Here is a 72089-nt window from a genome sequence, read left to right on the forward strand (position 1 = left end):
CACTCAGTCATCATGCACTTATTATTCAAAATATATAGAACTATACCAGACCCTTAACAGGGGGCTATGCAAGTATGAAAAAGTAACAATAACCATTGACAGTCCCTCTAAAACTACTTCCTCACCCTGAGGCTTCTAAACCGAACTTGAGTGCATTTGTTGTCTTAGCTGTGAAAGGCGGGGACACCAGCTTGTCCTCACCCCACCCCTCCCTAAAGGAACAAGACACAGGTACAGGTGGTCTTCTGCCCCTCTCTGTTTGGAGGGTGGTCTTGGATGCAGGAAATGTTGGACTGAGGGTGGAACCAGACTGTCATTTCTGACAATGGGTTTCTCTCTTTATAACTGTTGGAGAAACAGGCCCGGGCTGCTCGGTTTAGGGAGCTGCCGCGAATTCCTTTAGCCTTCAGAGAGGCCAGCCCACAGAGCTGAAGGGACTGTGAGAAGGCTGTTGCAGCTTCTTAATTCAAAACACCACTGGAAAGAGACTTCCTGGGATGGCGCTGGAGGAAACAGGGCTGCTCAGCTGCGATGAATTCCTAGGACTGCCGGCTTGGTTTTGCCACCTAGTGGTAAAAGGCTTCGGGACCCCATGAGCTAAATGGCTTGCAGTGTCATGGGAACACTCACTCTTGAGTAAAGGTGACAGTTGGGTAGAGCAGGAGGGCAGGACATGGAGCCAGCAGAGCCATTAACTAACACTGTGACCTCTACTCTAAAGACCCTAGTCCCCAAACCTGCAAATTGAAAAAGATAGACTACATCACAAAGAATTCAATTCTTTCTGCTCTTACTAGTATATGACTCTAGAAACATACCCTTCTGGCACTTTGATACCCAACATATTTCCTGAGGGCAGCAGAGGCTGAGTTTTAGGTCCTGATGGTCTCTCACTTAGGGGCCAGTAACATCTAAGTGAGAGCAAAGAGAGAGCGCTCATCCCTCAAGGTGTTTCGGATAAAGGCGGCATGAGAGGATTGAACAGAACCGCGGGGGTGTTTGGAACAAAAGTTTCCATCCTTCATAGACATCCTTTCTGCCCTCTCTGAATGGCCTCAAAGTGAGCAGCAAGCTGGAGAGAGAGAGCAGGGTAGATGATCTACCTCTAATTCCTATTTAAATGAACTTACAGATGATACCACTTTCGCATAAACAAAGACTTTCCCGTATCACTCATTGTTTCTCATATCCCAGTTGTGTGTGGACCAGGAATCACAAAAAATAACCCAGAAAAGATAAGGAGCACCCAAACTCTTGCAACACAGGAGAAATAGAGGCCTGCCTAAGAATTTATAGATTGAGAAATAAAACCATTGCTCCGGAATGGCTGGGATATTGACCATCTATTGCTCTGTGGAAGAAAGAGACTCCCTCAGATGGGATGAGGTAGGGCTTATTTTCCTCTCGTGATACTTGCTCTCTGAATCTTACAACACTGCAAAACATATGAACATGCCATTGGTTCTTTTCTTCCTGTGTCATCTTTCTATAGTTTCTGATGCATTTCGACTTCACCAGGCAGATAACTCTCTATAGCATCTGTACAATTTAAAGGTTTTGACCAAATCAAGCTGCAGACACGCATTTTTTCTAGCTAGCGTTTCCTAATTCAGTGGCTTGTTACCATCTCCTCTTGGCTTTTTTTTTGGCCTAAAGAGAAATAGATTGTGTGCTCTTTTTTGGGGAGGGGGGTTGCGTACCAGCTCTCAGTGTAACTAAGGAGACCATTTAGTCAAAGTCAATCAGGTTGAGAGAATAAAATGAATTTGGGGTACTTTATTCAAAAGAGGGTTAATTTCTCAGGGCAGGCAAGTGATCCTTGGTCACCAGGGATTGTTAACAAGAAGAATTCCAGGTAACTAGAAAAAAAAAATTTACACTGTTCAGTTAAAAGTGGCAGAAACAATGAAACACATAAACTCTTTTACTAAAACCTGTTTCTGTCTGGCTAGAGTGAAAACGGAGACAATAAAATCATTTTCAACAAATTATTAGTGCAACATATTTTTTTTTCCCTTTAAGAAAGAGAAACTAAAGAATGGTTGTGGCCTTTTGTTGTAGATAGCTTTTCAGAACAGTGTAACGTAAACAGATTATCTGCAGTGTTTATTCAGTGTGAAAAAACAGTTCCAAGAGCCCCAGGTGCTTGCCAAGATCATAATTGTACCTTCTTAAATACTTTCATTACTTGGAAGTACAATAAGCGAAGCAGGGACACATGCTTTCCATTTTCTTGTCAACAAAACACCTCCAAGAAATTAAGCTCTATTTTCTCTAGAAAATTTCTCTAGAACTGTTCAGGGATATGAAAAGGGAAGGGGGGTGGGGCTTTGGTTTAATTTCCCTATGACCTTGAAAAGAGGCACACACAGTCCCCTGATCAAAAAACAAGGGGTCAGGTGGCTTGAGTTTAGAGTACAGGGTAGCTTAAAATCAGAACATTAAATCTAAGGTGGTTCGTGTTTGGTAAAATGTGGCTATGAAAGCGCGGAGTGTTAAGGAAAAATGACCATATTTCACACATGCTAGATTTCTTTTTTTTCTTGAAGGAGATGAGCCACACTTGAGTATGAGGGGCACAGGGAAAAGCTCAGATCATATTTGTGGAAATTCCCTGAGCCAAGTCCTGTCTTCAGGGTGGGATGGAAAATGCTTGTTGACCTCCCACAAGAGCTTGCCTGATCATAACATTGAGGGGGACTCGACTCTGCTTGTGCATGTTAGTCACTTCTGGACCAATTAGACATCCCAAGTGCTCATAGTCTCAGGATATAAAGTCAAATCGGCATATGTGCATCTGACCTCGGAGGAGGGTTCCTTCATGTGAAGAGGTTTTCTCTGTCTTCCCTCCTAACCTGTCCTTTTTTCTTTCACCTATAGTCACTACGTTTTCACCAGCTAATCAGGCTTCAGTCTCCTGGGGTCTGTCACAGCTGCTCTTATATATGCAAACATTTACCTTCATGTAGCCTCTGCTACATTTTTCTTAACTTAATCACCATGTGAAAACAGGGAAGGTCCTCCTGGATCCTGAGTAGCCTGAAAAGATAAAAATATCAGAAAAGATACAAGTTAAAAATTCAATGATTTTTCCATATCTCTTTTTCTCTCTTTGATCAGATTCACCTCCAATCATATTGGAGGGGGAAATGCTAGAGAGAGAGAGAGAGAGAGAGAGAGACTGTGTGTGTGCAAGAAGTGAGTAATTAACCAGAAGTTGCCTAATCAAGATGGTCAGTTAATTAGAATTTTTCTATACCTGAATTTTAGGAGAAATGGTAAGAAAGCCAGGAATTAACATAAAACTTTTGCATGCATTATTTCAATTAATCTTCATACCTACACTGCCAGCTAGGTTTTTCTAAGCCCATTTTACAGACAAGGGAACTGAGCTCAAGGAGTTTCAAACAGGGGCTGGCAAATTATGACCTGTTGACCAAAGCTGACCTACTTCCTGCTTTTGTAATTAAAAAAAAATTATCTGAACTGAATGATTGACACCGAAGGTCTGTATAGTGTCTGTGACTGCTTTCACACTACCAGGACGGAGTTGAGTAGTTGTTGTCAACCTCTGGTTTAAAAAGTATGAGTATCTTCACCCAAAAATATGTGATAGGGATAGGATTTGACCTTTAACCTAGAATTTTTCTGGTTCCATACCCTGCAGGACTTTGAGACAAGAAAGAAGAAAATAAGGTGATATTAAGTTTCATTGAGTAATCAAAATTACAAATAACTTTTTAATTTATAATAAAGAAAAGGCTACTCTGAATGCTCTGAGGTCAGTTTAGAGTTGATGAGAGGTACTGAAGGATCTCCCCAATCCTACACACATCCTGATCTTTACCAAGAAAAAAATGGGTAATTACAGTACTTTTTAAACTGATGTGCACAAATATCACCCAAGGCTTCTTGTTAAAATGCAGATTCTGCATCAGTAGTCCTGGGGTGGGGCTGAGAATTTTCATTCATAACAAACTCTCAGCCAATTCTTATGTTACTGGTCCTTGAACCACACCCTGAGTGGAAGGGGCTACTACACTTATGCCAAAATCCTCGGGCCAAACCTAAAGTAATCAGAAAAATTGAATAATCTTTACATATCTCCATAATCTTCAGATTAGTAAATCATTTGATAAAAAGTGACAGATCCAGGTTAGTTTATGCCACTGTTTCTCAAAGTATGGTCCAGGGGCAGGGTAGCTTCAAACACCTCTGGGAAAGGCTGTTCTGTGTTCGAACAAGTCCTCCAGGTGTTTCCGTTCTCTTAACCCCTTGTGGTAATTCTGGTGCATGCTAAAGCTTGAGAACCACTGGTCTGTGCTATGGATATTTAATGAGGGTTGGTTGGTTCATTTATTCAACAATTCATTCACTCCTCTATTCATTCACTGAACATCTTGTAAGTCTATCTTTATAATATATTCAGTCTCTGTTATGTAGTGTGTAGGTCTGTACCAGCAGAGGAGATAGACAATGGTGGGATGGGCAAAAACACATTCTGACATTATTCCAGGCTTTTCTGTCCCTTTAGTTGGGGACAAATAATTCCATAGCACTGCTATTATTTGACAACAGTTGAGATTTCCATAGACATTTTCCCATCTAATTAGTAAAGCCCACTATGTATGTCTGACCCACTTTTGAAAGTAGAAAGTGGTCCTGGTATATCCCAGGGAAAGAGGCCTGAGAGGGCAATGGGAGGCCTGCTTTGATTTGGAGGCTATTTGCTCCATGTCTTATTGTTATCTTCTAGTGCCAAGGTGTCTGTTTTATTGTTTGTTGGTTGGTTGGTTTGTTTTGGACAACTACTTGAGGATAAAAAAACAAAAAACAATGACCACTTTATGGAACTAGGAGAAAAGTCTTGTCCCATATGCATATGAGTGAGACACCGTCTCATACCACTTCAGTTTATCTCAGCTCACTGGTGAGGCTGTTGGCCACACAAACACCACTTCAGGGATGAATAGGTCCATGTGCATCCTTCCCGCTCTAGCCTTTTTCTCCTGTTGATGTCAAGGTGGGCGATGCTGCAGGACCACTGATAACTCACTTGGCTGTGGGAAAGCTAATGCCTCATGGGGTGAACTTCGACCAGTGGTAGGCAGAAGCTCATTGTCTTTTCCACTTCAGCTTCCAGCCCTCTCCCAGCCTCTGAACTTTCCTGGTGCTGATTGTCTTTTCCACTTAGATTGATTCCTTTGTATCCTTGCTATAATTGCATGTCTGAGTCATTTTCTAACAAGATGACACTACTTGGGAGAAGGCGCCGTGCCTCCTACTTCCTAGTAACCCTCAGAGTGGCTGGCACGGCACTTTCAGCTTTGGGTACCACTAGTTCAGTTGGAGAGGCTACTCTCCTGTCCTGGGTAAAGCTGAGTGAGTCCAAGGAAAAACTCTACCAGTTACATACTCCCAGACTCTCCTATCCTGAACCCAGACAAACTGCTTAACAACAGAAAAGTGTCTGTTTTTCCCGGTTTGGTTTAACGATTTTCCTGCAGATCCACATCTCTTTCTATCACAAAGAAACCACTTTCTCCTGCTGGGTAATTAATACAAATGTACAGTATGGCAAACATGTTCCCATAGACTGCTTATTTTGCTGGTAAATTACAGGAAATCCTATACAGTACACCTGGGATACCCTGCAGTTTGAAATTAGAATATAAAGTGTCTCTCAGTTCCTCCTACTTGGCCAGGATACTGGTCTGATTGTGAAAATCTTTCTAGTTAGACGTGTAATAAACTGAGATGGTGGCAAATTCATTTACTTCCCTTAGCTTAAAATTAATAAAGATTTTAATTCTAAGCTTGAAAAAGCCCCACCACCCTGTTTACAGCCCTCTGAGTTTACTAGAAGGGGATGCGATATGGTGTTGGCTCCCAGTTGTGAATTCATTCAAAAAACATATGCCACATACGCATTTGTAACCAAATCCTTACAGTTGAAGGCATGTGCCAGTAAAACTCCATGGCCAAGCTTTAGTTCTGTGTGATGTCACATCTATATGAGCCCTGCGATAGCATTAAACTGGCCACAGCTGTTTCTGATTGAAGCAATATAGGCCTCTTAAAGGCAGGCTGCCCCTCTCCTCCGCCCTTTCCCTCCCTCTTCCCCAGGGCCTTTCTTTATAACAAAAGCACTCCTTTATGAACAGGGTCACTGGGCTCTAGCTGGCTATTCTCACAGCCAGTCTGTAGTGATTTGGTTCATCCTGGAAATGGTTTTGTACACCCACCTGTGGGAGCACTCACACACATTTGAGCACACACACACATACACTAATACACACACATGCGCGCATAGGACTCAGAATGGCTTTCTTTTTGATAACTGAGGTGTAATTCTTCCCTAGGCCTGTGTGCTGAGGTACAAAGCAAACACCTTTCAGCCTCTTTCTTTTAGGAAAGAGTAGTCTAGCCCAGAACAAGCAGTTTGTGGGAAATATCAAACCTCCACTCTTCTTGCAAGGGGAGTGGGTAACGTGAGGGTAGGTGGCAAACATTTGCTGGATTATACCCCATCTTTTTGTTATGGAGTATGCTTTGTAGTTCAACAGGGGTCTATAAACTGTTTCTGAAAGAGCCAGATAGTAAATACTTTAGGCTTGCCGGCCACACACTCTGTCACCCCCACTCACTCTGCCATGGTAGTGGGATCCATAGACAATTCATAAGGTCTGACAAAACTTTATTTACAAAAGCAGGTGTTGGGTGGGGACTGGCCCACAGGCCTGCTATAGTACAGAGCTAATTCCGAGTGGGGCGGTCGGGCGCCAATGGGAAACTGGAAATGTTCCACGGCGAGGTAAGCATAGAAATTGAAAGTACATGCCTAGAAACTTTTATAGCAATTTGGCATTGCCCCGACATCCAGCCATATGAGCACTGCCTCCTTTCTCCGGAAGGATGGCCTAGTTCAGATGTTGCTGACCTCATGTAGATGATCGTATGTGGTAAGGCTGTATGTATACGGATCATGTTAAGTAGGACACACAGAGGTCCATGATGGATTTGAAGTTAAAAACAAAATAAAAGCAAACAAAGAAACAAAACTGATACATGGGTTGTTTGCCACAGTGGACCTCTGAGTGAGAGAGGTGCCAGCGTGCCAGCCCTAGTGCCCAGCCCCACTTGCCTGTTTTGGGAAGAGATACTGGGTCATCATCTCTACTCTGCCTGCTTGAAACCCTGAAACACAGTCTCCATTTGCACTGTTGGCCCTTCAGAAACAAAGGGGTCATGCCTTTGTCTCTGGGAAGTCAGCCCAGTAGCATGAACTCCTGATACATCATGAGGAAGGTTGGGTTTTATTTCTTTTTCGGACTCATGGTGAAAGTTATTGGTTAGACCAGACCCAAAGGGAATAGGGAAGGAGGTGCAAATTGCTGAACCTGGAGAAAAAGAAGGAAAAAAAAAGCATTACTGCTTGATCCCAGACTGTTTTGTCTCTTTTCTAACTCCCCACCTCCTCCCTCCAGTAAAGCCACCTTCCCAGCCAGGCCTCTTTTATAAGGTGCTACTCACAGGGTTGGCCTCACAGTTTGTAAACACATAGAGACTTATCTGGGATCCAGGGTTAAGAATCTTCAAAACCCAAAGAAAACTTTGGAAATGTAAGGTCGTTAAGGACATGGACCGATTGCCAGATCTGGATGGTTTGGGGGCATTTTAACATACTAGTGCCCTTGGATTCCTACCCTTAAAAGCCATGATGTCACTGTGGAGGAATGTGATGTCAGGCTGTAAAGAGATCAGAAAGCTCTTGAAAATTCCTAGGCGATGTTGGGAAGTTTATATGCCATGCTGAACAGAAAAGACAGTGTTCTTTCTCTTTCTCCCCCCTCCCCCTTCACAAGTACCCCTGCCAAAGGCACGAAGGTGAGGCAGGCACTGCCTGGGAACATAGCTGGCTTTTATTACTAGAACTTGTTCATTCTTTAACAGAGTTGCAGTAAAACTTTTTTTTTAAGTTCCCTGGCTTAACAACTACATGCAGTATTAAATGGTCAGCCGTCCCTTTCTAGAAAGAGAATTTACTCTTCACGAAGCAGGGAAGACACTTTCCCGGTGTTGGCCCAGAGCTCTCAGGAACATGGCAGTCATATGTGGATTTTCACTTAAGGAGATTCTGGAATCTGTGTCCTCTCCTTAAAGACTCCCTCGCTCTCCAAGGACTCAGTACTAATAACGTTTTCTTAAATAATTTAAATTGATACACTTTCAAAGACAACGATCTCACATTCTGATGGTAAACTATTGGGTAAATCATGTGTCAAGAATGATTAAGGTGCCAGAGAGACTGATTTATGGGGAAAGATTAAAAGAACTGGATGTGTAGAGCTTGGCTAAACAGAGATGTGGAGGGGGCACCTGATAGTCATGTACTAAAATCGGGAAGGAGTGGGACTGAAGGAGAGGGGGGAATGATCTCGCCTAGAGGTCGGGCTCTGAGAGTAATGCAAAGAAATTCAGGAGGGGAGGCTGTCAGGTGGGAATTATGGAAGCCCTCCTGACACCGAGATCCATTAGATGGTGGGCAATCTCTCAGGAGGATTGCTGTAGGTCCATCTTCTGAGATGTGAATGGCCAGCTGGGAGCAAGCTATACTTGAGGGAACTATTCAGATAGCTGAGTACCTAAGAAATGGGCAGCTTTTTTTGGTTCTGTTCTTTATTTTATTTTTCTCAGGATTGTCATTTTGATGCCTCAACTCTATGCAGAATAACGTATAGCAACAGCAATAAGAACAGTAGGGGGCCTGGGTAAGCCTGTATCTATCGATCCCTCTAGTCTTCCTCTTAAGATGATTCCTTTCCCTGCCTTAGTCACAGTATCCCAAAACCTAGAAGATGCACTTGTTCTTTAAGTTAAAGAATAAATAAAGTAAAGGTAAAGTAAAGGAAGAAAATATCTAGTTTTCATATTAATTTGGGAAAGATAAAATGCTTTGACCATTGCTGGGAAACAGAATAAATTCACTCGAAATCCCACTGACAAAGATAAATGATGCCAACAAGTCAGTGAGTATCATTCTTTCAGCATCATTTGTGCATTAAATGATTTTCACCGCTCTTGTTGTTTTAACTGACTTCAGGTTTGGGGCATCTATACTTTCTACCACATTACACCTTTGGTCACCCCAAATACCAGCAGAGTGTAAAGCCCAGGTGACTGCCTTCAGCTGCTAAACAGAGCTCTTAGTAAGTGATGGAATTTTAACTGACCCAGTGTGGGGATCCTGGCCAGATTCTGTTTATTTATATATTAGAGAGGTGAGACCACCAGGTCTTAGAATAACATTTTTTTGAATATTTACTACTTTCTTTTTTTCTCTACTCACTGAGTGTAAATAGAGAATTATAAAGGGCAAGTGGGGCTAAACAAGAGATAGTAGAGTGAAAATAAAAACAGAAAAAAAGAGGAGAGACAGGGAGAAGAAATAAAACTGATATAAAGGGACTGACAATCAGGTTAATATTTCCATCCTTTCAAATCCCTGTTTCATATGTATTTTCTCTGTGAAACACAGTAGTAGCATATGGCTACTATTAATTTGACTTTCTCTTAGCAGCAGATAAAATATCCTAAAATTATGATGTTATTTAAAAAAGGTCAAGAGGGAAAAGGGCATATAATGATGTGACAGGTCACTTTGAGAAAAAAAGGTTGCATAGGTGAGAAAAGATCACATCCAGTTAGGAAAGAAACTGAATATTTTGAATTTTGGCTCACACTTCACACACATTATTTAAAAGCTCAGAGAGGACGATGATGAAGACAAATATCCAGCAGAATCCACCTGACCTACATACGAAAACAAACACATACATTTTCCAATATACTGATTTTTTTCAGCATGAATTCAAACTTCTGCTATTATAAATGGAGTACCCAGGTGTTTTCCTTAGAAGTCATCATATAGATTTTAGTTGAGTAAATATTTAAGTATTTTTGTTTAAATTTTAAGCTCTCACCGAAATTCTTGCTATAGCCTAAACGTCCTTTGTAAGACTGTTTCATAAAAATTTGGAACTAATATCTCAATGGAAAATGTAATGTTCCTTTACCCAATTGTTTTTTTGCTCATGTGTATGTGTCACATATGATTGGTCAGTAAAGAAAGAATGCTGAGCTGCACTTGCCATACTGACACTAATGGGGGTGAAGAAATGAACCTCCCCAGCCTCTTCAACGCCAAAGGACTTTCCCTCATTTCCCCTCCACATGTACATGCCGATCAGAAAAGGAAGCCAAAAGATAGATTTGAATCTTGCTTCTAGCTTTTCTGGGTTTTCAGTTTTGTTTTCCTCTGCTGTTTGTCACTTTTGTGGGGGTGAGAATGTGTGTGTGTGTGTGTGTGTGTGTGTGTGTGTGTGTGTGTGTGTGTGTGTGTGTGGTTTAATTATATGAAAATTATACCGGGGGTTCAGTAACCAGTGGCTTGAAAATTAACTGAATTATGAAAGCTGAAATGTTGCTCATAGCATCAGATAATGACAAGGTCGCCACCACTGTCATATTCCAAAGAAATGTCACACTTGAGTGGGGCTGAGATGGCTGTGTTGTCCCAGGGCCCCAGGTAGAAACAATGAAACAGGGGCTCCTCGGGTACTGTTTCGTCCCCTGTTTGAATCTAATGCATTCTTCTTTCAACTCGTTTTGGCTCTGCTGTGCTCCCATAACATATGGAGTCCCTGGGCATTCTGCTCTAACATGGAAACTTTGGGGGCTGGGAATAACTGATCATGAATAGATTGAAAATTCTCTCTAAGTGCCCCCGCGGGTGGTGGATGTAAAGGCTCATTGTGTGTTGTTTCTGTCTTTTACAAAAATTAAATATGTCTAGAATTATTTGAGTCCAACCGGCTATATTAGGGATCTAAATGCCAGCACACCCCATACACTACCAGATAAATGATGACAGATGTACGCCCTTAGTATCTCCTCCTATCTCCCCAGCTCTGGGCAACTGTAGTTAATTGAAAAGAAGGAAAGAGGAAATTGAGTTTGGGATGGAATCAGTTGGAAATGAAGGAAAAATCCAAATAAAGGACTTTGATGTTAAGCCAGTCCAAACCAGTTGGTAGAGTTGGTGCAAATTGGGAACATGGACTGGAGGAGGGGCGGGGAGAGCAGTAATTTTGTGGAGCAGAGAGCCAGAGAAGGTACATGCCTGATGGGTGACATAACCCAGGAGGAGATGAAGTGTGTGTCTACTTGCGTGGACCCTCAGGAACCCCCAAGGATTAGAATGCTGCTTCAGGAGAAGAGGAGGCAGTTAGCTGCCCTGCCTCCCAAATGCTACAACCTCCTCTTCATCGGGCAGCAATATATTGAAGCTGATGTTGTGTATGCGTTGTTTATTTTCTCTCTTTTTTTAAATATATCTTTATTGATTTCAGATAGAGGAAGGGAAAGGAGAGAGAGACAGAAACATCAATGATGAAAATCATTGATCAGCTGCCTCCTGCACGCCCCTAAATGGAGCCCGCAACCCTCGCGTGTGCCCTGATCTGGAATGGAACCTCAGTCTCCTGGATCCTAGGCCAATGCTCAACCGCTGAGCCATGCCCGGCCGGGCTATTTTCTCTTTCAAGCTGAAGGTTACCTAAAACATAAGACAGAATACGAAAACATAAATATACTTTTCTTCTTTCAATCTTTTTCGCACCTGAGCCCAGATTCAGTGAGTTGCCTTAAGTGTCTTCAAGGAAAAACAAGGACATGACTAACAGTTACTGTTTTCCTGTCGAGGTGTTATGTCCTTTGCTTAAACCACCTCATTTAATCTCCGAAAGAGCTCAATGAGGTTAGTAATAACACCCCAACTTTAGAGATGAGAAACCCAAAATTTGGACAGGAAAACGAAGTAATTGCCAGAGGCCATCTAGTTAGAAAGCAGCTCAACCTGGACACTATTGCAAGTCAGTTGGAGCCAGAGTCTGTGAGTAAGCCATTAGCACTTTGCCTCTAAGCTAGGGGCCCATAGCTGGAGTAACCTTAATTCCTATGCTTCCCAGGACACAATTACTTTATCCTTTTGCCACAGTTTCTGCCTGTTTGACATCTGCCCCAGACAAGCGTTTCCTGGTATGAGCTCTGCATATAGCATAGCTCACTGGTGTTTCAGCAACAGGAACACTGCTTTGGCTTTGAACCCAGATGTTCAAGGAAATGGCCGTGGCACTTGAGAAGGTGGGACACTTAGTGTAGGCTGAGTGCTGAGTTCCCACAAGACAGCAAAAGGACATGTAGACCTGTATCACTTGCTCTCTCCCCCCCAGTGCATACTAGCTCAACTCCTCTAGAAATTAGAGGAGAAAGAAGGTAGTGGTGAGGTGACTGGTAACTAGAAGAGTGACCCCTCAATGACAATTAATCAATAATTCTGTCTCATTAGATAACTAAACAATATGTTAGGATGTACTCTGATTAGTCATGCTGAAACAATAAAACATACTGGAAAGGATATTCCTCAGTGTTTATAGTTGGTAGAGTAAAAAACACTTGCAAGGAACACTTTGCAACTCTTAATTTTAAGGGAGAGAATATATAAACATCCGAAGATCTATCTTAAGGTTTGGACATCAAACAGGAAAAACATGTGACCTGTTGCTCAAGAAATGTACCTCCAAGGAAGAATGCAAAAAAAGAAAAAATTGTAACCAGAAATTCCATAGGTCTAAGTTATATGATACAGATACATGTCAATGATACCTTTTGGGAACAGAGGTATTTGGAATCTCCTCCACTTACAGGTGAAGAGAGAAAAACCTGTGTCCAACTTCCAATTCTCACCTTAATATCTGCTACAATGTCCACACTGGCTGCTGTGGTTCACTACTTCGTAGTGTGTCTGGGTTTAGTAGGGTGTTTTTTTTGCTTCTTTCTTTCTTTTTTTTTGTTTTCAGAAATAGTGGACACTATTTCCTGTGTGTGGAGTCCAAATCATATCCTTGAACTAGATTCTGTGATAGGATAGGTCAGCCACTTTTTTTTTGTATGTGCTTAAAAGCCAGTGTGGAGAGAGCTAAAATAGCTAACCTTTTGAACACTAGCTAGATCATGCTCTATTTTGAGGGTTTTACTTGGATTAAGTTATTTTACATCCTCACTACACACCCAAGGAGGGAAGGACTTTTATTATCCCTGCTTTAAAGCTGAGGAAACTAAGATTCCAGACAGAATATCACTTCTAGAGTTGTATCATTTTCAGCCCATGGAGACTGGCCTCCCCTGTTGGATGTCTCTGAACAAGATGAGGAACAGATTGAGTTTACTTGGGTTCAAAGTTGACAATTATTCTTTTTTATTTTTAATTTAAATATACTCTTGACATATTATTTTCAAATTTCCATCATGTCTTCAGCTCTACTCATACATGTATAAGTGAGAGGCATAGTACTGACAGCCTAAAAGCAGAAATAAAAATCGGATCATGTGCTAGGACCTTGGCAGAAAGTACTCGTCTACCCAGTATCCTTAGAACACCATCTGGCTGGGGGTGGTGATGTGCTCAGGTAAAACATCACAACACAAACTCAAGTCTACATTGCTCAGACTCCTTTGCAGGTATGTGTGACCATGTGACACAATTCTGATCAAGAGGTGTAAATAGATATTTTAAGATGGAACTTAAGAGAAACTTAAGAGCAAAAGAAGCACCCTCTGCAGAGAAATAGTCTTTATACTTTATGCATCTTTTTCTTCTTCCTGATGCCTAAAGCTATCACAGACAGTCTATTGCAATTGAACAGGAAGGAAAAGGCAACAGAACTGCAGAAACTTCAAGTTTTGAGTCACCACAGGGACCCTGAATTTCACCTTCAGATCTCTAATTACTTAAGAGAAGATGTCATGAGGATTAGTGGATAGATATATGTAAAGGTTATGACAATACCACATATAGTAAACCTATAAGTGTGGCTATTATTTATTTTATTAAAGCCACTGTTATATAGGTCTCTCATTATGCAGAGATGAACCTAATCCTTAGCTAGTATTAGTGCTAAGGATAGCTGAACAATGTACTAACAATTTATCTGATGCGGTCTTTGAGAGCAGTACCAAGGTCTTCTGTAGGAAGTTAATTGTTATCACACAGAAAAAGCAATGTCAACTAAACTTGAGAAGTCCTGGAACAAACAAAATTGATCAGATTTCTCTATTGCAGTTTTTCTCAGAGCCTTTAGTAATTTAATATGTATTAATAATCTTCAAGGAGATTAAAAAGAGGGTATTTTCCAAACTTCTTAGGAAAAAGAACTCTTTCCTGCATTTTACAGAGCTAGAGCTCTACACGACACACTTTCAAGAATCTTAACTTGGATGGTTTAAAATATGCTTTCCATTTCTTATATGTTATTATTCTTTTCTAAGATGCCTATTTACAGAATCCCGGAAGGCCCTGTGCTATTTCATTCCAACCCATTGTTCAAACTGCTCTCCCTGCCTGGAATGCAGCTTTTTAATGAAACCATTAATTGAGTGCTATTTTGTTTCCAGACTGTAGTTAAAACTTTTTATACATTTTTAAAATTATTCCTCATAACAATCTACAGTCAGGGTAGCTAGGTTATGATATGGTAAGAAAGACAAAACAATTATTTGAAAATCTTAGTGGCATAATACAATAAGTGTTTGTTTCTCACAAAAAATCTGCAGATCTGAGTGACTTTCCTGGACAACAGTGTGGTGACTCAGAGGCACAGGTGGCTTTGAACTTGTGGCTCTACCTCTCAACAAGAAGTCTCCTCCAAGTTTGCCATCTCGGGGAAAGAGAGAAAGGCATGGGCTGTTCCTCGCCTCAGCCTGGAATGAAGCATGTTACTTCCTTTCACAGTTCATTGGCCAGAACTAGCAGTGTGGCCCCTTCTAATTGCAAGAGTGCTAAGAATTACATTCATCCATGTACTTGGACATTGATAAGCCCATTAAAGGTTTATTACAAATTCTGTAAGTTGGCTAATAATCTTATCTTTTATTTTTATTTCAGATGAGGAAACTGAGGCTTAAGAAAGTTAAAGTAATGTCGCCAAAACCACACAACGTAGCCAAGATTTTAACCTAAACTATCTTTCAGTCTCACCGGACCTCATACTTGCCATGGGTAGGTTTCTGTAATAAGCTTTGCTCTACTCGTCCCTCACCCTTGTGAAGGAACTGCTCAAACAAGAGACCAAAAAAAAAATAATAGAAGGAAGAGTGTCTGCAATCCCTCCCTTTCTAGACTGTGCCCCCTTAACTTTTCACCAACACTTAATGCGCACCAACCTTTAAAAAGAGACGAAATAAACAACCCCAGCCCTTACATACACAGGCAAGTGATGTCCGTCTGCTGCTTTACAGAACACAGAGAAAACAATGGCCCTGTGTAGAGAGTTCCAAGTCTTTTATCTTTCTACAGATTCAACCACAGTATTGATTCTTTATTGACCTAAACTGTCCTAAGCACGGCTGTGGTTTTTTCTCATATAGTGTATGGGAGAGTTAAGGCAGGTACTACTTTAATATTGATTTTTGTGAAAAAGGTAGAGGAAAGAGGGCAATTTGTGTCTGCAGTTGCTCCTCACTATAAAAGATACCATTGTTAGGAGCTTATAGCATTATATCAAGGGCCTTAATCGGTAGCAATCTCTTTTTTACAACTTAGAAATAGGCTTGGGCAAGTGCGTTATTGGTGTTAATGATATTTTGAAGTGAAGCAAATTTGTCAGTCTTTCTAAGTAAACTGCTCAACTTAACTATTTGAGCACTTGGCAGGTTGACTCTATGAATGTGCAGGAATCGGATGATTTATTTATTTATTTGAAAGTCCTTTGGAAAGAATGTTTTGTTGTATAAACAGTGACAACAGCTTTGCTCAATGAATCTTTGAGACGTGGGAATGATTACCTAAGGCTGAAATAAGACATGCATCTCTCCTCAAAGGATATTTCTTCTTACTTTAAGAATCAAAGGATTCTGGTTTCGGGAATACCATTCTATGGTTCAGGAGAGAGGAGAGGGGAAAAAAATCACTCAAGAGAAGACAATTTTATTGGCCAGAGTATAATGGCTATTGAACTTGTGGGTGGAGTTTTTTTATGTTTTTGAATGAATAAGTAGAATAAGTATTTTTAGAAACAGGTTCTGTTTCTATGATAGAAAGCTTCTGAAAAGATTTTTCAAAAAGCCCTAAGAAATGGTCGCTTTTCTGAATCTGGCCAATTTTTATTTGCTTCATTTTTAGCAGTTGCACTAAAAATGGGCATTTAACACTCTAAGTCTAGAGAATTTTTTAGCTACTATAGTGTGGTTTTGTTGAGGTTATTTTTGCTTCTCTTCATATGGGATGGTCAATGAATCAGTGGCCATACATATTAACTATGTATCTACTGCACACAGAATGCTCCGCAGGGCACTGGCCATATGGGAATACAAGACAATGATAATTTACAGGCAAGACCCCTGATAAATGATGACCAAGGACAAGGAGGGGATGCCAGAGCACTAAGTTCTTTGTGGGTGTGGTAAGACTCCTGTTAACTTATCTTTAAAATACTCAGAGGGACAGGGTCCTCCTCAGTCACTGGAAAATGTCACATAACAGCCCTCAAGGTTAAAAAGATTTAGCACTTCTCAAGATGCTGAGAACTATCATCCTGATAGGAAAGTCTGCACAGTGTTCCACAATATTAAAATGATGACTTCCACTCATGAATGCTGTATTAGTGAGCTTTAGTACTCTCTCTACCGGGCAAAATCTATCTCTTGGGTCTGATTCTTGCAGACAGATGCCAAGATGTATCAAATATTCAAATTATCACTTCCTTGTAACACCTGGTTCCTGCTTAAACCTCTAGAAATCTAAAATAACACCTGCTCTTTAGATCATTAGTTTGTGTTTTAAACATTTTTAAAAAAATCTAATACTGTTGTTTGGAAATATATAGTACTGAGGCCCCATTGGGTTGCTTTGTATATATTAAAATATCCTGGTACCCGATACCAGTTATATAAGGCCAGAACAGGGATCATTTCAGAGGGAATAGAGGGACTGGTGATTTGATAACACCTGTAACCATCTTTTCTTTCTTCCATTTCATTCTAAATCTCCATACTGAGTTACCTGACATAATTTGCAAATGTGAAAAAAATATGCCCCATATTGATCGACTCTTTGACATAAGAATAAATTATCCTTACAGCTCATACATATATTCTATAGCAAACACATACATGGGCACGTTCACACACATAGACCACACACCCTCACACAATATGCCACCTGAAAGCTGGACAGCCATGAAAATAAACATAGGCTCATGTGGCAGGCTCTCAAAGAAACCAGATGATATGGTAAAACAAGCATTTTTATGCAATCCTCAATTCCCTTTAGAAGAAATTTTACTAAAATTTCTACTTGTGGATGAACTCAAACTATTAACTTGAGGAAACTGGAAGCCGAAGCTATGGCTTAAATGATAACTGGAAGCATTGAGTAGTGGGTTGGGAAGAGCTTCCGCGTGGCCTGGAGTCACCCAGGAACTGAGGGAAGCCCAGTTGAGAAAACAGAATTTATTTGTCTGGTTCAAATGAAGCCTAAGTATGATCTCAGTGAATAAAATGGCATGCCTTTTCCCAAGAAAATTGGATAGCAGTAGAATAACTGGAGATTGAGAATTAGTAGAGGGAGGTTGTCACCAAAGGCAATATAAATCATAAATTGGAGTTCAGGCCTGCAAAGGTCCTTAAAACATCCACAGTTTCCCACTGCACATATTCTTAACAGCACCATTATGTGATGGGGCAAATCTTGTCTTTTACAGCACATTTGAAATCTTAGGGAGCATGGCCAAGAATCATAGATGATCTCGCACATGAAGAACTTTCCTCTGTCTTGTAAAACTTTAGACTTCCAGTTGATTTTTTTAGAGAGAGTAGAAGGGAGTGAGGGGGAGAGAGAGAGAGAAACATTGATGTGACAGAGACACATCAATTGGTTGCACCTCAGACCCACCCTGATAGAGGTAGAAATCAGGCCTGCAAACCAGGTACATGCCCTTGACTCAGAATCAAACCCAAGACCCTCCGGTGCTCACGTGGATACTCTAATCACTGAGCTATGCCAGCCAGGGCTATTTTTCTTTTTTTTTAAATGACATACTCTCAATAATTATATGTCAAGAATGGACTGATGAAAGAGTTCAAACATATCTACTCAATGAACATCTCCAATCTGAATATAAATATACAACTACAAGGATACGGATATCAATTATCACATAGAGAAGTCTCATAAATTCACTACAGCCAGCTTTCCTATAAACAAGTTCTTTAACAGAGAATCAAAACAAAATATTGGCAGGTCCTTAGTCTATGGAGATAGTTATAGAGATAGTCCTCACCCTTAGCATATGTGCCTTTTGATTAATAAAAATCTATCAAAGAATTATTTTGGGAAGTGAGATGCTTTAATTCTCTAAGAACATAATTGCCCACAAATTATATTTTATCCATCTAAAAGGATAATATTGAAAAGATCTGAATTAAAATAACTTATTAAAATAGTGATTCTGTGTATCTTTCCTTATTTTTTATTACAAATATGGGTTTACCATGCAGATTAATGAAAGTAGAGTAAATCTAAGAAAATAAAAATCATCCATAATCCCAACACCCAGAGGCCTCAGGTATCATATTTCTTTCCAGCTTCTTTTCCACAAATTTTGTACATAGTTCATATTATGTTACATGGCAATTTAGTGTTCTGGTTTTCTCATGTAATGTAGCAGCATTCCTCTTATTATTGCAATGTTTTCAGAAACATATTTAACAAATGCAAAAGAATTTATTGCATATATTAGATTAAATCACATGAAATTGTTGATACTTAACTTTTTTATTTTAGGCCCCTTTAAAATGGCAATTTCATAGTGTTCAGCTTACATATAAAAGAATCGACCTATCTTTTCTCTATTAATGTGATGGATGATTTGGTTGTTGTTTATCTTTTATTATTAAAAACATGTTGAAATGAGTGTCTTTTTGCATACATCTTTAATAGCATTTCTGATAATTTCCATAGGCCAGATTCCTAGAAGTGATGTAATTGAGCTGAGAATAAACATCTTTATGGTATTTTAACTTCTATTAGAAAACTTCTTTCCAAAACACTGAGCAAAATTAACTCCAATCAGCAATGTATGAGAAAGCCTGCTTGACTACATGTTTTCAACAGTGAATTTTTTAATTCCTTCTTTTTTGTAGATTTAAAAGAAACAAAAACAAAACCCCAAACAGAGCCAGACAAAAGCCCAGCAACTTGTTTAAATTTACTTTTCTTCTTTAATAGTCAAATAAAATATTTTTCCATGTTTGTTAGCCATTTAATTTTCCTCTTTGGGGAATTGTCTTCCCCTGGACTTGGCTGGTTTTGTTTCAATGGCTTAGTACTTTCTCTCAAGGTCAAGTTGTCATATTTACAATCTTTCTTCTCTACTTTGTTATTTGTCTTTGATTTTATTTATTTAACATTCAAAAACTTTTGTATCTTTTGGTTCACATAAAAATTTATTTTAGTTCAATTTCCAGAAGTTATATCTTCATAGTCCTAAGTTCCACTAAAAGTAAAAGTAAAGATGTATCTTTATATCCAAATGTTGGATGTGATAATAATGCTGTCAAAGAGCATAGTGAACAATATCATGGGTTTTGGAATAAAAAAGAAAAACAAGTCTAGCTTAGTCATTTATTTGCTTTTTGACAGGGGACAATTTACTTAATCTCATTAAACCTCAATTTCCACATCTGTAAACTGGAATGATAAAATAGTATATAATTTAAAGGATTGTTCTGAGGATTAAGATAATATATGCACATCACGTAGTATAGTGTCTAGTTATAGTAAGCATTTATGATTGACTTGAAAAGCTTAATTTTTTTATTGAAGTATAATTGATATACAACCTTATATTAGTTTCAGGTGTACAACATAATGATTCAACATTTGTATACATTTCAAAATGATCACAATAATTTAGTTACCATTTGTCAGCATACAAAGTTACACAAAATTTTGTTCTTGTGTTGAGAACTTTTAAGATTTAATTGCTTAGCAACTTTCAAATTTGCAGTGTAGTATTATTGACTATAGTCACCATGCTGTAAAATCCCATAAAAGTTCTTAAAATATTTAATGAGCTTTGTTATTCTCATGGGACTAAACTGAGCCCTTTAGAAATTATCTCTCTATATATAACGATAGAACCAATACAAGATTTTCTAAACAGTGACTTGCAGTGTGTAGTGGATTATTATGTCAGAGAGAACAGGCTAATAGGTAGGAACAGTACTTCTCAGTATCATTCCATTATCATTTTGTGGAGATAAATAATGCAACTGGCTAAAAGATAAAAAGTAAATCAGCTTATTATGATATTTTATGTGTTCTCTTCTTCATAATACCATGCTACCCTATTTCTGCTTCAGTATAATGTTCTTAGAAAAACCTATGTAATAGTAGTAGTAGATGATAATAATTTATTGATTTCTAAAAACTTATATGCCAGATGCTCTTTCAAACACTTTACATATATGATCTCCTTCAATTCTCATAACAGTTCCTTGAGGTAGATAATTACTACCTCTGTTTTACTAAGAAGGGAACATAAATGGAAAGGTTTACACAGGTAAGCCAGTAGTAATTTACTAGGTCTGCTGTAACAAAGACTGGGTGGCTGAAAGAAGAGACATTTATTTTCTTGCAGTTTTGGAGGCTAGAATTCTGAGACAAGGTGTCAGCAGGGTTGGTTTCTTCTGAGGTCTCCCTCCTTGACTTGTAAGTGGTCATCTTCTTCCTGTGTCTTCACATGGTCTTCTCTCTGTACCCATCTGTGCCCAAACTTTCTCTTCCTGTAAGGACATCTATTGTATTGGATCTTAGCCCACACTTAATGACCTCATTTTAACATAATTACCTCTTTAAAGACCCTATCTTCAGAGACAGTCATATCCTGAGGTACTGGGTGGGGGGTTAGGATGTCAATTTTTGTGTTATTAGGGAACACAACTCCATAACACTGCCCAAGGTAGTAATTTCATATTCATGAGCTAAACGTGGCACTCTGGCCCCACAGCAATATTGTCTTCATTTTTAAACTTTCATTTTTAAAGAATTTCAGACTTCTAAGAAAGTTGCAAAAAGTATACAAAGAATTTTGATATATTTTTCACACATATTCCCCTATGCTAACATTTCAATACATTTGTTTTATACTCTCTCTGTATATCACAATACAATTTATCAAAATTAAGAAGTCATCATTAATACAATGCTATTATCTAACTTGCAGACCTTAATAGAATTTTATAAATTGTCCCACCATTTATAAAAACAGAAAAGCAAAGTTTTCTTATGGTCCTGGGTCCAGTGTTTTATTTAGTTGCTACATCCTTTGAGTTTCCTTTAACTTTAAACATATCTTCAATCGTTTTAAAATTTTCACAATCCTGACATTTTTAAAGAGTACAGGCCTGATATTTTTAAAAATACTCCTCAATTAGAGTTTGCCAATGTTTCTTCATAATTAGATTCAGGTCATACATTTTTGGCAGGAATTCCACAAAGAGATACTGTGTCTTTCTTAGTACATCATGTTGGATGGCACATGATATTGATTTGCCCCCTTACTAGTGATACTAACTTTGAACATTTGTTAAGATATTATCTGCCAGGTTTCTTCACTGTAAACTTACTATTTTTCATTTCCAAAATTAATAAATGTCTTATGGGGAGTTACTTTGAGACAATATGGATATCCCGATTTTGCATACTAATTTAACATCCACTGATGATTCTTGCCTAAAATAAATATTATGATGATTTTTAAATTATATTATTCCTTCTTTATGTATGAAATATAATTCTACTGCTTAAAAGAAACTTTTCTCTTCCACCATTTATTTATTCACTTATTTCAGTGTATACTCATGGATTCTTATTTTATTTTATGGGTAATAACCTCTTACTGACATTACTTATCTGTTGCTCAAATTGTCCCCAATTTGGCCAGTAGTGGACACTTCAAGTTGTTTTCTATGTCCTTTTGATGAGTCCTCATTATTCCTTGAGCATTTTCTAAATTTCTAGAAGAAAAGATGTCCCAAGATCATCTTGTATTCTCACAGTTTCAGTTCTGTAATTATCTGTCTCTTCAAGGAGTCATGGTTTCCTTTACTGGAGAATGGCTTTTAAAGAATATGATCTGGGCTCTCAGTGTGCTCACTGTTACTGAGGTTACTGAGGTGTAATTGTCTCTAAGCCCTCTCAGCAGACAGCTAGAAAATATATATGTTTCTATTCACACATCCATACTGATTATCTATCTATCATCTATCTATATCTATCTAAATTGATTCTCTATATCTAAATATGTTAAAACCTTCATTTCAAGTTGGGAACATGGTCCTGACTTTATAGTTTTTCTAAATTTATGCTTAAGATTATTTAATATCCCTTTGTTAACACTGCTCAACTTTAATTTTCCAGGTGCTCGATGTCTCTTTCTAACTATTTATTCTGGAGAGTAATACCAGATGGTGACATCACAAGTCTAGGATTAAGAGTCAAGAAATGTTAAGTAGCATTCCAAAGGAACCGTATAGAAAAATGATTGGAAAATCTTCAGCAGAATTATGATCTCTTAAATCCTTTCTGGTTTACAATTATGTAAATATTTAGGTTATATACAAGTACCATAATTGTACCAATCCTGAGCTTTCAGAATTACTGTTACCCTGGAGAAGTCTATAGTTGAGGACTAGGTTCAGGAATATGGAACTCTGTCACAGATCTAGTCTCAGTTTCATAGTTAATATAGTCCTATGTACTAGGTCAGGGGTCAGCAAATTGAGGCAACAGCCATTCATTTATATATTATAGCTTTTCTGCAACAATGAGATTTGAGTAGTTGCTACAGAATGTAGGGCCCACAAAGCCTAGAATATTCACCATATGGCCCTTTACTAAAACAATTTGACTAGGCCTATAGTAGCTCATCCTGACCCTCAAAGTTGATAATTTTTTGGCATATATATGTACACACACACACACACACACACACACAAACATCATTGCAAGACAATGCTATTAAGAGATATTTTCAAGACATTTCATACATGAGTGTTAGCAGAGGAAAAAATCCTGCCAATGGTTGACTCCATGTAACATTGATGCAATTTCATTGGCATGAAGGTCTCTTTTTAGATTTCAAAGTATGTTTTATACTCACACAGTTCATCAAACTAGTCTGCCTATCCATTCTGTGTGGCATGCACCTTTTTTGATAATTGGGCAAATAAATTAGACCCCCAGATTTGGCAGCCTGTGTCAATCCCGTATGACTTATCGGCTTGGCATTGTGATATTGTGAGAGGTTGAATATTCATATTTTTATGAATGTGTCTGCATTTCTCATTAATTATTTTGAGATCTAAAAAGAAAGAAAGACATTCTTTGGAAAGACTATGAATACAATACCAAGCTAAAAGCCATGTGGAATGGTGTGATGTCTACTGGTAGTGCCAAATTACTCTGTGGTTAATCCACTCGCCAAAGTCAATAAGACTGCTGAAGCAACCCAAATTCCCCTTTGTTCTACTCATAGTCACACGTGTAGAGATATGGATACCTGCAATAATTCAACCATGGTTTGTCTTCTTTATTTTGGTCATTCAAAGAAGAAACTCTTGAGGTCGACTTGATTAGTTTTTACACCTTTTACTTTATGGCAAATTAAAAACAAGGCTATGCCTCTGAGCTTCTTCAACCCCAATGTTTACCTTGGGCCCTCTGAACATGCTGTGGGTGCTATGAAATAGACTTTCTGGGATCAAAGTATTCTATGTCCAAATCTCTCCTCCTTTGTTTTCTGATGACTCAGGCTGCTACTTACTTTGTGCATCAATTCAGATGTATTATGTTTTTATGCCACTTCTTTTACCTGCCAGAAAGCACCATCACTGTGCTGCGTGCTAAACTTTTCTTTTAGAAGTGGTAAGGTCACACACAAACACAGGAACCAAAATTAACTCTTTGATTGCTTGAAAACAATACCCTCTAGCTGTGCCTTAGATTGGCATTTATAAAACTACTAAATTGTAGTTTTACAACAGCAAGATTTTTAATCCATCCTCTAGTTATTTCCTGAGATCCATGAGTTCCTTAGGTGGAAACTTTGTCTCCCCACATTGTTAATTTATGAATCCTAGAGGTCAGAGGCTTGAAGATCTAGAAGTAACCATTGCAGGACTCCTGAAAGTAAGAATGCTACCTTTCCAGTATAATAGTAGAGGCTGTATTTCAAATCTTTATTAGTATTTAGCTCTCTTTTTAATATCAGTGGTATTATTTACCCTTGCATAATTTGAATGTCCACAAGCCTCAATACAAAATGCACACCATTCAAATCATGTGTGTGTCTCCATCTGAAAACTCCTACAGTGCTGAGTGGCACTTATCACTCATGGCCCTCCCATTCCCACTTAATAGACCTTATATACTTCATAATGTTCAACAATAGAACCTTATAAAAATGTTATTTTACCCTAGAGTTTTGGCATTTTTGATTTACTAAATCTGATTCAAAATTCTTGAGCCAGATATTTTTCAGGATTTAGAATATTTTGGAGTTTAAAGAGATGTATACTGAGTATTATGACACCCCCAGTAGAGTCTGAGATAGCTCCCTGTGATAAGGAATATCAATATTTATGCAGTGAATAATATCAATATTCCCAGTGGGATAAAAGCTGTAAGTAGACTCATATCAATTCAGATAAGATCATGCCATTGCTACCAAAGGATTTTAGATCAGTTCAGGTTTTGCTGCCAAGTATGTTTTTAAAAATTTTAGATTGGGGAAATTGCAAATATGGGATTATTGATTTTTACAAGGGGTCAGGAGAATTTTTCCATAAAGGACCACAGAGTAAATCTTTTAAGTTTTCCAGGTTATCCTGTCTCTGTTTCAACTATCACACTCTGCTGATTGGCCCTTGGATAACAAGTACTTGGGCGTGGCTGTGTTCCAATAAAACTGGGTGGGGTCAGGGGCAGGGTAAAGGGGTCAATGGGGGAAAAGGGGACATCTGTAATATTTTCAACAATAAAGATAAATTTAAAAAAAAAGAAAATCTATAAAAATTCCATTTACAAAAGCAGGCTGTGAACCAAATTGGCTTGTGGGTCATAGTTTGCTCCCCTGATCTACACAATCATTCATGTTCTAAAATTCTGCACCCTAGTTATCAAACTCACTGGCTAGTTTGTAATAATTTCTTTGCATTAACATTTTGAGAATGGAAAAATTATGAAAGGAGGAAGAGATCTCTGATGCTTGGCTTACTCATTCTGTTACTTACTCTTAATTTTAAAACCTGAAAGAATATTGGGTATATTTATAGTACTTAGATCTAGAATATTACTTAGTACCTAGATCTGAGTGCCATCTAGAATTTAATTTGCCATTGACTTCATGGTTAATATTATTTCATGTTAGCATTTGGAAATAAGGAATGCTAGAATCTAGTATTGTCAGTGATTATCCTGTCAGTGACTTTAAGAAAAAAACAACACATTTTTTTAGGCTTGACTTTAACTACTAGCTGACTTCTGGTTCTGTGGCTGAAAGCATCAGATTGAGAATTTGTTCTTAGTACCCTGCTTGATCCGTTTGATGTTCATTTAATTAGAAATGAAAAGAAATTTATACAGTTGGGCTGAAACAGATTAACAATTTATAAACTACTCATGGGAGTTTGCCTTTCTCTCAACTCAAAATGGAGCAAAACTATAATGGTCAAGTTTGAAGGACTTCTTCAAGTGGATTTATTTTTTAGTGGGTACTGTCTGGTCAAGGGTGAGAATAGAGAACAGAGCAGTACCCCCCATGGATGGCATCCCAGCTTGCTGAGAAATGATGGGCCCTCAGTAGATGACAGACTGACTATTTGAATGAGATGCAGCTATAGAGACATGATATCTTTATGTCATGAAGAAAAACTTGCAACAAACTAAGGCATGAAGACTTGATACTTTAGCCTGATTATTAAAAAGGAATTAAGATAACCTTGAGAACAGCTGACACTTTTGCCAATTATCTGCTAAGCTGACTGAATAGTGAGCCACAGTGAGCATGCCATGTATTTAAAACGCATCTCTTCCTAGCCTGTTGCATCTGTTTTCTTGATAACTTCCTGCCTCCATGTGGGGATTTCTCGTCCAGATTGGTTTTAAGAGTATCTGGACAAGATTATGTGGTTTGCATGGCAGTGATGTTTTCTCTTTGTGGTGATAACCTTTCCAGGCTTGGCCTTAATTCTTAGGTATGTTATGCTCTTTGGCAGTATCTTGTGCACCTTGAAACTATTTTTTCATTGTGCTTCTCATGTGGATTCCCACCTCGGTTTTCCTGCTGGATAATGGACAGCTTGAGAGTAAGAATAGCAGTTCTGCATGTCTGTATCTCAGCATGTCCGCTGGTACCTGACATGCATAGACACTAGACTTCAGATTAAACAAACAAGTATGCATTAATATGCAAACATATTGTAATGAGATATAATATTGGTATCTCTATGGGAACAGTAGTAGGAAAAAGAATGGTAGATTTGTAGGACAAACTTGTTACTTTAAACAGAGCTGACTTAGCCAACAGTGAGGCCAACTAGAAAAAGAAAGAATGCTGATGATAATAATTCCTGCTTAATTTCCTGTGGATTTAACCTGAGCCCTAGCTGCTTTGTGTGTACCAGAGACAATGAGCTCACATCATCCATTTCTCTTTAAGGACCTTTACTTAGCAAATGAAAAAAAAAGTCACTAGAGATTAGAGGTCATTTGCTAAGGTATGTAGAGAAGGTGGGGTTAAGAGGACCAAGCAATGAAGTGAAGAAGACTGACATTTCTAACTCATGTAATTGCTGGTTGAAAGAAAATTGTGTATTAAGATCTTACAGGTATACAGTGGCCCTTGAACAGTGTGGATGTCAGGGGTACCTCCTCCCCTCACAGTTGAAAATCTGCACATAACTGTTGACTCCCCCAAAACTTAACTACTAATGGCATACTGTCTATCAGAACTGCCTTACCAATCACATAAACAGAGGACTAACACATAGTTTATATGTTATAAGTCTTATAGAATATATTCTTACAATAAAGTAAACTAGAGAAAAGATAATTTTATCTAAAACATCATAAGGAAGAGAAAATATGTTTATAGTATTTATTGAAAAAAATTCCACATGTAAGTGGACCCAACACAGTTCAAACCAGTATTGTTCAAGGGTCAACTGTACATTGTAATATACAGTGTTTCCCTGAACGTGTCAGAGAAACAATTCCCCACCTCCCTTCCATCCCATGTGGAAATGAGGGCTGTGGAGCAAGCAGACAATGATATCTACCCAGCTGCCAGAACTGTGCAATGAATGAAGCAGCGCCTCAAAAAATTCTGAATGGATTGCCAATTTTTATTATGTGTAAGGCAGGCAGTAATTTCAGTGTTCAATTCCACTAAGTAATAATAGTTATTAATTAGTAAATTAGGCCACTGGGTTCTAGAGGTGAGCTAACAGAATGATTAAAAAGGAGAGAGAAAATTCACAGATAATGCTCAGGTTTCATAGAAGCCTGCCACAATTGAGAGTTTATGTTTGTACATCTCTTCAGAATGGATTGCTGCACTTAAGAGCAACTTACATTGCCTACAGTGCTGTCTGTTCAGTAATTGCAGCAAAGTGAGGTACTGCACCATACATTGTCATAAAGATGTCAAGGAATGAAGGGAGATGTTCAAGGGCTCCAGCTTCTAATACTTACATTTTAAATCTGGGGGCATTAAATCCAAGAAAGAGAATTCCTGAGCTTCCCCCCCCACCCCCCATACCAACAAAGTGCTTAGACATTTCTTGAATAAAAGCTGTGACATCAACCTCAGGAAGGATTTCTGGACTCCAGGTAGGTCTAATAATTCTAGAAGCTAATTTTTTTAGCTTTATATTTCAAACGTGATAGCTTACCTGGAGGTTTGTGGCTTGTGTTTAAAAGTACTTTCCATGGCTGTACCTGAATAATAACAAGATCCCTGAAATATCATTGAAACTCCTTAAGGACTTGAAAGGCTAAAACTGGTTTATCTTGCAGGGTTCTAGATGGGTCAAAATGCAGGTAACGTATCTCAAGGTGGTTGGAGGGTATTCTTGATACTAAAAGAAATAGTTAAAAAGTGGAAACATCAGTCAAACTCATTCTATAGATACAAAAAATGTAGTGCTTTGCTGGAGTCTAGCATGATTTTTTAAAAACTGTATGGAGACAAACCAGATATATGTATGAATACAGAGTATGCCTATAAAGGCAAAGTAATTAAATCATTAAAACAGATTCAAGACTATTCCTTTTAAGAAAAACAGTTATTTTTCTTCTATGAATATTAGATATTGCATACATTTTTAAAAATTGGTTTATTTTATTCTGCTTATGTAGAAATGAAATAAGCATTACTTGAGACATTAGGACAAATTTTTCTATTTAATTGTTTTTTCTTCTTTTTTAAATGTTTTATTGATTTAGGAGAGAAGAAAGGAGAAACATCAATGATGAGTCATTGATAGGCTGCTTGCTTCACGCCCCCGACTGGAGATCAGGCCCCCAACCCGGCATGTGCCCTGACCAGGAATCGAACCTTGATCTCCTGGATCCCAGGTCGATGCTCAGCCTCTGAGCCACACCCACCAGGCTATTTCATTGTTTTTTCCATTTGAACATCTTCTCGCTGCCTTATTTTTATATTTGCTCCTTCAGTAGAGACTCATGTTTGAGGGGTTTTTTCCCTTTGTTTTTATTTTATTTTTTTACCTTTATTTTTGCCTTTCAGGTCACCATGAGGTGTTAGGAAGAGTGGTTTGTAGTCTGACAGAAACTAGGTTAGGCCTTGACTCCACTGCTCACTGGTTATCTTAACCAACCTCCCAGAGCTTTGGTTTCCTCGTCTGTACTGGGGGAGATGTAATACGTAACTCAGACAGAGGTTTTGAGTTTGCTATGATACAAAATATTTCTTTTTGAAGGAAAGAAATGAAAAAAAATCTTGGAACTGGTTCGCATATAGACAATACTTTTGTACCAGTGTTAACATTAGGCCGGATTCACTAAGACATAGTCATTTGAGAGGTCGACAGGCTGAGTAGCTATGAACACTGAGATTGAGTATTTAACTGGGACAATTGACACTTTGTGGATACTTAATATATTAGTTTCTTTCCCATCTTCCTGACCTTATCGCACACACACACACTCACATGCACACTCACACACAGACACACCCATGCATCTCTGCCTTAACTCTAACCTGTTTTTTAGGCGTGGGTGGCTTTAGTGACCTCCTGACTATACTTATCTATTAGTTTTCACATAAGACTGTAAATTTCCATATTGTACCATCTATCCCCATTCCACTATTTTCTTCTCAATGTTAACACATTAGGAAATCTTATTCGCAATGAGAATGAATGTTAGGTCTGTCCACTGGGTTTTGTGATTGGAGCCCTCATCTTATTTTGAGTCTACAATATAAAGAATCTAACTGTTAATTTCCATCCATGAAAGATTAAGCATATTTTTAGAGAGGTGTAAAACACACTGGAAAGAAGGGAAGAAAGGATTGACCCTATTTAACTGATACAAGATGTTCAAGTAAGATTTAAAATAAGGCCAAGTTCATTGTGAAAGATCAACCTAATTTTATCCTAGAATAACTATCCAATCAACCAACCAAACAAAGAAACAAACAAACAAAACCCACCCGGAATGATCCGTGAGGAAGATCAAGAGAACAGATCTAATATTGGATATCAATTCACTGTTCAATAGACTAAGAAAAACAAATGTCTCCATTTGTACCTAAGAATGTGACCTGTTAGTTCCTAGGGATCTCATTCAAGGCTGTAAGAGAAGTTCAGCGAAGAAGCTGACTAAATTGAAAAAGCATTTGAAGGTTAAGGTGCTCTCCAGGAGTTTCTGCTTCAGTCATTGCTATCACTGAACTTTTCTGCCTTTAAGCGTTTGTAATATCTAAATTTAAATTATTCCATCTCTAAAGCTACTCAGTGATTTTTTTCGACCACCAGCACAATGCAGTTTTCTTTTTCCTGTCACCTCATATCATCACCTATGACACAGCATTGTGCGGGGAGCACCAGCCTGGAGCTTTCATTCAAGGTCACCTCAAGCCCTCCATGGTGAGATATTTTGAATAACTTAGAATTATTTTAACTATATATGTTTGTAGCTGTCAGGCTCAAATCTACATGGTTCATAGAGGCTCAATTTCTTTTCTATATTAATAACTTATTGAGCAAACATACTATGCCATACTACATATATATGGAGCTTTTTTTCCCCCCAGTGAACTCAGTGGTCTTGAATACCAAATGAAAAATATTTCTATTATCTTTGTGTGCTTGCATTTCAAAAACTATAAGAATGTATCAATTTTTGAAATAATTATTGGGACTTATAGAACATATCCTGCTGCTTGAATATGACTTTTAGAACTAAAGGGTTCATTAGATGCCTCAAGGGGAGTTTTCATATTCCAGAGCAAAAAAGGGATACCACTGGTGATGAAAATGACCCTGTCAAATGTAATGTAAAATACTGGTGAAAATTGACAGTTGCAGTCAAACATCTCAAGGTGTGACCTATAAAAGATTATAAAACATCCAGAAATCCTGATAAGTCAATTTTTTCAAAATTTCTTTATATTTCTTGGCTTATATTTGGTGCTTGATTGTACATCAATTAAGCTATTGTAACAAGTAGAACATGTACTCAACCCCTCTCAGGCACAGGGAGCAAAACAAAGACATTATGAGGCATTTACCATGTAACTGAAAAAATAAACCTTACATAGATGAAACAATTAGAATACAGTTGAACCACACAGTGAGTGACTAACTGGTATTTGAAGGGATAGATCACTGTGAGGTGTTAATAGCAGGTGGTGACTCCATACAGAAGAAAAAAACTTAAAGAAAGAATTGGTATTTAAATAGAGAGGACAAGAGGTTCAGGAACATTTCAGTGTGAAAAAAATAGCATGAGAAGAGGCAGAGAAATAAAAGCACAGCATATAAGCTAGCTTAATTAAGGGAGAAGTGAGAATGGAAAAATGGTAGTGATAATTTGGACTGGTAAGAAGAAACCAATTTCTGGAAGGCCTTTAAGGCAGCCAATGAAATTTAAGATTGATGGAGTGGGCAAAGGGAAGCATATTTATGGACTTTTAGGAGTGATGCAGTATATATAAAAGTGGTATGTCTGTTATATTACTATGATAACATATGCCAATCATTGAGGTCCATGGTTCTTTAGTTGTGAATGAATTCTATGGAAGCATAGAGAAAACATGCAAAAAATGATTGTGGAACTCTTTGTATTCTTTGGAGAATTTTGTGAAAAAATGGGATTGGGAATGGTACAAGAAAAATGGAAAGAAGCAAATGTTCTGACAAGAGAAAAATGAAAAACGTGCATCCCAGAAACTCCATGTCTGAAATTTTCCAGAAATTCAAAATTAATTTTTAAATTTCCTTCTTGTGAAAAATAATAAAACAACCTATGAGCATTGAAGCTCTCACAGGTTCACTAAAAACAAGTGGTGACAAATAAATAATATTTTAATTTTTGATGGAATTACTATTCCACCAGTTGTTAATTCTGTGTTATAGGAAAGTGCCTGATACATGGTAGGTGCTTAATAAACAAATGTTGCCCTGCTGCTTAAATACATACCTCGGGAGGACAGATTTCTCTAAATTGATTTGCCAAAATCTCTGGTAATATTCTGTGGCGGAAAGACAAAGAAGTGTGTAGAAAATGATTTTTATAGTTAGATTGGCTCATTCCTTGTTGTCTAGCCATTGTATGTTGGTTAATATATCAATCCCAATTGGGAATGTCATATTCAGTGTCAATACACAGGCTGTGTTTGTGGCCTTGTCTCCCCAACATTTCTATTAAAGGTTCCCATGTTTCTAAAAAATGAAATGCACATTACATTTTTATGAGTGACACCAAGGTGCAAGTTTCGGCAGTACATTTGTGGACAAATTCAGGATAAAAAAATCTTAACAGGCTAGTGCAATAGGCCCCAACATAGTTTAAGGAACAACCCGAATCAAGGAAGGTGATTGGGCTGCAAGAACAAAGAAGGAACAGAGAGCTTTAGTGTTGGCAAAAGAAACAGCCCAGGAATTTGTCCCCCAAGTCAGGGACTCGACCAGAAGATACATCTGGGCTCACAGATAAAGGAGGGAGGCCTCTGAGGGAAAAAGACCCCAATTAATTATGTAGCAACTTTTCACTTCTTGGAGGTGGAGAACCCAAAGTTGGCCTCTATTAAACTGACACATGACTTGTCAAAAGGCCCATTTTAGTCCCTGTGTATTTATTAAGCAAGTTACTCTCCATTCAGACTTGATTACTATTTAAATAATTGAAGAGCCCCCAATGTGAAAATTGAGAAAAGAAAGCTCTAAATGTGCTCCTTCCCATTAGCTACAGGAAATCAGAAGACATGAATTGATTGAATACAAATGAGAACCATTTGCATCAGCTCCTACCACTCTTTTTTCTGTCCCTCTGTGGACAAGGGTTCTGGGCTACCCTTCAGCAGGGGAATGTCTTGCCAAGGTTGTCCAAGGAACTCTGTCTCTTCCTGATGATATAGCACTGGGTCATCTCAGAACTCACTTTCCTGATGGATAGCCCACAGTTATATTATGAGGCAGGGACTTTATTCAAATGTTATTGAATGCCCTGTAGTAGCTCTCCTTGTCGTTCTTAGGATCTTTCCCCTAGAACATGCTCTTCATCTGATTCCCTGTAGATGTTCTGAATCACCTAATATTGTCACCCATCTCTACCTGTCCTTGATAAACATCTCAGCCTTTGCTTAGAAACTCATTCATTTATATGAACTCCATTCACCCCTCTCCCCTCTTGTTTTTTGGGATGAATAGTTCTTTTATCCGGTGAAGTAAATGAAATCCACCCCCCTACACGCACACACACACACATGCACCCCTAACTCCAGCATTCTCAGCTTTAGGAGAACAGTGAAGCTCCTCTGGGTAGCAGAACTCTACATAGTCTTTAAGCCATCCTCTTGATAAACTAGCACCTTAAACTATGTGGTGGATTGAGGGCTGGGGATGGTAGCATCTAGAACAAATATGGCACATGGTGTCTATTCAGTAAACGTTTGTCAAATAAATGAGTTATGACTCATTTTCTATTTAGTCCCTCTACTTATACAAGCTGTGATTAATTTCCTCACTAGTTTCTCTAACAATCACTCCATGGTATTATTTTTCCCCCAGAAAACTGTTGTCTCATGAGAGAGTTAGCAGAACTTTTATCTTGTCCATTTTGAAACAGTAACCTAGAAATATTTTTATAAAATCATTTGACTGCTTGGGGGTCAAACTTAAATTTCAAGATCTACAACTCATTCAGGAGGGATGGCCTCCCCTGCTGTCCCCTAATAGAAAGGGTCCCTAGGCTTCCAGTCCGTCCCCCAGTCCAATAATTGCAACAACATCCAATGCTCTGCTATGTGCCAGTCACTTCACCAGATACTCTACATACACTGTTGATTTAATCTTCAAAACAATCCAATTAGGTCGCTATTATCCTCATTTTAAAGATGAGGAAACAGGTTATAGATGCTGCACCCAAGTTCACAGGACTAGGTAAACAACAGGCAGGGGTTACAAACTCGTCACCTGGCATTTTTCTTTTTCCAGGAGAGCAGTGGATCAAAGCCAGGGTGCCTGAATTCACTCCTGGCTCTGCCACTTCCCATCTGTGAATTGGGTCAATACATGTAACCCCATTGCACCTCAATTTTGGCATGAGTAAAATGTCAAAGGTAATTTATTTATTAACAGGGTTATCCGAGGATATAATTACTTAGTTCATTTAGAATAATGCTTGGGACGGAGTAAACAATGTATCTTAAAGATTATTACTCAAATTTGTGTAGAACTAGCACTCAGTATCTTCTAATTTAGCAATTAATAGTTTAATAATTCTTGTTTTATTCTCTGTTGTGCTATATCAGGAATTAGATGACTCACAAAGAAATCACTTAATATACTGTAAACTCCTTAAGGACAAACTAGAGGATTATTCAGTAGCTATTAGACACACAATTAACACATAAATAGGGATGAAAAACATGAATGATCGATTTACTATCCTCCCCCAAATGAATGCCTTTCTTACGTTCATGGAGAATTTTATAGTTTACAATGTGATTCACAGACTTCAAAGAAAAATCCCCACTGACCTCTGTGACACAGATGGTATATGCCTTTCTCCCCCTAGCACAGATAAGAAAGCAAAGGGCGAGATGGCCACCAGATTAAACAAATCCAAGTCTGCTTTTCTCACATGACAGACACTGCAGATGTGTAACTGGCAGTTTTTCGGGCTTGCCCGGGTGAGGTTGGATTCCGTGGCCATTCTCTTGACTTTTCATTCACGGTCACAATATAGCCACTTCAAGCCAGGAAGTTAGCATTTAAGGCAGTGAGAAGGGGAAAGCTCCGCATGGGCCTCATCATTCATTGTCCTTTTATATCAAGGAAGAAAAGCTTCTCCAGGCACTTTCTAACTCTCTGAAATCATTCTTCACATGTCATCAGCCCAAAGTGTGTTATATGGCAGCCCCTCATTGCAGGGAAACCTGGGGGAGGAAAATGCTTGGCTCTGTCACCTAGAGAGTGAGCAGTAGCAAGGGGCAAGGGGTGGGCCATGGTTTTGGGTAGTTTCTCAATAGTGTCTGCCGATAATCATTTTTAATACTATTATTACTGCTCCTACTATTCCTATTTCTACTGCTACTACTAAAGAGTTTATCCTAACAAATATAGTATATTCATTTGCTAGTTCACCAAGAAATGAGAAACGACAAGACTTTTCCAACATTGATCAGGATACATTGGTATTTGAAGGTAAAAGCAGGCATCCTCAGTCCCACCATTGCCCTCTGATGGAAGACATTGGTCACTAGTACCTGGAGCCTTTAATTCAACCGCTGAGCTTGTATTCAGTCAGGATCCCACGTGCCTTTACTTTTAAGTTTAAGAGCTACTGGTTGTGTGATAGTTGGAAGTACCCACACTTTAAGATGCCAACCTCAGATGAAGCTTGTAAAGATTTCTAAAAGACTTGGTTTGGCCTGAGCAGGAGAAAGATGGAATTAATAGGAACCAAGTTGGGGCATTGCCAATCCCAGATCTTTCTTTCCACAGTGACTTCCTGGGAAGTTAGCAGAGCCTCTGGGTTCATTCTCACCAAATATAGACACCTTTTCAACTTCAACCCTGGAGTCAGGGCCCTAAAACTAATGTGGAAGGACGTAAATGGAAATCGTGCTGTGTTTCACAAATACAACAAACTTAGATGAAGTTGGGTGAAAACACACCTGCATTTGTTCAAAAGATGGACTTTAGGTCACTTTTGTCCAATCCATCAGCTGTTTCCCCTCACAATCCCTTCTTGCCCTCCCCGTATTTCCAGGAAGATGATTATATGGCTCGTTTGGGAAGAAAAGACAGTCCAGGACAGAGAGAAAGTCTGGAGCTTGGTGGGGGAGGGATGAGATGGAACTGAATCTACACTGGCTTCACGTACATGCTGGCATGAGCTGGTAGCTCAGGTCACTTTTAATCCAGTGTTCTCCTGGAATTCTGTAGCGACTCGCTGTTTGTGTCCCAACTCATTAGCATTTTTGGAAGCAAAGGCTAGATATTGGAAATGGGCAATAAAGAGAATTTTTCTATTTATTGCATGTTTGGGAATGAGAAGAAAAGAAGAAAACATGGAAAATCCTGCTATCGTTTGCAAAGCTGGAAGGCCACTGGTGGTGTGTTTGTTTCATGGATATGGTGTGCGGAGACCCAGCTGAGCTAGGCCCATTGTGTATTGCCTTTAACATACATCTGAAAGTATCTGCAAATATTGGCACTTGGGAAAATTGTTTTGGGGCAAGTATATCTTCCCTTAATATAAAACAGGGATGGGGGCAGAGAGAGAGAGAGAGAGAGAGAGGTGCTTATTCAGAGGAAGATGGAAGGGAACTTAATCTGATCTGTCCACTTCAGTTATACCTGCCTCATCAGCCTGGCTTAGTGTTGGGGCTATTTACTGCCTAAAATTCAGTGAGTTTACATGGACATTACTTTTCCCAGGGACTAGGCCAGCTGTGACAGGATGATGTTTCAGGATATCAGTCCCAAAGCTAAGATTCACAAAGTTTGGCTGAAGGCAAAACCTATTCTCCTCTGCTCATTAGCAAACAGTTACACCACATGCAGTTGTCCATTTAGCTGCCTCCTAACACATTGCATTGCCATCTTATAAGCAGTGCTGCTTGGTTGAAACACCTGCAGAGCTTCTTGGCTTATAAGCACCATTTGATCACACAATGGGAGCAAGGGAGGCTCATTTGCCTCTTGGCAAAACAGGTGAGGACATATCGAGCGCTGGATTACCCCTTCTCTTAGTGCAGGGACTCTGTTGGTGAGGGTGCTTCCCTGCCCTCAGAATAAGGAAGGGAGGACCAGCAGCTTGAACCAAGAGGAAGTCTAGAACATAGCTCCAAGGTCTATTACTAGTAGACTAAAGCTAATTACTAAAACTAGTTACTGGTTAAACTAGTTTTCCCCTTTATTTTGTTGATGCTACTCTTAAATACTGTTCTTATTTCCCCTTGATGTTTTTTATTCAAAGTAATATTCATTCCAGAGCAATTAGCTTTATGATTCTGGCAGAGGTAAAGGGAAGAAAATATAAAGTTGGAAATGAACGTGGTGCTTATGTCCTAAAAAGACATTGCCAAGAGCAGTGGTTGTTAGATGTTTGGTCTCAGGACTCCTTTACACTCTTAAAAATTACTGAGGACCTCACAGAAATTTTGTGTGATTTACATATATATGGATAAATATGTATATGTAGGTATATCTACATATCTATATCAACTCTCTATATCTATATTTATATATATTTCAATATTTATCAGTGAGTAGAATAGAGAAATTTATGCATGTATTATTGCAAAACAAGACCACAAAGTATACGAATTTCTTGTGGTATTTCCAGAAAAAAAAAAGATAAAAATTTCCAAAGAAAATTACTTTTTGGATTTCAAAATAATGACAAATTGGCCCTTATCAAGGTTCACAAATGCTATACCTGATATAAACAAAGATAGCTAGTATGAATATAGTAGAAGTAAGGAGAAAAAAACTGAGTTAATCTCTGAACAGTCACATTTTAAAAAATACTATTTTAGAGCAGTTTTAAGTTTACACCAAAAATAAGAAGAAGGTTATTAACTCCCCAATCTGACACATGAATAGATCCCCCCATTCTAAACATCCCCCACCAGAGTGGCCCATTTGTTATAATTAATGGACTTACAATGACACATTAAGATCAACAAAGTCTGAAGTTTACCAGGGTTCACTCTAGGTGTTGTATATTCTGTGAATTTGAACAAATATATAATGAAGATCTTTGTGCTCCACCTAGTCATCCCTTCCCCCTCCCCTTAATCTCTGACAACCATTGTTTGAAAGTTATCAAGGCTTAGAAAGCAGTTAGGGACCCTGTCTAGGTTGCTTTAGGCAAATGGCCCTTATATTGTCTGCAATTTAATATACCTCAACATATAGACTTAGAAATGTGTGCGTGTGTGTGTGTGTGTATGAGTCTGGCATATCTTATATGAGAAAGAAAGGAAGTGCTAAAAGAATGACAAAGATGTTGAAAGAACACAGGAGCTAGTTTGAAGGGGCAACTCTGGAACAATTTGAACATCAACATAATTAAGGAAAGTAGAGTATAACTTGCTAAATTAAAAATTCCTTAGTTCACAAGGATATAGATATATAGGAAGAAAAAAAAAGTTCTCTCTTGCAATAATTAGTCAACTAACAACTGTTTAAGAAATAATGTAATTAGAAATCATAATTGTTAATGTTAATTTTCTGGTTTTGATTGTTTTACTGTGCTTATGCAGACGATGTCTTATTTTTAGAAAAAACACTGTGAAGTATTTCATGAAGTAGATAACATTGATGCACAGATGTGTATACATATAATTTATGTGAAAAGTTTAATTACTCATAAAATGCATATCAAATATATAGGAGATTCTTTTCCACAGCTCTCAAAGGGAACAGGCAGATTCCTTTACCTTACATTCATGTTCACCTTTACTTATGAATTCTTGGCTGAGAGATCATGGCTTCCAATTTGCAGTGATGGACAAATGTAATCCCAGATTCAAGACGCTTTAAATCTTTTGTTTTGTTTGGCAAAAGGGACTGTAGTTAGACTTGAGTTGGGCTATGAGTGTGGCCTCCCACCTCCACCCCAGCCTTTACTGCTATCTTGTTTTGAGATGCAGAAGAAACATAGGCAAAGATTTTTGTCTTCAAGGCCTCATGGTTGTTGGTGCTGCTCTTTTTGGGGAAATAACCAAAACAATTCTTGTCTGCTAACACAGACATCTCTACCTTCTGGTTCTGTGTTACTCACTCTACAAGCTTTGGGTGTTTAGGCTTAGTCATTGAGAACTGTGGTCAACATGGAGATGAGCTGCCCAGAGGACCCTTCAAGAATGGACTTGCAGGAAGTGCAATGAGCAGACTGCCTCCAGCTGTGGTTTCCTTCAGGGTCTGCTCAGCTGACAAGACCACCTTGTTGGAGATCCTGCCCTTCTGGTGGCGACTCACATCCATGACTGAGTGAAGCAAAGGCCTCAAGATCTGGCAATTTTGGCTTAAAGTGGGGAGACTGACAGGCAAATTTCTCTCCAGGGCTCTCTCCTGGGGGGACCACAGACTTACTGGGCATATGTAGCCATTAGGCTTCTTTCTCTGCCCCATTCTGCTTCTGCCCCTTCTTTTCACAGGTCGTAATCCCTAATGAAGACCTTTCATCCAAACTTCCATTCAGGACCTGCTTCTGGAGAACCTCACCTGGGGAAGCTTCTCGTTCTATATAGTCATCCTTTGTCTTACTTGCCTTTCTTTCCCACATTCCCAGAAGCAGTGGACAGGCGGTAATAGCCAACAAACTAATATCTAATCTACATAGAATTCTTAAAATGTACAAGACTTTTATATGTAACTTTCTTTTCCATATTTATTTCATCAACAAACACAGGGGGGTGAGATATACTTCCCATTGGCAGAAGGCCAACACTCATAATGGGCCAGTGCCACCTGACTCAAGGGAATCGGGAATTTTATAAATTTTGACAGGTTTTACCCAAGATGGCAAAGGGCAAGATCTCAGCTGGGGTCCACTCTCTTTCTGAATCACGGTCAAGGAAGAACAGAATACTGAGAAGATTGTAAGGGAAGGTGGGAGGGAGGTTGAGGGAAATGTACAGATCTTTTTTCTCTCCACTTTCCCAAGAAAAAAGAAACAGTGATATTCAAGCAACAGGAGACTTGTTTACAGTGACACAATAGCCTCTGAAAATATTTATTTAAACAAAGGAAACACAGGGGTGGGCAAAAGTAGTTTTGCAGATGTGAGTATGGGAAACAGTTTATTCTTATAATTATTTATTAATTATTGTATTATTTATTTGTGTTACAACTGTAAGCCTACTTTTGTCCACCCTTTTATTTCTTTTCATGGATATTCTTTCCTACATTGGTCACCCGTGAGAGACACCTGTCTTGTGTTTTCCAGACATTGCCACCAATCAACATGAATACACCTGTTCATTTCCATGCATGTGGGCTGAATTTGTCTTTTAAGAGGCCAGGGCCATCTGACACATTTGAAGAAGTGACATCCGTTAAACATGAGACTTAAGTTTCTATGAAGGAATGAATGGCTTTGTCCTTGATCTGCTCACTGAACTCTTTTTAATATTAATGTGCTATTTAAAAATGCATCATTTGCCTCCAAAGTAGCTCAGTGGGCGGCATTAGAGCTCATGGGCAGGCTACGAGGCCCAGAAAGAAGCAGCTGATTGCTATTTATCACACACGACTGCTGGCTCCCAAGAATCAAAACTTGCAGCATAACTTGGCAGGGAAGAGGGGTTTCCTTCTATCTCCTGGTGTTGAAATTCTAAGATTAGTGAGATCTAAGCCACCTAATTCTTGTAAAGGTACTAATATGATAATACTTTTTTAAAAGGTCAAAACTTCATATTTCTTCCATTACCTCCATCCCATGTTTCCCCAAGTAGGACATACCTTCGTGGCTTCTTTTTAAACCAGCATAACTGTGGTTTGCAGCAGGCTCAAAATACTCTTTTTGTTTCTGGAGGCAACACACTGAAAGAGGTATTCCCAGCCGAATTTATGGACTGCTTCTATTCCCACCTTCCTTCCATGCTGCTACAAAATATAGGATTAGGCGGGAGCCAGACAGATGCTATAACTACCATTGGAAAGAAATATAGATTTTAGGTGAGTAGACACCCTGATAGAACCATGAAAATGTGAGCTGAGTGGCTGAGCTTTAACTCAGCAGAAATACTTGTTCTATTTAATGTTTGTTACCCTCCAATAGTAAATCTTAGAGAAAACACTGCTAGAGAAAGTAAAACTAGAGGTTATTATGAAAATGAGCATAGATCTGGAGATGTGCTCCGAGTCCCATATAATTGCCTGACGGGGGCCTAGCTAATCCAGCTCTGCATCAGACTGAGGCCAGGAGCCGGGTTCAGCACAATTTTATCTGTTATCTCCCCATGAATATTCTTGTACTGTTTTGTTCGGGGTGTTTTCATCTCACTCTAACATAAATAGTGCCCAGGAATCATGTTGTTTTATTAAGACTAGGGACAGGACTTTTTGGAAGGAAAATAAATGTTTGGTAATAGAACATGGTTATTCTTCCCTGTGTTTATAGACTAGAGTAAGAAGACTTCTTTTCCCCCCTCCAAAAACTAACAAGATAGCCCAGCCTACTTCAGAGCAGGGCTATTATTCACTCATTCATTCATTCGTTCATTCATGGACAAAGTATTTACTGAGCCTGCCTTACTGGGGCTGAGATTATAAAATGAGTAACACTGAGATTGAGTATTTAAAGTGCTCCATTGCTTGTGTATAGTAAAATCTCCAGCAGCTGATTAATTGCCCCTTTATTTACCCACCTCCCCTTGGTACCCATGTCTTTTCCATGTAACCTGGGAGTAATCTCCCACTCTGACTGTGCCCAGGCACATGCTTTGTTTGGCCAAAAGGACAATCTCAAATTTGGAGCAAACAGAGGCTTGAGAAAGCTGGTGAGATTCAATGGCTCATTCCTTTCTTTAAGTTTTCAACTTCATCGAGGAATAATTGACAACTATAATTGTATATATTGAAAGTGTACAATGTGATAATTTGATATACATATACATTATGGAATTATTAAGATAATTAACACATCCATCACCTCACATAGTTAACTCTCCTTTTGTGTGTGGTGAGAACACTTAATATCTACTCTTCGCAGCTTTCGAGTATATAAGGCTGTATTATTAACTAGTCACATGCTGTACAGTAGATCCTTAGAAACTATTCTTCTCGTAACAGAATGTTCATGCCCTTTGAACTAAATCTTTCCGTTTCCTCCCCCACCCCCAAGTCCTGACAACTACCATTCTATTCTCTGTTTCTATGAAATTGGCTTTTTACAAAAGATTTCACAAGTAAATTATATCAAACAGTATTTGTCTCTTTTTGGTCAGGCTATTTCACTTAGCATAATGTTCTCCAGGTTCATCCATATTGTAACAAATGGCAGGATTTTTTTTATGGCTTTTGCCCTTATAATCTTTATAATGTCCATATGTGTATATGTATATATACATATGTGTGTGTGTGTACACTTGGCTATTGTAAATAACACTGCAGTGAACATGGGAGTGCAGGAGTTTCTTTGATATCCTGTTTTTATTTCCTTTTGATATATACCCAGAAACGAGATTGCTGGATATGGTAGTTCTATTTTAAAAATTTTGAGGAACTGCCATATTGTTTTCCATAATGGTTATAACAATTTACACTCCCACCAACAGTGTACAAGGGTTCCCTTTTCTCCACATCTTCACTAACACTGTTTTCTTTTTGATAATAGCCATCCTGACACATCCTGGGGTGATATCTCATGGTTTTAATTTGCATTTCCTCTTTGGAAAAATGTCTGTTCAGGTATTTGTCCATAAGGTTACTTGCTTTCCTTCCCCCCCTCTTTTTTTTTTAACTGTATGGACATCATTCAACATTTAAGTTGGCAGTGGAAGAAAAGCAAAAACAAAAGCATATTTAGCAAATGATATAGACATTTATTGTTTATTATGTCTCAAAATAACAGCCAAAGCAAAGTTTTAATGGAGAAGAACACATGTAACAGATGTTTTTTTTCATTTCTTCAGTTTATTGTGTTGTTATATTTATTTTATTACCGAAGTATTTGCTGACTGATGAAGAGAAGATAGAGAAAAGACTGGGCTAAACAGAGTTAACTTAAGAGATGAAGAAAAATCTTTAAATTCCTCTCTCTCTCTCTCTCATATATATATATATGAGAGAGAGAGAGAGGAATATATATATATATATGTGTGTGTGTGTGTGTGTGTGTGTGTGTGTGTGTGTGCGTGAGCACACATGTGTGTATACACACACATACATACACAGTCTATCTGGCTGAGTTATTTAATGGAAAGTATTATGTACCAAAGATGTAGGCTTCTCCCTTACTTCTTGTCCAGAAATCAGGAGCCCTGAGTTCAACTGTCAACTCCACCACTTTATGTATGACGGCGATTTATCAACCTTTCTGTATCTCTTTAAAATGGGATACTTATACTTATCCCATCTCTCTTTCAAATTCATTGTGAGGATTAAATATGATAATGGAAATGAAAAGACTTTGAATTCTAAAAGAAAAATGTCCTCATAATTGCCAAAATTACTATTTGATCTATTTGAAAGTGGAATAGATATTCTTGGCAAAGCTTAACATTTATTGTCCCTTCCAGCTATACAAGAGTGACTGCCTTTAATTGAGCAACTGCTACAAAACACTGTGAGTTGCTTTATGAAAATGATTGCTACTGCTCAAATAACTCTGCAAAATAGACTTTATTACGCCTATTCCACAGAGAAATATTGGAGGAGAAAAGGGGCTAAGTGAGCTCTCCCTGGTTACCTCAAACTTGAGTCTCAAAGTTGCACAACTTACAGATGGCAAGGCCAGAATTATCTGCCAAAGCCAAGTTAGTTTTCCTTTCTTTCCTCTCCACTAAGATTCTCCTGGGATTTTCATATACACCCTCATTTGCATCACCTTTCCTCTGCCTCATACCAAGCGTGTTAAGCAAATTAGTCATTTGGTTTTTTAAAAAATATCAATCTCAACCATTATTGGATGGCATTTGGACTTAATAAAAAAAAAACTATTTGAGACAATTTTTTGGTTTTCATCTGGTTATTAGTGGGCTGAGTTTCCGTGCCTCTGTGAAGATGGAATTAAAATGAACCAACAGTGTTCTCTAAGCAGTTTTGCAAATCGAAGTACCACCATTTCCCCCACTTAATCCTCAGCTTAGGGCTGGTGCTCAAAGAGGGCAAATAAGGATTTTCCATTTGCTCCTCTGTTCTAGTTCAGCCAAGACCAGGACCACTCAGGAAAAACTGGGACTCTGCCAAGTTCGCTGACTCTCTGCTGTCAAGAACAGAGTGTGCCGATCTGAGGGGACACAGAAGGTGGGGTTCAGGAAGTTGGCATTGATTCCTAATTACCTTGGATCCTCTGCTTTAAAAATTTCTGTTTTGCTAATGCTTTATACTGCATCTAACTTATTAGTACAATTGTACATATATTGGAAGCATGTGCTCAAAAATATTTTACTGATGGAGGAGATAATAAAAAATGTTTGGAAACCACTGAAGCAGAGCCGTAGTGGCAATTAGCCCCATCAATGGCTTAAATCTGAGTTTTTAGAACCCCTGGTATGGCTTGTTTTCACAATTTCTAGGAGAGTGATAGTTTTCTTTTAAAATATGTTTTTATTGATTTCAGAGAGAGAGGAAAGGAGAGGAATAGAAAGATAGAAACATCAATGATGAGAGTCATTGATCCACTGCCTCCTGCATGCCCCCTACTGGGGACCAAGCCCACTACCTGGGAATGTGACCTGGCTCACAGGTCGACAATCAACCGCTGAGCCAAGCCGGCAACGTGAGAGTGATAGTTCTCTGGGTAAGTAAGATGAGAATGACAATAACACTCCTTATTTTTCCTTACTGATCATGCATCAGGTTTTACCTGTGAAAATGAATGAATGTATTGGTACTAAACACCCCATTCCTTATGGCTCACTCTGGTAGTAACTGTGCAAGTGAGCTATATCTAAACAGTAGAGGATTGATAACAGCCAAAAAGCAGCTCAGCTTCAACTCTCCTTTTGCATACAGCAACCAGAATCCCAGCCCAGAATCCCAGAAGCTCCGAGTCAGATAATAACTAGATAGCACCGAAAAATTCACTCAGGCAATTATTTTTGATTAAGCCTATATGGTATCTAATAATGATTGAGATGAATTTATTTAAGCCCAATGACTAATTTTTAATGCTCGCTTTTCCAGTTAGTGACCGTTGTGACTCCTTGTGTGACCCCAAGTCACCTTGGATTCACCTTAATTTCCTAAACAGGCATGCGTATCCTGTTCATTATGCATGAAGCTCTTTTTGCAGCGGTGAGCACTGTCTCACCTCCTCTTGACTTTTGTTAATCTGACAGCCACACAGCCCTGGCTTGGGGAATATTGCAGAGCATCTCCAATTCAGTAGCATTTCTGTGGTCGAGGGGTTTTCTGTCATTACAAAAGTTTCGTAGTTGATTTGAATGTTATATCCCTGTTGTGGAATTATGTTTGGACTTTATCCTAAAGGACCGGAAAGGATGTTTGTTTTGTTTGAGCATTTCTTATCACAGAACTATGTTGGAGACAAACCCCAGTGACACAAACATCCAAACACCACCTTCAGATGGAATATTGATTTATAAAACAACAGTGCACAGCTGCCAAGCTTCACTCTTGAATACAGAAGGTCTTCAATTCCCAACAAATTACTGGCATTTCTACCAATTTACAAATTAGAGTTTCCTCAGAATATCCCACAGTTCTTAATATTCCAGTCACCTTCCTTTCCAGCCTTCCCTCTTGAAATCTGTGCGTGAAGAGGGGGGAGTGAAAAAGTAGAGCATTTGTAAAATTGGAGTTAAAAAAAAAAATCTAGATCAACTTTTATCCTTAGGCAAATTATGCACAGGGTTCAATTAAACCACTCTATGTACTTGTAGATTGAAGAATCAGAGGTGGGGGAGGGGTCAGAGACACCGAGATCAAAGTTTCTGTTCTTTGAACAAAATCCCTTTGTGAAGCCCCCACGCCACCTATTCTGCTTGTTAATGTTTTGACTGGGAGTGTCTAGCTGTGTCATCAGCAGCAGAATATTTTTAATACCTTTTTTTTTCCCCTGTATGCAGCTAGCTCTACTTAGCGAAGCACCCGATTCTTTGCCAGCTCTGCTATATGTCTCTTAAGGGAATATTTTTGTTAATTGCAAATATTTGATTGACAAACATAGGATGCAATTAGTAGTCAGGCACAGTAGGAATGTGCAGTGAACTGGATCCCTGAACCAACGGATCTCAACTCTCTCAGCTTGATCTGAAATCGACTAGAGCATTTCAACCATATGTTTGCCTCAAACTTCCTCTTCCCCAGGAACGTTGATTATTTCCCCAAACTCGCTTCTTTTCACGTTGGTTCACCGAGGGAGCTAATTCCTCTATGATGAAGCCAAATGAAAGAAAGTAAATTCTTCCCAAGTTCCACTCTAGTGGGGCTCTTTGACCACAGCAGTAAAAATTAACATGGACAAGATTACACCTGCCAGTTTTTCCTTTCCAAAGCCAAGGTGGAAAAAACACTCCAACCTCTTTTGAATTCAGACATTACTTTAAAATAACAATTTAAAACAACCCAGCACCATCCGATGACCTTTATCAATTACATTTTGATTCTCTATACCTACAGTAAGATGCGTCCTTTGTTTTGTCTTACTGCGACAAGGGAAAAAAATCTGTTTTTTAAACTATTCCAGTCATTATTAAAGGTATTCTTTATGCCATGAATCAGTTGAAGGTATTGGAGTCTGATACTATGAGATATTCTGTGGCCTCCTACTCCCTCAGGGAATTAATTAAAGCTCACTTAAAACTCATAGAATTTGGTGGGGGAGAGAGAACCTCAAAACCTTGAGAAAAATGTGACCTGTTTTCCTAGTACCTATATGACGTAAAAAACAGAAAGTTAAAACACAAAAAATAAGCTAGTCGAACTCCGTTTATGGCACTCCAGCACCAGTTGTCAATTTTTTCCACGGAGACGTGCAATGCGCATGTGTTTTGGAGACTGCGATATACAATAGGAGTTGCTATCTTTAAAAGATTAGCAAATAGATATCAACCTCGTGGATAAAGAGATTAGGAATCTGTCACGGTCACGGCAGTAGGGCCGCCAGCTGCCTTCTTAGGAACATCCTGCAAGCACCTGGCAAATGAGGTGGGGCCTTCCACAAAGATGGGGAACCTGAAACCCAGGGAGATTTTAAATTAGTTCAAGGACACACTGGAAGAGCTCGGCGATATGGAAATATAGGGCAGCAATCCTGACATGCAGCCCATGGAACCAGAATGCTTGTCAAGTCTGCCAATTATAATGTGCCACATTCCAAAGAAAGCTGTAAAAACGGCATCTTGAGGCTACCAGGCGCCTCTCTGGTTCCTCTTGACCATCCTTCCCCTAAAAAAGTGGCCATTAATTTTTTAAAAGTAGCTATCTGCTCCAAACATACAAATAAATGTGTTTGGAATATAAATAAAATCAGTGGAGAGCAAAGTAGGAACCTGGACAAATAAAAAGACAGTCTCATGTTCTCTTGCTCTCCTCTTTTCCTCCCTTGGAGTGATCGTCTCAAGCTCAGTGACCATGGAAATATATGGGACGAATCTGGCTCAGTGAGCAGGTTCATTGGGTGCTTTTTTTTTTTCAAATCTTCACCCGAGGACATGTTTATAGAGAGGAAGAAGAGAGAGAAAGAGAAACATCGATCAGTTGCCCAGAGATCAAACCCACAACCCAGATATGTGCCCTGACTGGGAATCAAATCTGCAACCTTTTGGTTCACAGGTCTGTGCTCAACCAACTGAGCCATTCCAGTTGGGCCTGGAGGACTGCTACATTTTTAAGGTCTGCATTTACCTCTGTGCTGTCTTCAGAGAAGACCACTTGCCCTCAGGAAATCGGATCTCTTTTCAGAGTTCTCTCATTTCCCTCAGTTTGCCATTTGTTTGCGAACACTCTAGTCTCTACAGGAATTCACACCAAGATTTGAAAGGCCTTTGCTGGAGGGGCCTTTCTCTTTCTTTACAAACCTCTTCCGTTCTTAGTAGGTCTCTCCTCTACTCTACCACAGCTTCTCAAATTTAAAGGTATATCAGAATCACCTTCAAAGTCTGTTTAAATGAAGATTGCTGGGCCTCACTCCAGAGTTTCCAATTCAGCAGTTTTGGGGGAGGGCCCAAGAATCTGCATTGCCACAAGTTTGTAGATGCCACTGATTGCCCAAGGACCACGCTTTGAGAATGACTGCTCTCGATATAGAAGCAATGTTCAGCGTATGTTATTAACTAAAAAATTAACTTTATCTGTATAGAAATAGATAATAAAAGTCTGAAAATGAAATAGTGTCTGGCATGTATTAGCTGCTCAATAAATATTTTTGATTGATTGAGCTGAGGCTTGATGTCACCCTCTATTTACTTACATCAGTCAAAAAACAAAACAAAACAATTTATGAAGTTGAACAGATTCCAAAACATTGCTCCTTTGGTCATCCCCCAGGTGGGGTTCAAACCTGATTTGTTGCCCTTTATGGCTTTGTGAAATCGGTAAGCTTTTCTATTATGTAACATTTTTAGATCTCTGTTTCCTCAGTTGTAAAATTGAGGGAAATGGGGATATTGTGGGGATTAAATATGACTATTATTACAATTCTTCTTAGCACAGTGCCTGAATGCAAAAATACTCCTTTTTCTTATATAACTACTGGTGAAAATAAATTTTCTGTAAGTAACAGAAACTAATAGGAGGCATTATTTAAAATAAGTGCATCGTAAATTATGCCTCAATATCCAATTCTCTAAATACAAAAAATCTGCATATTAGCCTGTATGTATACCAGTGTGACTCCAATGCAAAAAAAGAGCATAGAAACCTTCTGCACTAAAAAATATATTTATTAGAACATTTGATGCAGTTAATCAGTTTGTTTTAATTTATGAGAAATCACTAAATGGTTTAATGGGTTAGCGCAGAACGAATAAATAATGGGAAAATTTAAAAACCAGTGCACTGAGTGGCCCAGATGTTCATCATCTGTTTAAAAGTACACACACCTGTGGCTTGGTTTTAAAAAGCAAAGAAAATTTTGTGTACCTTTGTTAGTTTTCGTTCAAAAATATATTTTAAAACCCTTAAAAAGCAAGAGTCTAAAAAAACATATCAGAACAGGTTTATGGTTAGATTTACATTTCTTGATATCCTTTGGGTCAGATATTTATACCTTTGGTTCTTTACATAACTAAGGAAAGATGACATTTTCTAAATAAGTTCCCATGGATGACTATAAGTAGATCACTAAATTCTATATAACAAATGTATTATTTATGTGTTTATTTTCACTTAATTTACGTAAAAAGTTATATGATTCTTACTCTGTCCCACGTATTATCTTAAGTGCTTTACAAATATGAACTCATTTAATTCTCAAAATAACCCTAAGGGATAGATATGATTCACATCATCTTCACTGAACATTTAGAGAAAGTACAGCACAAATTAAGAAAATTGCCCCAAATCACAAACGGTGTAGCAAGGATTTGAACCCAAGCAATCTGGTTGTGAGTCCCAGTTCACCGTACACTACCTCCTAATCACTCACCACATGATCAGCTCTAGGCTGGATGATGCAAGGGATAAGTGCCCCTGCCTTCCTGGAATTTACTACCTCACTGGGATTAAGAATGCTACAGCAATTCATTAAGTGACAAGTGACAATATTTATGATGTATAGACAGAGGCCACAAACTGGGGAACCACAGATAAAATATGGCTTGGGAATATGTTTTATTTGGCTCATTTAATATTTTAAAATAGTTGAACTAATGGTTTTAATGGAAAATTTTATATTAATATTCCAGATTTTCAACTGTACAAAAACCTCAGTTTTAGAATCACTGTGCCCAAATTCTTTCATGAAACAATCAGATGGCACTAAATCTTCTTCTGTTTGCTTTGCTACCTGGCAGGCAGTCACACGTGTGCATTTTTATCAGGTGCACATCACTCACTCTTGTTACTTGCTTAGCCCCTAAGTGGACTTCCAAGCATGTAGAGAGAATGTGTGTCCTAAGGAAAAGGTGCCCTAAGACAGTATGCCCTAAGGAAAAGTCTGTGTGAAGGCCCCAGGACACAAACTGGTAATTGGCCTTGAACTTCAAAGGAGGGAAGGACAGGTGGTTGGAGGAAGACTACGGTGAGCCACCTGATTCCTCCGTACCCTAGAGCATGCTCATACAGAGCATTTCTTCTACATTCATCCACATGTTGAGTCAGCAGTATGATTTTCTGACACTCATTTGCATGGTGACTACCATGTCACTAGAGTCAAAATATTCCTGCTGGGGTAGTAGATATTGTTTACTCATTGAAGTAAGGCTAATCTCGTTTCTCTGAACGGAAACAAAGCTTCCTCTAAAATGCATGCTACACAAAAACAGGGATCAATTCGTTCTGATCAACGTATTTCTAGAACCGAATACGCTGCCTGGAATGTTGGGGGAAATAAAAAATGTGAGAAGGAGGAAGCCAGAGAAGAAAAGAGAGAGAGAGAGAGGAGAGAGAGGAGAGAGAGAGAGAGGGAGAGAGAGAGAGAGACCAACTGACCACGGCATCTGATGGATCACTTTCCTGAGAGTCTTCTCTCTCACTGCTCAGCATGAGTAATTGTAGCTGCTGACCATATCCCAGAATAGTACAAGAACTTAGTGGAAATTGTAAGACTGTATAAATGCTTTCCATGTTCAGTAAAGGTTAAATTTATAACTTGTTTTAAGAATCAGGAAGAGTTGCAATTTCTTAGTATGTGGTCCCTAGATTGCTCACATCCCAAATGGAGTACTTGCTGGAAATATAGATTCCCATGCCCCAACCCAGACCTACTGGCACATGGGAACTGTCATCTTTGTATGCCAGGTAATTTCTTTATACATTAAACTTGGTGCACCAAATGTTGGTAGAACCACTGTTTAGTGGAGGAGAGGGCTTAGCAGCCTGTTTTGAGCCTAAAATCACAAGTTTTACACAATCTAATTCAATTCAGTTGAGGAGGAAATTATGCAGTGAGTTTTGAATAGATGTTAAATCAGTCTGTCACTTCCTGATTAACCTGAGTTTTACCTGGCTGGTGAGTATTTTGTTAATACAGGTTCATGTGTTAATATGTATCTGCCAAAGTGTTAGTAGCATTGTTCAGACCCAAGACTAGTGAACTGATTATTTTATTTACTCATTTGTTATTTAAACTAGTTTTATTTAACTAGGAAGCATGCATTCCTACCAAAGTTGCAAAAGTTTGTTTTGTTTGGCTGATGCTATGGTTTAAAAATGAATTTGCATGCCTTTATGGCACTCTCTGCACAGTCTGGCCACAGATTTCATCACTTCCTATTATATTTCATTAGGTTCATTCACACCCTTACACATAACTATTCAATATGGCATCCAAATCCAACTATTTCTCACCTCCACCTACCACCCTAGCCTATGCCCATTTTTATCTCTCAACTAAATTATTGCCATAATCTAATTGCTGGCCATTCTGCTTCCCTCTTGGCACCTTAACTCTATATTCTACATGAAAGGCCAGATGATCCTGTAAAAACAGCTCATCAACCTCTCATGGCTTTCCATCTTACTGGAGTAAAATCCAACATTCTTACCATAGCATCCATTAATGCTATTTACAAGATATGTATAACTTTTTGCTTACTGGGCATATGGTAGAATTGTACTTCCTGCTCACAGTTGTCCCTTCACCCTACCCCCACCATCACTGAATGTGGCAATTGGACTAGATCTGGCAAATGACTTGTTTGTGGAAATGATGTGTCCTTTCCACTCTGGGAAATTAATTGCTGAGAAGAGGCCCTTCAGAGATTTATTTTACCTCCTACTATATAACCAGCAACATTCCTGATAAAGTCTGCTCTGTCCCCCTGATTCCCAGGATGAAGCTGACATGCTGCAGAGCCTCCTGCCTAATTGTGGTGTTTTCAGCCACTGAGATTTCAGGGTTGTTTGTTACCACAGCATTATTTTGCATATTCTGACTGTTCCTCTGATTTTTATCTTTAAGACTCTATATGATCAAACCTCCACCCATCTCTCTGACCTCTTTCCCCAATCTCTTTTCCTCTTTCTCACTCTCTTCTGCTGTACTTGCTGTCCTAGAGCATTCCAGCTTCATTCCCAACTCACAGACTTGGCACTGTATGAAATGCTTTATGGCTACATCTTTCTGTGCTCACTCACTTGATCTAGATCTGTGCTTGAATTTCCTCTTTAGGGAGAGCGTCCCTGACTCCACGTCTATAGTGCCCTTCTTCACCTCTCTAATCTTACCCTTTTGATTGTTCTCTGTATCTTAGTTTCCCTTGATCACGTTATTTTCTATCTCTAAAGCTAAAATGTAATCTCCTTGAGGATAGGGACATTATTTTGTCCATAGATGTTTTCCCAGTACCTTGAGCAGTCCCTGGAGTAGAGTAGATGATTATTAAACATTAATATTTGTTAAATGAATGAACTTATTTGGGCATATCACCTAATTATGAGTTTCCTCATCTGAAAGTACTTATTAACGGGACCCTCAACCTACCCCATAAGGATATGTTATACTTTTAGAAGTATACAGCACAATGTGTTTTATCTTCTCACCACAATGACAGATGAGTTCACTTAATTGTTTCTGTCTAAGGAGTTAGGAAGAAACATCCTAACGATGCATGATGCAGTTGGGACCAGTGGGTTTGGCTTCCTTGGTTCCTTGGGTATTTTACAGCCTCAATCTTGTTTTTAGTGTTAGAATAATTCAGAAGAAACTATGAGAACCAGCAGGCATTGGAAGGCTGCAAGGGAAGTTGAAATCCTTCATTCTTCTCAGAGGAGGAACGTATATCATTTATCTTGAAGGCACCAGCAGAGTTTTGCTTTGTCATACAAAGTTTATTGATTCTTTCATAACAGCCTTGTTTGAAAGTTAATTTGGAATTTAAACAATGACCTCTTTGAGAAATGGTGAACATTTATGCTGAGCCTTCTGAATGTTTAGTAATGGAGTATGAGTCACATATAAGCTTCATTTTTCACTCTGATTTCCACACAATAGTTTTACCTATACGAGACAGCACATCTCAGTAAACTCTGGAAATATAAATTTATAACTTTCCCCTTCTTAGAGTTGGCCATACAATAGTTGCCACAAGAAGATTGCTTTAAACATGCAATTGCAAATATGGTATGATTCTATAAATTATCTGTAATTTATTTATAAATCTTCTACAAGGGCTAATGTTTAACACATGCACATTTTTTTCTTATATTTCCTTTCCTTTCAGTTCTATGATATCATTAGATAAATATACTTAATGAGGGCTTATTATGGAAATAAAATAATCTAAACAATATTGTATGGTCTACTGTATTATGGAAGAGTGATTTTAAAAGCCTATTAAAGTCCCTGCTTGGGCTTGTCCAACTTAGTGTGAGTGAGAAATGATAACCTAGAAGAAAATTCCCATTTTGATTATTCAATCAAATATGTTCTTCTGTATTTTTCAATGAGATCAACTCTTTTCTCTTTCTGCCACTTCTTGTCTATAAGTCACAGTCAGATAAAACTGTAGGTCAAGAGAATGATTTCTTCTTCATGGTGCTAACAGAGGTATTTTCAAAGACTAGACTGAGTCAAGTTTTTTATGCACTAAAAAAGCAGAAGAAAAACATATTCCTTCTACAAAAGACTGCTCTAAGGTCTAAGCATCAATTAGTATTTTAAAAAAGAAATGTAGTAAGAACGTGTAGTTCGATTTTGCAGTTGGGTATATCAAGGGCAAATTTGATGTGGTATTGTAATCAGAGAAGTGTGCTTTAATCTTAATGACAATGGGGTGCTTCAGCTTTTATTTGTAAAAGGGGATTCCCCCAATAAATGAGGCAGAAGACCATTTATGACACTTTTGTATCAGAGAAAGGGATGACATGCCCAGTCCCAATCTGTTTGACATAATTCATCCACCCTACTATGTTTTCCAACTAAAACAAACAAACATCAATCAAACTAACCCCCATGACTTGAGTTCTGAGATCCTATCCTAATCATCTCTGTATCCTTAAGTGCACCCTTCACCTGCCAGCTGCTAATTAAGATGCTGTATACAAAATGATATACAAGTGACCTATCACCAGAAAGGCATGGAAACAAACACGAGGAGGACTCGAAACAATTCTACTGTTTCGTAGAAACCACATATGTATGTACCTACATATACAAATAGAGATGGTCACAGACAAAGAAGGAACAAGCAATGTTGGAAATATTTTAGGTTTGTAACATAAATGATACTGATATGTGTCTAATCCACAGGGCATTAGGTATCCTGTAGGGACAGCATCTGGACAGGTGACTGTGTTTTTTCCATTACTTTTCAGATAAATCTTTTAAGAACAATCTAGAGAAAAAATGGTTTTCAAAAAAACCTTCTTACCGCTTTTTAAAAAATATTTTTTAAAGCAAAGTTTGCATTACCTACCTTGAAATAAAATCTTACTCAAAATATCAACAACCCCAACATATAAAAAGAATAAAAGTTTGGGTAAAAGATCTGCTCTTATGTTTTCTCCTTACTCACCACACATGGCAACCCCCATGGCAGTTTCCAAGGTCATCACAGAGAAATTTAAGGCTCCTACTTAGAAAAGCAATGACTCAGATCCATTCAAAGTGGATAATTTTTAACTCTACCTGACAATGTACCTATGTTGATATATGAATGTTGCATTCACTAAGTAGATAGTATATAAAACACATCCAAATAATTTATAACATATGTTTAATATTTTTAAGTTTAATATTAATATACACATGACCAGATCTATACAAATAGACCACTCTCAAACTGGTTGATAAGGACATGTGAAAAAGATAGGAACCATAACTTGGCTCCATATTGTGATGATGGAAAACAAGGGGTGATATATTTTTCCTCTGTTGGACATATTTTCAGAATCAGGCACAGGGATTTATATGCACGCCCTGCATCGTTTATAACTGTGCTGCAAATAACAAGGATTATGCTTATTAGCAAACATTGCTACTTTTTTGAAGGGTATGCTAGGCAGACACGGCTGAAATGAAAGTCTTTTTAAAAAGAAGACACAAACCTGGAAATAGGAATCTATATCTTGGTCCTGTGACTGTTTAGTGCACTGTTTCATGAGGTAAGGAGAGAGAGAGGGAGAGAGAGAGAGTTGCTTTGTATAATACCTTACAAGCATCACAAAGAAATCTGATGATCGTCTTAACCAGGCACTGCTGCGATTTTGCTATCCAGTTTCTGAAAAATATTCATAGAATCTGAAGAACATTCCCCGTTAAGAAACTACGGCCATATGTAATGGGGGAGGAGGGAATCAAAAAAAACAGTTCTTTAAAAAAAATCTTTATCTCCACCACTAAGTTTGGACGGTAATTGACACGAAGGAAAGGTAGCCTTTTATACAAATTAAAACTTAGTTGCCAAGTTGCCCTTCAGTGTTCCTCAGTCCCCATCTTACCCCATTTTCTCATCTGCACAGCTTGTGGTGTTGTGCTTGCGGTTGTTTTTCTTAAGGATAATTTTCGCTTTTAAATACTGAGAAAGAAGAATCAGGTGCTCGAGTAGTGGCGTCTCTGTTCATCTGCCCACACGTGACTTCTTTCTGTCTGGTGCTTTGTCATGGTGCGTCCAGAGCAGACTTCCTGGGCTTCCTTTGTTATCCTCGCCTGATAAATAAACAGCACAAAATTACCGAACTTACGGTAATTGAGAGGGAAATGGAATGCTGAGCCTGCCCCCTTGTCTATTACACTGTGGTTGCAAAAGTTGGCTAAACCTGTGCTAACCCTCAGAGGCCAGAGCCACACCGGCCCCTCTCCTGCGCCCCCCTTTCTTCCCGCAGCCCCCCAGCCTCCGCGATGATTGCTTTCTGTCCATCTTGAGCTGGGTGTCAGTTCATTTAGATTTACATCAAGTAGTAAATTAAAATAATCACTCAGCAAACACTCTGAGCTCAGTTTTCCCTTTCAGTCAGGAGTTGTGCGAGCTGCTTGAAGCATTCAAGCAGAAAATATTGCTGTCTAGATATTTGTCCTCTGGGTGATAAAGGAGGCATTGTCTTGGGACCCACTCAGGCCTCGGAGCCGATCGTCGCTGTGCATCACAGCTGTGAAGTGCGCTTTGTTATGTGTCTGAGGACTCGGGTTCAGGACCTTGTTTTTCTTGAAATACCAGACTGATCAGAGCTGCATATGTTCAGGGGAAAGCAGGGGTCGGTGGTTCTCTGTCCACATTTTTACTAGATTATTCTTGGACAGAACTCTGGGAAAATACCCTGCAGCCTAAGCCATCCCAAGAGTTTTGCTTTGTTTTAATTCATTTTCTTTCTTTCTTTCTCTTTCTTGCATCTTGCTTTTTATTTCCTCCTTCGGAGCGTGCATCGTGACAGTCCTAGGAAATGCAGGAGTTTATCTGCATGAGTCAGAAACAAAGGCTGACAGCACTGCTCTGAACCCGGTGCCATAATGTACCAAGTTATAAACCTGTTTCTTTGTGTTCTCATTACAGTACATCTCTCTGCCCATTTAGAAATCAGAATGCAGAGTTCAATCACCTGGGATGAAATATAGAATGGGCTAAAGAGGTTTTTCACCATTTGTAAATGATCAGAGGAATCTGGAAACAAAATGAGTTGATGGGGTAAACAAATCGGGATTTTTGCTCTAAATGAGATTTTTTTTTTAAGATGAAAATTATCATTTGTACATCTCTAAGCCATTTCATTTTTATTTCAGCTTTATTTTTTTTGTAGCTATGGTATTGCTAAGAGTGTTTGAAGGAGTGAAATATTTGTAGTTTTAAGTAGTGAAAGAAAAACATCAGATGATAAAGAGTGTGATGGTAGGCACCTGAATGAAAATTGGAATTTTTAGTCAATTATCTGAATTTTTCCAAATAGTTCCACATGCTTGGCTAACTGCTGTTATTGATAATTTTTTTTTGGCCAGATATTTTGCATTGTGTTGTATTTGTATTAAAGCCAATGTATCTATAGTGAATGTAATGTTTGATATATATCGTTATTTCTGTGTTATGGCTGAATATACGCCTTCAATTATAAAATTCTTTATTCATACACAGAAGTGGAAGTACTGAATTAAGCAAAAAATGGATGTGAAAGAAATGCAAGGGACACATATGTGTTTACACACACACATAAGTAAACACGAATGACTTCCTCATGAATGAATGAGTTCATATTCTTGAGCTAAAATGCATTTCCTTTTGAGATGTTCTCACTCAGTGGTGAATGGAGCTGTGCCTCTGACCCCATGGACCCACCATGATCAGCTGCAAAACTCCCTCTTTGGATCACGGGATCTTTCCAGTAAAGCTGTATCTACAAGGACCAGAGGTGTCATTGCACTGGCAATGCCAAGTCCTTAGATTGTGCCACAGCCTGTGGAAATAAGTGGAAAGAATCACCAGATCAGAGAGAAAAATCATATATTATTTCCAGTCCCATATGATGGTTTATAATGTTTAGTGTCTAGTAAGTACCAATTTAGTTCAGAAATATAGGTTGAAGAAACCAAACCAGAATTTTCATTATGATTTGCTTGGGTTCCAGAGTCAGGGAGCCTAACTTGATTCCCTGTCTCCCAGTGATAGCTGAGTAACCTTGAGCAAGCTACCCAACCATTCTGGGGTCTCAATTTTTTCATTTGTATAATGAGAATATCATCAATATGTACCTCATTTGGTTGTTAAAATTATTTAATGAATAATGTACATTCAATGCTTAGAATGGTGCCTGGCACATAGCTAATATCCAACAAATATTTTATTAACTATGTGAAGATAATAATGATGATAATCTCCACAAGTATAAAGGCCATTCTAAACTCAGGGAATACAAATTGGTTTGGGCAGATATGTCAGTTCATCATCCACGGGGCTGCCTATGAATACTAGTTTCCAATAATTCTCTCAAAAGTTGTTTCTGTGCTTCATTGATGAAACCACAAATGTAAGTCTTGTGCCAAAAAATGTGAAGAATGACTTGTTTCCTGGTCATGGTAAGTTTACAGGTCAGAATTCTGTAGTGTATATGTAGAACAATACATCTTCCAACCATAGTTGTTTCGGGTATTACCATTGCATTTCTGGAATGTGATCTTTTCCAATATTGTCTGTAGCCTTGCCCTCCACACCTTACCAGCATGGAAGGTAAACAAGGAACAAGGGACTGAGCAAGAGAATGGTCCATTTGCATAAGAAATGTTGGTTCTCTAATCAGCATGGCTTAAATTTACTTGGGATAGTATGATGTGACCAAATCAAGCCATTAATGGGAAGCTTGACTGGCATTGTGAAGCAACGGTCTTGGAAGCCCTTAGAAGATATAGTTGTAGCCACCTGGAGGACTGTCTAACACATGGGACAGAGCCATGTGATTTCTCTATATGTCAGAGCACATTGGGTAAATGAACTGTAGTCATTCCCACCACCCTCAGTTACGATAGACTGAAGGTGGCACTGTGGTTGGTCAGAACATGGATAGATGAGCGTTAGCACATGGGCCACACACATGGCCCATGTCAAAGGTTGGCAGAGGGAGGCAGCCTAGAGTCCTAAGTACCTCTTGTGTCTTACTTGAAAGTCATATAAAATAAGCACATCGGCACCATCTGACATGATACCCCCAACGAAATACTGCACTGAAATCCATTCACCAGGGCACTCTCCTGGAACCAATTGGCCATGCAGCCCCAAAAGAGCTCAGGATAACCCCATAGACTCAAACTCCAAAGTTTCTGGGGCATCTGTTTGACCCCATGATTGCGGGAGGGATGCCATAACTCACACCAAAGGAGAGAAACAGGTCAGGACTCAAAAGGATCCCAATTTGGTCTCAGATTGCTAACATGGCCAGAGAGAGACTTGGAAAAATTTGAGAAAATCACTTTGTGGATGGAATAGGATCTTCTTGTTAGGTAGGGAAGGAGAAGGAGGAAAAAGAATGGGTACAGGAGGCAGAGGGAGCAGCCTGAGCAAAAGAGAAATGCAAATGGCCTAGTCATTGAGGGAAATGCAGGGAGCAGGGGTTGGGTTTGTGCAGGGGCTGTTGAGGCACCAAGGAAGTTGCAGATAGAGACTAGGGCTGAAACTGGAAAGCTGGGATGAGGCCAGGTTTTGAAGAGCTTTGAGGACAAACTATATCCCTATAAGTTTTAGGGGCTTATTTTGTGCCAGGCTCCAGGCATTACAGACACAATACCAGGTTTGGAGGAAAGGGGTCAAGTGTTGAAAGATTTTCCAGTAATATAGTGGCCTCTGTTTTAGAAAGAATCCTCTGGCAGAACTTTCAGGGTTGGATAACAGTGGGAAAGCCCCTAGAGAAGAGGCTTAATTAAGGAGTTATAGAATTACGTTAGGGAAGAGATGAAGAACACCAATTAAGATAGCAGAATGAAAATGTGAGGAAGGGATAAGTCAAGATTCTAATAGAGGTAAAAACAGAAGACTTTGAGGACTAACTGGATGGATGCTGGAGGAATAGATTGGTCATTTGGTGTTACGATAACTATGAGATTTATTCATTCAGTCAGTTTACAAAATTTTGTTGAGTGGAAATATGTCCCTAAGTGCCATGTCCTGTGCAGGGAATATAAGAGGAGCAGGTCTGGTGGTGATGGGCTCTCAGCAGGGAGGTCACCAGTATGTTGAATATGTCTCAGTAGACATGGGTTCTACACCCCAGAGATTTGTGTTTTGAACAATTATCTAAAGTAATACTTTCATCAGGAAAGATTCGGAAACACTATACAAGATAATATATCTGTTTCTAGATAGATGGAGATAATCTAGAGAGAGAGAATACCAATATAAAGGATTCTGCTACATTTACATGCCCATCAGAGGCAGGAGATGTTAAAAGCAGGTTCCTAAGCTACTCTATGGGGGAAAACCAAACAAACAGAAGCTAAAACAATAAGACATAAACTCTCTAGAGAACACCTCTCTCTGAATCTGAGAAATGGAGCTGGAAACCTCTGCCAATAGGAATGTCTCATTCTTTGATTGAAAGATTGGCTCAAGCCTCCCATCCTAATCCAACTTCAGCCTATAGCATTGATTGCGGTAATTGATATTGTAATTCTCCGTTTTGCTGCAGAGTGCCTGCTGCCTTGAAGCCCACACGATGCTTATTCATGGCTCCACTGGAAACTCAATACCAATGAAGGCAAAAAAACCTTCTGGATGGAGGGTGGGAGAGAGTTAAAAGTGTTTTTATGTGTCCTGCAGTACTCTCTGCCCGCATCATGACGGTGAAGCAGGTGGAATTGGATTTTGGTGCACTCCGTAGCCAGGATGTTTGTGTTTTCTGTGCAGCCCCCCACCACTCTGAGCCACAGCATACACACACTACCCCGTGAAGGCTAGAACCAACCCCAAGTACTTGGGTCATTCCTTGTTTTACCACCTAAGATCTAGATCATTTTTTCTCTCAGAGCCCCATTTATCTTTTTTCTTCCAAAGGCAACTGTTTTAATCTGATTACTTGATTGATTTCTGTTAAAGTTTTAGTGCTTTGTGATGTCTTAGTGTTTTATCTGACTCAGGTCATGTGCACTTTAATAGAAGACTTTAGATGGAGAGAAACTAATTAACCAGGACAAGCAGAGGATGAAGAAGGTTTAGGGAATAGTCCTTTTTACATTTAAAATTTTAATTATAAACTCCAAATATCAATGCAGGCAGTAACAAATTCTTTATTGGACCATTAAGATATTTAAATGAGACAACATATATAAAGCTCAGGTACAGGACTTGAAATTCAATAAATATCATTTTTTTCCCTTGTATCTTCAACCCTTCTTTGTAGGCGTGGGTTGCCTATGATCTTTTGATGTGTATTACCTCCCCATTATTCAGCTAATAATTCTATTTAATTCCAAAGATACAGAATGTAGAGAAGGAGCTGAGTGTCCAACTTTAGAGCTGGGGATTTTATATATTTTTTCTCATTTAAGTGTTGGCAAATAGTCTTTACAGACTAGACTAGTAAACTAGACTTACAAAGTTAACTAGATTTATTGTCCTGATCACTTTACAATACCTAACAATATCAAATCATTATGATGTATACCCGAAACTAATGTAATGTTATATTCAATTATACCTCAATAAAAAGAAGTTATAAAATACAGGAGAAGCAGTGCTATATGGTCCAATTAAGGTGAAGATTCTATAACAATCATCTTTAGAGGAATGCCATGCTCTTCTTAAAGATAATAATTAACGTACCGTAAAGTCTGTAAGCTTAGCTTGACTTAATGTTTTATATCCAAAGAAACTTAAAAATGTGGAATTTTGCAACAGATTGGCACCCCTATTTTTCCAAACACTCCTAATATTTTATACTCTGCATGAAATAGATATACTATGAATAAAATGCTAGTTTTAGAGCATGGATATTATGATATCACTGTGGTTGCTCAGATGTTTTTTTCCTTCTTTAACATTGTTTATCAGGGGTGTGCTGAATAGTGAGGGTTGTCAAAGAACTGTGTGCAGGTGGAATCAAGTTAAGCTACCATGCTTTCCTATTCAACACCAACTCAAAGTGACTGTGTAAGTTATGCATTGGAAATGCTGTCAACAGCATTCTGACCGTTTGTAGCTACTCAAATCACTAACCCTGCCACAGAATAAGTTTGTGAACCTCCTTTTCAGAGGTTCTGTCTCTGATATTTCAGAACCATTCAATTATAATTCTGATGCTTTCTTTTATGTGGCAGTCATAGGTTGTCAGCAAGGATAGAATTAAGAGAGGCATGTGAAGTGTGCTATGGAGCCTCATGCCTGAAGATCTCTTTCTTTTGTTCATGGTGACAAATGACAGCCTTAAAGATCTTTGTCCTGATTGCTCACTGTCCCTATGCAGGTAAAAACTTCCATTGAAGTCAAGCAAGCTTCACTGAAGTTAATGGGAAGCAATGCCCTTGAAGGGAAGGAAGAACCAGGGTGATTAATTTTAATTAGCCAAACATAAACAAACATGTGTTCACAAGTAGTGACAGGGCAGCCACTGCTTGTAACTCCAACTTAGTTTAGGGGTTTAAGTTTGGCAATTTTGTAGAGAATCATATAGAACTATTTCACCTCGGAAACGTAAGAATGTCCATAAAGAATAAAATCCATTCTCCATAGGTGTGTCTCTGAAATATACCCTCAAAACATTAATTCAACAAAAAGCTACTAAAATATTACCACCTGCCAAATACTTCTCAGGCCTTGGGAACCACAAGAGGAATATAACTAGCTGTCCATGTGGAGCTAACATTTAGGCCATGGAAATAGGTCAGTAAACAATTTTGGTACAAGTCATTTATTCATGTCTCTATCACTCATTCTTTCATTTATTGACTCATTCAAGAAATATTTAGCAAATGCTTCTAAGTTTTTTTTTCACACTGTTCCTATGACAGGAATGTATAAAGTACTATTGGAATCCAATGGAATAAGAATTTGAAAGCCTGGGTTATAATCATGGAAATCTTCTCAGAGATAGTGTTGCATGAGCTCAGCTTCACAAGAACAACATTTAATTAAACAAAGAAAAAAGAGAAAGATGAAGGTCATAGAAACTATATAAGGAGAAGTATGGAAGCATAGGAACTCAGGACATGTTCAGAAAAAATATGAACTCCTCCAGGGCTCAAGTGAAAGTGTCAGCAAACTCAGCCCAAAAGCCAAATCCAGATCACTATCTATTTTTTTAAAGGCCACCAGCTAAGAATGTTTTAAAAATATTTAATTAGTTGAGAAGAATCAAATGAATACTATTTCATGGCACGTGAAAGTTATGTGAATTTCAAATTTCAGTTTCTGTTAATAGTTTTATTGGAACACAGAAGCACTCATTCATTTTCATATTGCCTATGGCTCCCTTTTCGTTACACAGTGGAGTTGAATGGTAGCTACAGACCATGGCTCACAGCCTAAAATATTGACTGTCTGGCCCTTTACAGAAAAATGTCTATCAACACCTACTCTAATGTATAAGGTGCTGGTAGATTGAGACCAAATGGCAATGCACCTTAAATATTATTCAAATGAATTTTGACTTCATCTTGTGGGAACTGGTGAATAAAAGTTTAACGGTTTATCTTTCTGTTATAAAAACAACTTCTTTGGTGAATTTAGATTCATTAACTTGATGAAGTCTTCCATTCAAATATAAGTGCCACATGACCACAAAACCATGATCAAGATACCTAACACATCTCTACAGCTCCTAAAGAGAGTTAAGAGGCAGTTCAGAGGTGTCTCAGGCCTATACGTCGTAGAGAACATAATGAATTTTATGTTTAGAAAGTCCCCAAACTATTTGTCAAAAACAGTTCCCTGAGGAGGAAAGTCAGACATTACTTTACAGGCTGAAGGAAATTGTCACTTGATTTAAGCCATTGTTTCCAATGTTTTTGAATAAGAAGAGTACTTTTTTAATGCTAAAAAAAGTCATAGGCCATTTTGCATGACAACAGTTGTACATAAGTTAGAAAATGTATAATGAAATCATACATTTTAAATTTATTCAAATTTAAGCTGCATTTGCAGACACAAAAGTAGTAGTACAAATATATGTGAACCTTATCCAATCTTCTGAATACTATTTGGTGGAGTTAGTTTCAGGAACCTCAAAAAACTGTGAAGAACTATATCTTCATGGTAAAAAGGCAAGAAATTAACTAATGTGTATAATACCATAGAACAATTTTGGCTGAACTGCTTAATAAATTAACCAATTTTCATTTTGTGTGATTTTTTTATAGCTTTCAAATTTTAAAAATGCCAAAGAAAAACAAGTTTGGTTAAAAAGACATCAAATACAAACAATTTAGCAAACCACTTACAATGTAACTTTTAGACCTGATTGATTCCTTCTAACAGCTAATTCCATGAACAGTTAATTGATTTATATTTGTATAAGCAAAAGGAGATCGGGCTAAAAATTCAATCGCACTACACTATTGGGGTTCTTATCCTAACCTCTTCACTTACCTTTTATCCAGATAAATTCTACAGCTGGCTCATAGGTCACTTGCAGAACAGGTTCAGCAATATGACTCTTTTGCAATGAAAGGAAAAAAAGTAGATAACTTGCTCCTAACAACTTAGGAGATACCTGGAAAATGAAAGATGAAAAAAGTCCTGGCTGTAGACTGATAAAATGATGAAATCTTCAAAGCTAATCATGCCATAGGAGACCTCAACTAGAGAATAAAAAACAAGCACTGAAAATATAATGCTTTGGCTTTCCCTTTGGAAAACTCAGCTGAATCCAGCTTAAAACTGCATTCAGTGAATCCTCTAACATTTTGACTGAAGGGTGATCTGGAGGCCAGCTTGGAGGTCAACAGTAGGGCATTGTGATGAAACTTCCATTTCATTGTCAGCCATGCATTTGAATGAAGTTGTTTTTTTTACAGGCAGAGTATGAGCGAAAGGCCAGTGGGGATACCTTCGGTTGTCAATTACTGCATGTTTTATGTCTTGAGTCATTGGCCCTAGAACCTGAAGAATTCTTTCTGTCTGTTTGTTTGTTAAGAATTGACCCAAGATCCTTTCTTTAACCCCATAATACACAGTAAACGTCAGAGTTACTATTTCTGTTATAGTTATCATTGCTACATCTAGTGTCCTATTTACATATTGCTTTTAATATTTTTATTATCGTCACCTCTATTCTCATTTAATTTTCCATAATAGTATTATATTGGCATTTCCATTTGACGCATGAAAAACACACTTGGTAATTTATTTTAAAGATTGCAAATCAGACATTTTCTCTATCTCAATGCAGGAACATTTTGAAAGTTTAAGAAAGCCCAACTACTCTTAATTATATCCCTGCCTACTATGCACCCTATAGCCAAATAAAAGAGATTTGGTCAGGCCATGCCCCTATATGATTACCTTACTCCTAGCTGAATATTAAAGCAAAGATGGACTAATAACAGTTTGGTTAGTTAATAGGCAATTTATCCCAGAATAATTAATATAGTTTATAGCTAGTCAGATGAATTACAGATAATACAGGATTAGGAAACTGAATCAAACATATCAAATTAGACATTCAACAAATATTCATTAGGGACTTTTTATGGACAAGGCATTATGCTAGGCACTGAAAGATTGATAATAAATCAGATAGTGCCTTTATCTTTAAGATGTTTTACAAATCCATTGAAATAAATTTATTAATTTATTGAAGTTCATATATGTAGAACCTTTTCACTGAGCCTTCATTCTACTCTAAGTATTTCCAGATTTAAAAAAAAAAAAAGGAAAAAAGACTACTACAATCAAAGTTGAACTGAGTCTATACAATAATTATGATAAATGTGTGATTATAATATTCTCTGAAACTTCACATGCCTATAAAGGATCCAAGACTTAATCATAAAAGACTCAAGGACCCCCCCCCCCCCCCCAAAGAGTTCTAAGCATCTTCACACACAAATTTAGTTCAATACTACATGGTGGATGAAAACTAGTTTTTCAATCAGAATATCTGGATCTAATTCTGGCTTTGCCATGAATTACTTTGATCTTTAATCCTAGTCAAGTTACTTAACCTCATCTTTAAAATGAGGGGGGAGTTGTGATAGATCTTAAACTAAGGCTTCTTTCACCTTAAAACTTCCATTACTTTAAAAGTGTGTTGAATTCTTAACATTATTATGAGATCTATGTATACATTAGTCCCACCCATTTAATAATGGCCCCATTATTCACTTTCTACTATAGAAAGCAAGCAATATAACACTTTCATAGAACTATGGCTTGAATTTCTTAGATTTGCTGAGAGTTCTCTTATACCCTGGTAATAAATGATGCTGGAAATGGTAGAAACTATAGCAGAGTGGAGGAGGGTAGAGAAATGAAGAAACATATAGAAAAGTTTTATTTTCAACTTGAATGAGAACATTTTAGTCATTCTATAGGGTCTTTTACATTAAGCTCCTCAAATCAGAGTAACAAATGCATATGTACTTGTGGAAAATTTCCTTTTAAGACAAGACCAGCTACATTATTTTAAAGAGATAAAAATATAAAAACAGATAACTTTTTGACTGTCAAACCTTTAACCAGACCCATCAATAAAACAAGAGAGAGAACCTGAATAAATAAAATCAGAAATAATAGAAGTAATAACTGACTCAAAGAAATACAAAGAATTGTAAGAAAATATCATGAGCAACTATATGCCAACAAATTGGACAATCTGGATGAAATAGATAAATTCCTAGGAACATTCAATCTTCCAAAACTGAATCAGGAAGAATCAGAGATTCTGAATGGACAGATTACAACTAGTGAAACTGAAAGAATAATAAAAAAAAGCTCCCAACAAACAAAAGTCCTGTATTGGATGGCTTCACAGGTTAATTTTACCAAACATCCTAAGAAGAACTTACACCTATCTTTCTCAAACTATTCCAAAAAATTCAAGAGGAAGAAACACTTCTCAGCTTTTTTTTTATATTAGGCCAGCATTATCCTAATTCCAAAACCAGATAAAGACACTACAAAGAAAGAAAACTATAAGCCAATATCCCTGATGAACATAGATGCTAAAATCCTCAACAAAATATTAGCAAACTAGATCCAGCTATAATTAAAGAGATCATACACCATGATCAAGTGGGATTTATTCTGGGAATGTAAGGTTGGTACAATATCTGCAAATCAATAAACATGATATATCACATAAACAAAATGAAGGATTAAAACCACATAATCATATCAACAGATGCAGAAAAAGCATTTAATAAAATCCAGCACCCATTTATGATAAAAACTTTCAGCAAAGTGAGAATAGAGGCAACATACCTCAACATAATAAAGGCCATTTAGGGCTAACCCACAGCCAACATTATACTCAATGGGCAAAAACTACAAGCGTTTCCCCTATGATCGGGAGCAAGACAGGGGTGTTTACTTTCACCACTCTTAATCAATATAATACTAGAAGTCCTAGCCACAGCAATAAGACAAGAAGAAATAAAAGGCACCTAAATTGGAAAGGAAGAAGTAAAACTGTCATTATTTGCAGATAACATGATACTGTACATAGAGAATCCTAAAGATTCCACAATAAAACTACTAGAACTGATAAATGAATTTAGTAAAGTCGCAGGATTCATAATAAATATCCAGAAATCAGTTGCATTTTTATACACCAATAATGAACTAACAGAAAGGGAAACTAAGAAAACAATTCCATTTACAAGATTTGGAAGTAGCCCAAGTGGCCATCGGTAGATGAGTGGATAAAAAAGCTGTGGCACATTTACACAATGGAATATTACTCAGTGGCAAAAAAATAAATAAATAAATCTTACCCTTTGCAACAGCATGGATGGACCTAGAGAGCATTATGCTAAGTGAAATAAGCCAGTCAGAGAAAGACAAGTACCATACGATTTCACTCATATGTGGAATCTAAAGAACAAAATAAATGAACAAACAAAATAGAAACATACTCGGAGAACAGACTGACAGCTGTCAGAGAGGGGAAGTGTTTCAGGGCTGGGTGAAAAAAGTGAAGGGATTAAGCAAAAAAAACAACCAAATACAACTTCATAGACACAGACAACAAAATGGTGATTACCAGAGGGAAAGGGGGTGTTGGGGGAGGTAGAAGAGAAATGGGGGATAAATGGTGATGTGAGGAGACTTGACTTTGGGTGGTGAACACACAATACAATATGCAGATGATGTATTAGCATTGTACACCTGAAACCTATATAATTATATTAACCCATGTCACCCCAATGAATTCAATAAAAATGTTTTAAAAATTAAAATGAAAAAGAATTAGATAAATTAAAACATCATCTTAATGATATTTACTAAAGAATCATAAAGCACTGCATTGTTTCCTAAGAAGACTAATAAGGATTTTCAGCTTTGCTCAGCTTAGTTCTTGGTTGGAGGTAAAACGGTCGTGGAATATCAGCAAGAGATCTAACCCTTGGAGCTCGAAGAAGTCTTTATCTCAATTGCTTTTAAACAGCATTAAGTGTGCCCATCAGAGGAACCAAGGTAAAGGATCCTGTGTGGATTGACTGTTGGGGCCCCGACTGATAATTCCTACTGTGATACACTTCAATGCCAGCCCGCAAGAAGCTGGGATTGGATTTAGAGCCAATGTAAACTCTAAATGGAGTTTTACTGTGAAACAAAACACCTGTCTTTCATCCCAAGATAAATTGACAAGCAATAATTTAGTTGTCTAAACTGAGAGCTTTCAGGATTCCAAGCTGCGTAATGTCAAAAGACAATGTATAAAGTTGCATTTGGTAGGTTCAAAGGTAGAATGCCATGTAGGCAAACATATCAAACGACTGGTCTTTCCCCCTCTGTCTCTAGGTCTTTTTCCTGTTCTCTCTCCCTTTCTTAGCTACTTTTCCTTTGTGTCCGGAGTGGGCGAAGAAGGGTGGGGTAGGTTGGAGGAGACTGACTAACTGTATAAAGTGAAAGGGTATGTAACAAAGGAAATCCTAAATCTAAAAAAAACACATTTTCCTCTCGTGCTTTCTTCTAGGTGAGCATTTCCTGTGATCAGCTGAACTAATCAGAGATTAAATGGAAGAAAAGAAAGAATATTGAAAAGTATATTTGGACAGAATTACTAAATTCCTACATCATCTCCCTACATAAATGCAAAATAATGTAGCCTGGAGTTTGTAGTAACATTTTCCACACAAGTTATTCTGATTCCTTTATCTTCCACTATAGTTGTGTTCGCTAAAATCTGGGTCCCTGGCATGAGAGCATCCAAGTTTAAACTCCTACACTTGACTACACGTCCCACTTCTCCCTCAAAATTTTTGGAATAGATGGTAAAAATAACCATAGCCTTTGTTTCCTACAAACTAAGACTACATACACACACACACTTGGCTTTTCTTTTCTTTTTCAGGTTTACATGCCATCCCTTTTCTAGTCTCTTTTTCCAGAAGAACAAATGAAGAAAGCAGGGTCGATTAGCAAAATGAAACAGATGCTACAAAAGTAGCCAGTTAGTTGTCTGCAGAGATATCTGATCTGACTTTGCCAGCTGTCAGTTAGCATTCCCATGTTTTGTTGATGGAGTGGTATTTACTTTTCTGGACTGCCATTGGCTGAGATGTTTAGTGTAATGAATGCTAAACTGAGCCTGGATTATTTTTTAAATCATAGCTTGGGGCTTAACAGTCCTTTAAATAAATTGTATAAACAAGATGGCTGTTAATTCTCAATCAATGTGTCGTTAATCATCAAATCGTATTTAAAAAAAGAACTACCTTTAAAAAGCTCAATAAACTTATTAAAGTGAACAAATTATCTATTCAGGGGCTATTTGCTCATTCAGAGTATCAAGATTTTAATGGAATTATATTTGAAGATACATATTCCTGTGGTCTAATAACTGAGATATATACCGGGTGGGGCAAAAGTAGGTTTACGGTTGCGAGTACTCGAAACACAATTTATTCTTGTGTTATTATTTATTAATTATTGTATTGTTTTCTCTCACCCCTTTATTGGTAATGGAATTCCAACTGCGTTCGTGCACCCACTTCTCAGTGAGACATCCACGTTCCCTAGTTCAGGAATAAATCTGATTAGTCTAAGACAATTGTGGAAAACCCACTTAATTTTGCTAGTGATTGGCTGAAAAGTGTGCATCTGGCATAGTCTGAGCCATGGGATGCGAAGGGAATTTTGCCGGGAGCTTTTGAGAAGTGTTTCTTTCCTTTTACAAGGAGATAGTGGGCTTGACAGCTCCTTCCACTGGATATTTTCATGCTCCAATGTGATGTAAATTGTGGCAGAATTCTGACCATGTGGTAGAACAGAAAGAAAGAACCTGAGATTTTTATGACATTGTTGAACTGCTGGGTTAATTAATCCTATTCTTCCTATTGCAAGAGATAATACATTTTTATTTATCCAAACTGGTACAGGGCTTACCCTCTCCCTCCTCCACCTGCTCCTGCTCCTGCTACAAACTATTTCATGTGTTTAGGGGTTTATTTACCATGTACCAAGCACCCTCTAAAACAACTACCCTACAAAGTAGATCCCATCGTTCACCCTGTTCTATAGATGGGGGCATAAGCTCAGCGAGGTTAAGTAGTTTTCTGAAGGTCACATAGCTATTGAGGGGCAGGGCCAGCCATATTTTGAATCCACATTTATATGCAGACTATAAACTTTTCATCTCAACGCCACATTGCCTCTCAACATGTGAGAGTAAAGGAAGGCAGGATGGAATTCTGAAAAATGTATAAGAGATTATATCTGTAAGCTTAGGTTCTTGGTATATTGGATAACAGACAAGGTATCCAAAGGAATTATGAGCATTTTTTAAAAACTGAGTGACATGGCAAATGCTGGTAAGATTAACTGAGGCTAGGGTTAAAAGCAGAGGTTTGGGGTTAGGAATTAGAAATGCCACATAAGTGAGTTTGGGACCTGTTAAAAGAAGAGTGTCTAGAACACATTCAATGGGCAGTTGGAAATGTAAGACTGGGATTGTTAAGTTACTGTTTCATTGCCTTTTCTGGGGTGGGCACTTAGTAAGTGCTTCTGTAATAAAGTCAATTAATAAATAAATCACCTCTGACTATGTTTATACCCTGCTTCCTACTTCCATTACCTAATTCAGATGGATATATAATCAAACGTAACTGTAACAAGGAGAGAGGAAAAATATAAAATATCTTGACTGGAGCACGCTTAGTCTTACGCACATCTAGCTAACAGGAAGCAATGATGAAATCCTTTATTTTTAATCGATTCATTGGTTGCATATTTTACCTGTATGTTTTCAAATATGAATTCAAAGTCAAATACAAATCATAAATATTTTTATTCCTTTACTGGTATTTTAGCTATCTAACTCAAAATTAGATCACCCCATAGGTAGCTTTTCAAGCGCCTTGTGCATTTTTCCCCTGAAAGCATTAACAGCAAGGGTCAACAGCCCTACAATGCCTTTGGAATGACAACCAGGTGACAATACCTTGCACGGATGCCTCTGCTGCCATCCATGTGTTTTCGGTGCATGTGGCAGAGATGTCAGTGAGACAACCAAGCATTGTGCTCTTGAGCAAGAAAGTGTTTTCTTTCAGTGAGCTAATTTTTTGCAGTAATAGAAGCAAATCGAGGGAGAAATAGCTTGTTTTAGCGATGAGACAATTACCCAAGCCTCAAGGGTGACAACACAGTGAGAATCAACTACTACTGATAATAAAAAATCCAGTCAACCAACTGCTTTGTTCATTTATTCATTTATTTTAGTTATTCTTTATTCATGAACCATTTGTTGATCATCTCCAATGAGGTACTATACCTATGCATGTTTGTTTCTACTGATGAACTAAAAACAACTTGAAGACAGGGAATATCTCCTAGTCAATTTTATAACCCCAGGGCAGAAGCTAAATGGCTCTTTGAGCTCTAGTGAACCACACTGGACCTTAGGAAGAGAGGAATATGTAAAGGAAAACTGAACCACAGGAATCCTGTGCTGCGTTGCGTACAGACTACATCTAGATGACACCTAGGTTGAACAATGAGGTGGTTTTGATGGACTTGGTTTTCCAAGGTGTTCACAGTTTATTCAGGGAATCAGCAAATAAATGAAATACTCAACCACTGGTCTGACAGTCATTTCATTCAATTGGTTTTAAAGACACCGAATACCTCTGTGGTGAGAAAGACCTGGATTCAAATTTTGGCTATGACATGTTCCAGCCGTATGTTTATGGTTGAACCAGCAATTACCTTTAAGCATTATTTCCTTCCTTTAAAAATAATGATTGATATAATAATAACCTAGAGTGATATTAAATTGGACAGTGAATGTAACATGTTCAGCATGGTATGTGGTACAAGGTAAGTGCTCAACTAAATGCAATGCATGTAATAAAATCTTTTTTGACATAATGTTGTGATCTAATCTAAACCTTGCATATGTAGTACGTGACCAAGGATTCCTGGTGGTAGTTTCCTTTTGTTTTTGTTTGATCTTAGAATTCATCGCAGTTAGGTATTACCAGTGGTGTGGCATTTCACAACTTCTTATCACCTAGTGTTCTAAACAAGGAAGTACTCTAAGGGAAAAGGTTGGAAATTATTGATTAGCACAAGTAAATCCTAGGAGATGAACTGCATTTGGCGAAGTCCACTTTTGTTCTGTTCCACAGCCCACAGACTAGACTTTGAGCCCAGTGTCTTAGTTTGGAATGTATTAAGCTGCAAACAAACAAACAAGCAAACAAAGCCTAGTAGCAGATTTAGGTCATCTAAGCTTAGTGTAGCAGCTCAAAATGTCTTTATGGGCAGGGGCATTTTATCTCTTTGTGTTCTGTCATCTTCTGTCTATTGGCTTTGGGACTTACGTCCTATGCTTGTTCTCTT

This window comes from Miniopterus natalensis, chromosome 13, assembly GCF_054644295.1.
Source record: "Miniopterus natalensis isolate mMinNat1 chromosome 13, mMinNat1.hap1, whole genome shotgun sequence".
Lineage (NCBI taxonomy): Eukaryota > Metazoa > Chordata > Mammalia > Chiroptera > Miniopteridae > Miniopterus > Miniopterus natalensis.